Genomic DNA, 72089 nt, shown 5'->3' with positions numbered 1-72089 from the left:
TCTTGATGTTGCTTATCTTGCACAAGGACTACTCAGTTTGTATATTTTACTAATTTTTTTCATAGTTCCACACAACTTCTTCCTCTTTTCTCGATTGATCTGTGTTCAGTTTTTCAACGCCTATCCACTGTGCCAACTTATAACTAAATCTGAGGGGGGTGCGATGGGGAGGTTCCCTTGTTAGAATCGGAAGCAAAACGGCAAATCAAGGAGTGGCATCACACAACCCCTCCTCCCAAGAAAACGTTCAAAGCTGCACCTTCAGCCGACAAAGTCATGGCGACGGCCTTCTGGGAATTTGAAGGGGTTGTTCTGTTTGATATCCTCACTCATTGTGGAATAATCAACTCGGAAGTCTACTGTGCGTATTGTGCTACGCACAGAAAACTGAAGAAACGATTTCAGCATGCTTGTCGCCACAAAAATGCACACCAGCACCTCCTTCTCCTCGCACGAGCCTGCACTCCCCGAGAGGAGCTCTCAAAACTTCATTAGACTGTTCTTCCTCATCCACTCCACAAACTGGGTCTCGCACCTTCCGACTTCCATCCATTTGGCCCAATGAAGGATGCACTCTGCGAGAAGCAAAATACAGATGATGGGGAGGTTATTAATGCAGCAAGACTTTGACCCAGTAGAGTGGTACCATGCGGGCATACAGGCCATCGCACGGAACCGAGATTATGTTGCAGAACAGGGATCTGTAGCCAAAAGAGTGAGGCTAATGTGGTGGCGTAAACTGTCGCCTGCACGCGGTTCTTTCCGTCCCTTTGCGACGGACCTGCACCTACTTGCGAACATTGTCTCAGCAGATCATCAGTAGGAAAGCTGAGTGAAACCTGCTGTACCTCGACGTGAACCAGGCTGCAATTAAAGTCACTAATCTACGTTTCGGGAGGAACACGAAATGTTGTTGTTGTTGTGGTCTTCAGTCCTGAGACTGGTTTGATGCAGCTCTCCATGCTACTCTATCCCGTGCAAGCTTCTTCATCTCCCAGTACCTACTGCAACCTACATCCTTCTGAATATGCTTAGTGTATTCATCTCTTGGTCTCCCTCTACGATTTTTACCCTCCACGCTACCCTCCAATGCTAAATTTGTGATCCCTTGATGCCTCAAAACATGTCCTACCAACCGATCCCTTCTTCTAGTCAAGTTGTGCCACAAACTCCTCTTCTCCCCAATTCTATTCAATACCTCCTCATTAGTTATGTGATCTACCCATCTAATCTTCAGCATTCGTCTGTAGCACCACATTTCGAAAGCTTCTATTCTCTTCTTGTCCATACTAGTTATCGTCCATGTTTCACTTCCATACATGGCTACACTCCATACAAATACTTTCAGAAACGACTTCCTGACACTTAAATCTATACTCGATGTTAACAAATTTCTCTTCTTCAGAAACGCTTTCCTTGCCATTGCCAGTCTACATTTTATATCCTCTCTACTTCGACCATCATCAGTTATTTTACTCCCTACATAGCAAAACTCCTTTAGTACTTTAAGTGTCTCATTTCCTAATCTAATTCCCTCAGCATCACCCGACTTAATTCGACTACATTCCATTATCCTTGTTTTACTTTTGTTCATGTTCATCTTATATCCTCCTTTCGAGACACTGTCCATTCCATTCAACTGTTCTTCCAAGTCCTTTGCTGTCTCTGACAGAATTACAATGTCATCGGCGAACCTCAAAGTTTTTACTTCTTCTCCATGAATTTTAATACCTACTCCGAATTTTTCTTTTGTTTCCTTTACTGCTTGCTCAATATACAGATTGAATAACATTGGGGATAGGCTACAACCCTGTCTCACTCCTTTCGCAACCACTGCTTCCCTTTCATGCCCCTCGACTCTTATAACTGCCATCTGGTTTCTGTACAAATTGTAAATAGCCTTTCGTTCCCTGTATTTTACCCTTGCCAGCTTTAGAATGTGGTAGATAGTATTCCAGTCAACATTGTCAAAAGCTTTCTCTAAGTCTAAAAATGCTAGAAACGTAGGTTTGCCTTTTCTTAATCTTTCTTCTAAGATAAGTCGTAAGGTTAGTATTGCCTCACGTGTTCCAACATTTCTACGGAATCCAAACTGATCTTCCCCGAGGTCCGCTTCTACCAGTTTTTCCATTCAACACGAAATGAAAGGTTGGAAATTTTGTCCTCAATTAATATATTCTGAAATTTAGGTGAAAAAGTATCACTGCCAAGCCTGTGCTAGTCTTAACACAGTCACTCACAATCCCTGTCACTCACATTAGCAAGTTTATGGTGTTGCATTTCCCGAAAACGTAATAGCTACAAAAATTCTAATTGTTTTTGATTGAGAACGCTCGCCAAATATTAAGTCTGTCGGTACCAAATGCAGTCACAGATTTTAGCCACCGACCTGCTCAATACGCCACGCGGAATATATGTCTTTTCTCGTCACAAAATTCACTTAAAAATTCCGAAATTTCTACACACACATCGGAATAATTATGCCGTCACTTTCCAACACTTTTGATGTGTGAAACACTGCTAGATCCGGCAACTTATCGTTTCCATCGAAACTACTACCGCATACGTCCGATCTCTTTCATGGCTAGGCTTCGACCTTTTCCTAGAATACTCTAAGTCTTCTCTACCAGCAGAGAAAAGCGCGCGAAGAATATTGCTTTACCATTGGTCAGTTTACTCAACATCCAATAGCAAAACAACATTCTCCCGCGTCAGTCCGCGCTTTTCATCAATAACCAATGGCAAAATAGCAAACCTAACGACTGCACCTTTTACCGACGTAATTATCTAATATGCTGAAGTTTTGTTTATGCATAAAGTTATTTACTATTGTTATTTATACCTGAATTAGCTTTCCCTTTACCATAAACTTACTTTACAAATCTATTCTACAAAAATCCCCTTTGTTCATATCCATACTTCTTCGAAATGTTACCACACTGAATCCTACTACATAACTCGTTAAACAATTATCTTCATATTAACATTAATCCACACTCACGCATCATTCATGTTGTGGACTGACAAGACATCCAGTCCACAGTGACGGGTAACCGAAAGGCACGCGTTTAATTCACGCAGGCTTGCTTAAGTCTGAAACAGGATACGTAATGAATGCTATAAAGAAAAGTACGTAACTGCTGGAATACTTAACTTTAATCCATCATTTGTATACAGCATTCTTGATGATACAAGTGAGACTCTCTCTAGATATGGTTAATGGCGCCTTGCTAGGTCGTAGCCATGGACTTAGCTGAAGGCTATTCTAACTGTCTCTCGGCAAATGAGAGAAAGGCTTCGTCAGTGTAGTCGCTAGCAAAGTCGTCGTACAACTGGGGAGAGTCCTAGTACGTCTCTCTAGACCTGCCGTGTGGTGGCGCTCGGTCTGCAATTACTGACAGTGGTGACACGCGAGTCCGACATGTACTAATGGACCGCGGCCGATTTAAAGCTACCACCTAGCAAGTGTGGTGTCTGGCGGTGACACCACAATTCATACTGCTAAAACACATTTATAACATTTTACATTGTAAGGTGTCAGGCAAATCCAACACCTTCCATGAAAACCCTGACATGATAAACAAATCCAGTAGTATGTCACATAGCTCCGAATAAATCGTGACATTAAATTAACCAAAGTAATACGAGTGACGAGTGAGCAAATGGAATACCACAGACTAACACAAGAATGCCTAAATGCATGTCATACCTTCCCACCGTGAGACAGACGCAGTTCCGAGGGGAGAAACGAGAACAGAAGCCGAGAGCAGAACCGTGTTAAGCTGGAAGACCCTACGATAAGGGACGGACGGACACCCACGTCGCCAGCTAACCGCTAGGACCACACCACCCGCAAGTTTTAGCGTGAGACTTTTTCGCGTCTCTGTTACGTCAGGACCACCCCCCAACCAATGTTAAAAGCTAGAGCCCTCCAGAAGAACAGTATAGATCTTACGATAACACAAAAAGGGCTACACCACCCGCAAGTTTTAGCGTGAGACTTTTTGGTGTCTCTGTTACGTTAGGACCACCCCCCAGCCCATGTTAAAAGATAGAGCCCTCCAGAACAACAGTATAGATCTTACGATAACGCTAAAAGGACCACACCAGCTGCAAGTTTTAGCGTGAGACTTTTTCGCGTCTCTGTTACGTTGCAAACTTTAAAAACATTGCCCCGCCACGAAAAGTATAACGTTTCTCATTGGATCGACAGAATTTTGTAGATGGAGCTTAAGGTCAACATTGAGACCCTGATTGGTCAGATGAAAACACAACCAGATAGTTTTTTTTTAACCAACTTCGGTAAATTGTAGTAAGGAGAAGTTAGGACAAGTATTGCTTCCGAGACGGCGAGGTGAGCGGAGCTTTGCTGCCCGACGTCCCCTGACGAACACCGACAAGGTAATGAACGCACGCGATGCCGCATAACAGCGCATAAAGCTTCACTCAGAACTGCAGAAGTCTCATCTGTTACACCCATTTTTTGCGTAATACTAGTGTCGATCGTCAATTAAAGCTCATGGTGTTCACATTTGCCACTTGAAGTAAAAATCTGAAACGCGATTATTTTTCTGTTATATAGTTATTGAGAAGCCACATCAGCCACTGTAATTTACGACAAGTTAGAAAAGTAATTAAAGATAATTGAGGGTCACTGTAGACCATTTTGATAGTTTTCTCTTTTGTGAACTTAATTTAAACCTAGATTATAGATGTGATATGGCATAGGTCATCCTTCGATCCATTGTAGAACTTGGAAACCCATTCAGGGAATATTCGTTCACATTTTTGTTGAACACAGTTGGTTTTTACCATCCTGTATTAAAACATTTCCTTTTATCAATAGTGCAATTTATAAACAATGTTTTGTGAGTAGAATAAAATTTCCAATGGTGAACTTAACTGCTTCTTCGGCGTTATTTTACCAGCTAACTAAAAATAGGAAAGCCTTGAACCCCTTCCACTAAATTTAGTTAGTATTAAGATTCTTTTACAGGGAGTACAGTGGAGCTGACGCTGAAATCATTAAGTATTTGATTATATCATCGGCAGTCTCACTGAACTCTTCTGAATTCTACATGTCATGTGTGGTCTGACGTCTCCTTACCAGCACAGGTCCCAGGTTCAAACTAGTCAATTCCCTAAAAAAACACGCTCAGAGCATCGTTGCGCGAAAGTGGTAGGGAGACACGATATAGAACAAACAGACACCACGCACAATGTTAGAACATACACAAAAAGACATAATAACACTTTATGAAAATACTAGAACAGTTTATGAAAAGCATTCTATTACTTTAGTGCACTCTAATGGGCACAATCGAAACTAAATCAGTCCCCTATCCAATACTGTCCTCTATCGGCTGATACATAAACTACATGTGCGTCCAGTCTCGCATCACCATCTGTCACTATCCAGCTCTGAAACACATCTCCCACTTAACTGCCTCCAAGGCAGGATCGTTATACGGCGCTACGCCTCACGGTCGGCAAAGAGGTTGCGAGACGATCGATACTAGGCACTGGAGCAAGCGCATCTACACTCCTGGAAATTGAAATAAGAACACCGTGAATTCATTGTCCCAGGAAGGGGAAACTTTATTGACACATTCCTGGGGTCAGATACATCACATGATCACACTGACAGAACCACAGGCACATAGACACAGGCAACAGAGCATGCACAATGTCGGCACTAGTACAGTGTATATCCACCTTTCGCAGCAATGCAGGCTGCTATTCTCCCATGGAGACGATCGTAGAGATGCTGGATGTAGTCCTGTGGAACGGCTTGCCATGCCATTTCCGCCTGGCGCCTCAGTTGGACCAGCGTTCGTGCTGGACGTGCAGACCGCGTGAGACGACGCTTCATCCAGTCCCAAACATGCTCAATGGGGGACAGATCCGGAGATCTTGCTGGCCAGGGTAGTTGACTTACACCTTCTAGAGCACGTTGGGTGGCACGGGATACATGCGGACGTGCATTGTCCTGTTGGAACAGCAAGTTCCCTTGCCGGTCTAGGAATGGTAGAACGATGGGTTCGATGACGGTTTGGATGTACCGTGCACTATTCAGTGTCCCCTCGACGATCACCAGTGGTGTACGGCCAGTGTAGGAGATCGCTCCCCACACCATGATGCCGGGTGTTGGCCCTGTGTGCCTCGGTCGTATGCAGTCCTGATTGTGGCGCTCACCTGCACGGCGCCAAACACGCATACGACCATCATTGGCACCAAGGCAGAAGCGACTCTCATCGCTGAAGACGACACGTCTCCATTCGTCCCTCCATTCACGCCTGTCGCGACACCACTGGAGGCGGGCTGCACGATGTTGGGGCGTGAGCGGAAGACGGCCTAACGGTGTGCGGGACCGTAGCCCAGCTTCATGGAGACGGTTGCGAATGGTCCTCGCCGATACCCCAGGAGCAACAGTGTCCCTAATTTGCTGGGAAGAGGCGGTGCGGTCCCCTACGGCACTGCGTAGGATCCTACGGTCTTGGCGTGCATCCGTGCGTCGCTGCGGTCCGGTCCCAGGTCGACGGGCACGTGCACCTTCCGCCGACCACTGGCGACAACATCGATGTACTGTGGAGACCTCACGCCCCACGTGTTGAGCAATTCGGCGGTACGTCCACCCGGCCTCCCGCATGCCCACTATACGCCCTCGCTCAAAGTCCGTCAACTGCACATGCGGTTCACGTCCACGCTGTCGCGGCATGCTACCAGTGTTAAAGACTGCGATGGAGCTCCGTATGCCACGGCAAACTGGCTGACACTGACGGCGGCGGTGCACAAATGCTGCGCAGCTAGCGCCATTCGACGGCCAACACCGCGGTTCCTGGTGTGTCCGCTGTGCCGTGCGTGTGATCATTGCTTGTACAGCCCTCTCGCAGTGTCCGGAGCAAGTATGGTGGGTCTGACACACCGGTGTCAATGTGTTTTTTTTTCCATTTCCAGGAGTGTATCAGGAGAGAGGCCAAAGACAGACGCGACACCAACCGACGCGACACCAACGCCCTCTCGACTGCAAGTATTTAGATCGTCGCCGTAGACCAGAGGGCGCAGTCAGTCAGTCAGAGAGTTGGTGAGTCACAGACTGTCACTGTCCTAGCTGGCGTCTGTCAGTTTGTTGCGACCGGTGTAGTGTTTATAGGGGGACTTGTCCTTCACCAGCAGTGAGGCTAATGTTGACTATTATGGAAGAGCTTGTACCACAACCCATGGAATAGCTTAATGACAGGTAGCTTCTTGTTCTTGTGAATAAAGAACCCTGTTAATACATGTCTGCAGTTGTGTTGTTAAAAGAGGATGCCTGCCACCAAACAACATCCTCTCTCTTGCTTCCTCTGGTACAAGACTCTACACTGGCAACGACGATACAAAAGATAATATGGTATACTGAAACCCTGAATAAAACCAATCTTCTTTCAGAAAAAAATATGCCCCATTATTTATTGAACGCCCCTCGTAGGTTCGAAAGGGGAGTGTCAACGACCATCCACAGTAAGCCATGTGGCCCCTATGAAGGCCTAGAACGTAACAGAGGAGGAAGAGATGTCGATTTCTAAAATATGCCGAAGAGTCAGGTGATTTGCACAATCGAAGGTATAATTTCGTTACTGAAATAACAGAAAAGGAAGCAGCGAAGAGGACATTATACAACAACGAGGGCAAATAACATGGATATCAGAAAGAACCAGAAACACGACAAGAAGTTGAGCTTCGAACAGTGGTACTAACTATGAATGACGGTAGCTGTTTTGCATAAAGGCTCATTGCTTTTAGTGGAACAGCAGAAAAAGAGGCTGTAAAGAGTAAACAAGACTCTTTTCTGGTTGGGACCTTCAAATACCATAGCAAGCAGTTTTCTCAAATATACGCAATTCACGCAGACATCGAAAGTTCAAAGTATGAAGCAAATACCCATCTGGTGGCCTTTGCATTCTTACGAAACAAAAGAAAAGAGACATGTGTCCGCCCTTTCTGCAATGTTATCGATAATGTACCAGAATGGAATCCTAAAAATGTCACGGTTGATTTCGAATCAGCTCCGATTTGTGCGCTGAAAGGTTCTGGTCCCATCGGTTGAACTGCATACCTGCCATTCCCATGTGAAGAAATCTCTTTGGAAGAAAGTACAAGACTGCAAATTCGCTTGTGTGCTGCTCTGGCGTTCCTTCGACCTGAAGATGGTTGCGATGGCTGGCTCGAGATATAGTCACAAACACTGGACATCGCCAAGCTATCTCAGCTTTTCGACTGCTCCGTAGACAGGTGGTTGGAAAATAACAAAGTCCGCGCTCTGCTAAGGGCGGAGCCATTATACCGCCAATGCTGTGGAATGCTGGCACAAGAAAATTAATAATTTGCTCGAAAGTCGACGCTAAAATCAAAAACGTGATCGTGTTCATGAAGAGAGAAGCAGAGAATTCGGGGTGTGCATTAATGAAAGCAGAGTTAAATATGAAAGGTAAACAAAAGAAAATAAACCTACAGAATTTGATAAAAAATCTGAAGAAAAAAAAACAGTAAAAGAAGCGCAGACAGGATGGTGACATCAGGGCTTGTTTGTGAGGAGTATACTTTTTGAGTCATCAATATTCTAACTGGTTTGATGCAGCCCGCCACAAATTCTCTCCTGTGCCAATCCTTTCATCTCAGAGCAGCAGTTGCTCACTATGTCCTCAATTATTTGCTTGATATATTTGAATCTCTGTCTTCATTTACAGTTTTTACCCTCTACAGCTCCTTCTACTGCCATGGAAGTTACTCATGGTGCCTTAACAGAAGTCCTGTCATCCTGTGATTTATTCTTGTCAGTGTTCTCCGTACACTATGTGAACGAAAGTGTCCGGACACCTGGCTGAAAATGACTTACAAGTTCGTGGCGCCCTTGATCGGTAATGCTGGAATTCAGTATGGTATTGGCCCACCCTTAGCCTTGATGATAACTTCCATTCTCGCAGGCATACGTTCAATCAGTGCTGGAAGGTTTTTTGGGGAATGGCAGCCCATTCTTCAAGGAGTGCTGCACTGAGGGGAGGTATCGATGTCGGTCGGTGAGGCCTGGCACGAAATCGGCGTTCGAAAACATCCCAAACGTGTTCTATAGGATTCAGGTCAGGACGCTGTGCAGGCCAGTCCCTTACAGGGATGTTATTGTCGTGTAACCACTCCGCCACAGGCCGTCCATTATGAAAAGGTGCTCGATCGTGTTGAAAGACGCAACCGCCATCCCCGCATTGCTCTTCAACAGTGGGAAGCAATAAGGTGCTCAAGACGTCAATGTAGGCCTGTGCTGTCATAGTGCCATGCAAAACAGCAACGGGTACAAGCCTCCTCCATGAAAAACACGACAACACCGTAACATCACCGCCTCCGAATTTCATTGATGGCGCTACACACATTGGCAGATGACGTTCACCGGGCATTCGCCATACCCACACCCTGCCATCTGGTCACCACATTCTGTACGATGATTCGTCACTCCACACAACGTTTTCCCACTGTTCAATCGCCCAATGTTTACGACCCTTACACCAAGGGAGGCGTCGATTGGCGTTTGCTGGCGTTGTGTGTGGCTTATGAGCAGCCGCTCGCCCATGAAATCAAAATTTTCTCATCTCCTGCCTAACTGTATAGTACTTGCAGTGGATCCTGATGCAGTTTGGAATTCCTGTGTGATGGTCTGGATAGATGTCTGCCTATTACACATTACAACCCTCTTCAACTGTCGGCGGTCTCTGTCAGTCAACAGACGAGGTCGGCCTGTATGCTTTTATGCTGTACGTGCCTCTTCACGTTTCCACTTCACTATCACATCTGAAACAATGGACCTAGGGATGTTTAGGAGTGTGGAAATCTCGCGTACGGACGTACGACACAAGTGACACCCATTCACCTGACCACGTTCGAAGTCCGTGAGTTCCGCAGAGCGCCCCATTCTGCTATCTCACGATGTCAAATGACTACTGAGGTCGCTGATATGGAGTACCTGGCAGGAGGTGACAGCACAGTGTACCTAATACGAAAAACGTATGTTTTTAGGGGAGTCCAGACACTTTTAGTCACATATTGTATATTCCTTTCCTCGCCGATTCTCCAGAGAACGTCCTCATTGTTTATCTTAACAGTCCACCCAGTTTTGAAATTTCTTCCGTAGAACCACATCTGAAACATGATTCACCACCCATACAATGATGTGGTTCAGACGTACATTCTCAGAAGTCAACATTACGCATTTCTCACTTATTGGACCTTTCTGCCTGCGTCCCCTTCTTCATCCATTCCATATGGAAACATTTCAATGCGTCTTTCTTGCAGTTAACCGCCAGATTTGCACCTGGTCGCCAAATTTGAGACTGCTTTTTTTTCTGCGTATATAGGTTCCGTGTTGACGCATTTCAATATCTGCCACGTTTTGCTGCCGTAAGACAATTAATGCCAACAGTGGACCTCTCTGAGTAGCTGCACTTTAATTATGCTTAATAGCCAAAGAAACTGCCTAATATAGTGTAGGGCCCTCGCGAGCACGCAGAAGTACCGCAAAACGACGTGGCATGGACTCGACCAACGTCAGAAGTAGGGTGGAGATCTCTTCTGAACAGCACGTTGCAAGGCATCCCACATTTGCTCAATAATGTTCATGTCTGGGGAGTTTGGTGGCCGCAGTAATCGATTTAACAACTTTACCAGACATTTGTTGTATTATATACACGTTGCCGACCGCAGCGCCGTATTCTGATGTTTACATATCTGCATCTGAATACGCATGCCTATACCGGTCCCTTTGGTACTGCAATATAGTAAGCCTACACGGGCGATGCGTGACGTGGTTGGTTTGTGCTTGACGTTCGGTACGACACGGCATTGTTACGACATTAATTGCCATCAAAAATCACGTCGGGGCCACCAAAAATGATGTGACAGGTGTGAAATGAACTTTGAAGCAACAATTACTGTTTGGCGTGTTCACACAATGCAATTTGAGAACACACTATAAACATCCAAATTCAACAATGTCGTAAATACGCAAAACAAAGAGTAAACACAAAGTCAAAGATAGTACATCTAAATGTAATCACTGTACAGCTTGCTCACTTGTACACCACGATGCACTACACTGCACAAACTCTATGCAGGCACTGCAACATTTAAAAAAAATAAACAACAAAAAAACAGAAATGTGGGAACTTAAACTTTGTTGTGGTCTTCAGTCCTGAGACTGGTTTGATGCAGCTCTCCATGCTACTCTATCCTGTGCAAGCTTCTTCATCTCCCAGTACCTACTGCAACCTACATCCTTCTGAAACTGCTTAGTGTATTCATCTCTTGGTCTCCCTCTGCGATTTTTACCCTCCACGCTGCCCTCCAATGCTAAATTGGTGATCCCTTGATGCCTCAAGACATGTCCTACCAATCGATCCCTTCTTCTAGTCGAGTTGTGCCACAAACTCCTCTTCTCCCCAATCCTATTCAATATCTCCTCATTAGTTATGTGATCTACCCATCTAATCTTCAGCATTCTTCTGTAGCACCACATTTCGAAAGCTTCTATTCTCTTCTTGTCCAAACTATTTATCGTCCATGTTTCACTTCCATACTTCAGAAACGCTTTCCTTGCCATTGCCAGTCTACATTTTATATCCTCTCTACATCGACCATCATCAGTTATTTTGCTCCACAAATAGCAAAACTCCTTTACTACTTTAAATGTCTCATTTCCTAACCTAATACCCTTAGCATCACCCGACTTAATTCGACTACATTTCATTATCCTCGTTTTGCTTTTGTTGATGTTCATCTTATATCCTCCTTTCAAGACGCTATCCATTCCGTTCAACTGCTCTTCCAAGTCCTTTGCTTTCTCTGACAGAATTACAATGTCATCGGCGAACCTCAAGGTTTTTATTTCTTCTCCATGGATTTTAATACCTACTCCGAACTTTTCTTTTGTTTCCTTCACTGCTTGCTCAATATACAGATTGAATAACATTGGGGAGAGGCTAAAACCCTGTCTCACTCCGTTCCCAACCACTGCTTCCCTTTCATGCCCCTCGACTCTTATAACTGCCATTTGGTTTCTGTACAAATTGTAAATAGCCTTTCGTTCCCTGTATTTTACCCCTGCCACCTTCAGAATCTGAAAGAGAGTATTCCAGTCAACATTGTCAAAAGCTTTCCCTAAGTCTACAAATGCTAGAAACGTAGGTTTGCCTTTCTTTAATCTAGCTTCCAAGATAAGTCGTAGGGTCTGTATTGCCTCACGTGTTCCAATATTTCTACGGAATCCAAACTGACCTTCCCCGAGGTCGGCTTCTACTAGTTTTTCCATTCGTTTGTAAAGAATTCGAGTTAGTATTTTTCAGTCGTGACTTATTAAACTGATAGTTCGGTAATTTTCACATCTGTCAACACCTGCTTTCTTTGGGATTGGAATTATTATATTCTTCTTGAAGTCTGAGGGTATTTCGCTGTCTCATACATCTTGCTCACCAGGTGGTAGAGGTTTGTCAGGACTGGCTCTCCCAAGGCTGTCAGTAGTTCTTAGTAGTACTTAAAGTAGTATGAGTAATTTCTCAACAAGTTACTCATATGAATTCATCAGCTGGCGTCAATGGAATAACAATGAGACAAGAAGAGTGAAGTAACGCAGGAAGGTTCTATAGATGATATTTTCTAAATGATGGATATGAAGTTTCTTGTCCATTGCTTTATTAAAAGTCAGGTTCCTTCTTTGAAATGATACAAGCTGAAAGTGTTTCAGATAGCATTTGTGTACTCCAGATGGATTTCAGAGAGAACTATTGCTCATTAGGATGAGCTGCAACATGCACATCAGAGAAATCACTATTTATATATCAGTGGCTTGTGCAGGTACCAGTCCAGTTTCCTACGTTGCGTCATCTGACTATCTGCAACTCGATGAGCTAGCTATTCATGCTTTAATCAGAACACACATCAGAAACTGAAAAATGCATTTTTTAATCTTAAGGTGGTAGAAATATCCTCTGTTAGTGCTAGCCAACATTTCAGACAGGGTACGCATTAAGCGACGTACTTGAGGACAATATTATGGAAATTGAAGAGGATGTAGATGAAGATGAAATGGGAGATACGATACTGCGTGAAGAGTCTGACAGAGCACTGAAAGACCTAAGTCGAAACAAGGCTCCAGGAGTAGACAACATTCCATTGGAACTACTGGCGGCCTTGGGAGAGCCAGTCCTGACAAAACTCTACCATATGGTGAGCAAGATGTATAAGACAGGCGAAATACCCTCAGACTTCAAGAAGAATATAATAATTCCAATCCCAAAGAAAGCAGGTGCTGACAGATGTGAAAATTACCGAACTACCAGTTTAATAAGTCACGGATGCAAAATACTAACGTGAATTCTTTGCAGACGAATGGAAAAACTGGTAGAAGCCGACCTCGGGGAAGATCAGTTCTGATTCCGTAGAAATATTGGAGCACGTGAGGCAATACTGACCCTACGACTTATCTTAGAAGCTAGATTAAGGAAAGGCAAACCTACATTTCTAGCATTTGTAGACTTACAGAAAGCTTTTAACAATGGTGACTGGAATACTCTCTTTCAAATTCCGAAGGTGGCAGGGGTAAAATACAGGGAGCGAAAGGCTATTTACAATTTGTACAAAAACCAGATGGCAGTTATAAGAGTCGAGGGGCATGAAAGGGAAGCAGTAGTTGGGAAGGGAGTGAGACAGGGTTGTAGCCTCTCCCCAATGTTATTCAATCTGTATATTGAGCAAGCAGTGAAGGAAACAAAATAAAAGTTCGGAGTAGGTATTAAAATCCATGGAGAAGAAATAAAAACCTCGAGGTTAGCCGATGACATTGTAATTCTGTCAGAGACAGCAAAGGACTTGGAAGAGCAGTTGAACGGAATGGATAGTGTCTTGAAAGGAGGATATAAGATGAACATCAACAAAAGCAAAACGAGGATAATGGAATGTAGTCGAATTAAGTCGGGTGATGCTGAGGGAATTAGATTAGGAAATGAGACACTTAAAGTAGTAAAAAAGTTTTGCTATTTGGGGAGCAAAATAACTGATGATGGTCGAAGTAGAGAGGATATAAAATGAAGACTGGCAATGGCAAGGAAAGCGTTTCTGAAGAAGAGAAATTTGTTAACATCGAGTATAGATTTAAGAGTCAGGAAGTCGTTTCTGAAAGTATTTGTATGGAGTGTAGCCATGTATGGAAGTGAACTAGTTTTGACAAGAAGAGAATAAAAGCTTTCGAAATGTGGTGCTACAGAAGAATGCTGAAGATTAGATGGGTAGTTCATATAACTAATGAGGAGATATTGAATAGGATTGGGGAGAAGAGAAGTTTGTGGCACAACTTGACTAGAAGAAGGGATCGGTTGGTAGGACATGTTCTGAGGCATCAAGGGATCACCCATTTAGTATTGGAGGGAAGTGTGGAGCGTAAAAATCGTAGAGGGAGACCAAGAGATGAATACACTAAACAGATTCAGAAGGATGTGGGTTGCAGTAGTTACTGGGAGATGAAGAAGCTTGCACAGGATAGAGTAGCATGGAGAGCTGCATCAAACCAGTCTCAGGACTGAAGACCATAACAACAACAACAACAACAACATTCAGGAAAGGTGATTGTGATCGTATGACAAATTTAATGAAACAGAAGTTCTGGCAGAGGAGGTAAAAACATATACTGAGGAGATAAAGCAGCATTGGAGTGATAACAGAACTCTTTCAAGCACTCATCGAGACCACAGTCCCAACGTGTTTTAGAAATATACAGTGTGTTGTTGTTGATATACAATCTGAACAGGGACATTTGCACAAATTTGTTGGACAAAATGTCACTGATGAATGTGAAAAAAAATAGTTAAGTTTCTTAACAGTAGGAAATTCGAGAAGACGAAGATGTGTCTGCGTCAGGCAATCGTGTTGTCAGGTCCGACTGGCAGTTGTGGTGGATGCTAGCCAGCAAGCCATTGGTGCAGCTCTGCACCAGCGTGTCGAAGGCCACTGGCGTCTCCTGGGCTTCTTCTACCGTAAGCTTACGTCGTCATAAGTTACGTGGAGAGCTTAGGATAGGGAATTGCTGGCAGGCATTTCCGGCCACAAGTGGAAGCCAGGTCTTTCACGCTTTTCACATACCACAAGCCGATTACTTCCGCCTTCAGTAGGAACAAGGATGGCTGTTCACCACGACAATTTATACAACTTGAATTCATTGCCCAATTCACGACAGACCTGCAGCATATAAAAGGAGCTGAGAACATCGTGGCGAATTTCCTGTCTCGGTTGGAATCAGTCTTTCAGGCTGTTGACTGCTGCACAAGAGACAGACCAACAACGCGCCGAATTCCGTTGCGACAGTGCATCTGGGTTACGTCTGTGGCAAATACAACCTGCTGGTGAACGTTTGCGAGTTTGGTGCGACGTATCACGGGGAAAACCGAGCCCCTCTGTACCTAAGAAATTGCGAGGGCAATTATTTGATAGCATCCATGGGCTGGCTCATCCGGGAATAAATGCCAGCGTCAAACTGATGGCAGACTGATTTGCGTGGCCCAATATAAAGGACTGCCTTAGTTGGGCAAAAACGTGCTTAGATCATCAGATGGCCAAGGTTAGCATTACCTCCTCACTGCAGTGTACCGCTTCACCAGATGGGCGGAGGCGGTTCCAGTATCGGACACTTCATCGGAAACGGTGGCACGGGTATTTCTTTTGTTTTGTATCACACGTTTCGACTGCCCTTTACATGTCACCACAGGCCAGGGACGACAATTCGAATTGACGCTGTTCTCAGAATTGGCCAACCTCTGCGGTTGCCACCATCATTATATGACGCAAAAAGCAATTGAATGGTGGAACGCAGGCATAGAACGTTAAAAGACGCTTTAATGTGCCACGCGCAGTCTTGATCGTCAGCGTTGCCACTGGTTCTGTTGGGCCTTCATTCAGCATTAAAAGCTGATTTAGAAGTATCCACTGTACAACTGGTTTATGGTGAACCCTTAAGACTGCCCACAGAATTCTTCACCAATCAGACTGGGGCACGAAAGACCGAACTGCCTTGTGTACTGCAAGTGGTGCACGAGCATTTGGCCAGACTTTGCCCATCGACATGGGGCTGTAAGTATGTTCGTGCACAAAGATCTACGGTCATGTACACATGTGATGCTACGGACAGATGCTGTCAAGTCACTGCTGCCGCCCCCATATTTTGGGCCCTGCAGAGTTCTCTCCCGGGGTGAACATACCGTGCACATAGAACAAACTGGGAAGACCAAAGTGGTATCGTTGGAATGCGTCAAACCTGCACGTATGGTACCGACCGAAGAGTATGTACACGCTGAACACGACGTGGCACCTTCAACACTATTGGGCCCGGACGAGCCACAAGAGGAAGTAGCATCGTCACTGCCAGCGCTGGAGGCTGAAGTTCAAGCAGTGCCTTCAATACACACGAGAGCTGGACATCGGGTGAAGTATAAATACCGTAACATTCCCAGAGCCCCGCTCTACCAGAGGAGGGCTGTGTGGGATTAGCCAGAAGAACATCCGTAAATGCTCAATGAAACGCAGCATTATTCTGTGGCGAGTAGTGCGTAGAAAATCTGTTTTACTCTTTGATTTTTATTGTTATTCTTTGTATTGACTTAGATTTTTCAGTTGATTGATATTCGAGCTTGTGAAAATAAAAAAGTTATTGCCTGACTACTACGTTATATCTATTTAGCGGACAGAGATAAGCTGTAGTTGGCTAAAATATCAATAACTTGTTGCGCGATAGAGGCCTCACCCGAAAATATTTCATGAAATCTTTCGGATCTGTGGTTCTGATTTCAGTCAGTAAATTCACATGTTACTAGTTGCTCGCTTTTTTTCAGTCATTTTTGGGCCCTATTTTCTCTTTTTCGATGTTTTCTGTTGGTTGCAAGCTATAGCTAACACAATTACAGCATATGTCGAACTATGTTGCCAACTGATAGTTTTTGTCAATACGATTGATGGTACGGTCGGTGAGGTCGCTTCAGTATATTGTCAATAAATTTTGAGCGTCTGTAAGGGGACTGATGACCATAGATGTTAAATCCCATAGTGCTCAGAGCCATTTTTTTGAACGTCTGTACCGTACCGGTTTGCAATCCTCCCTTCTAACAGGGTTCAACCAGAACGCTCCTCGAGTTGTACTAATAGGAAATCGAAAGACAAATTAGAAAAAGAAACCACTACAGTAAAAGTAACCAGCACAAATAAAATTCATATATGCTTCAAACATGGCGAACGTCTGCTTGTTACGTCATGACAACTCAGTACTTCCATAATGGCTGTAGCAAGTTAAAAGGGCTTCGTTCTAAATGATTTTTGATTAATATTGGCGTTACCGTACAATAAAACAATGAACTCTACGGAAAGTACAAATACGCAATGAATACAGTCTCTTGAAACTGATTTACAATTGGCAGATAATAGTGTACAAAACAAAATAGCAGCCAATTATCCAACTATGTCACCAAGTTGGCTTTTAACGTTCTATGCCCGCGTTCCACCATTCAATTGCTTGTTGGGTTGTAAGCCGTGATATAATGATGGTGGAAACCGCAAAATGGCGGAATGTGTTCTGTAGAACTCTTCGAAGGTAGAACTCCAAGTTTTATGTTCTTTGTTTTATTAGAAAAAAGTACTTCAGAATAAATTTTTAAAAGTTACGTTTTGTCGTCTTAAAATATTTATATTTGTATGTCACCCACACAGTGTAACATCAGTCATATGTGCTGCTCTCAAATCGCGTTGTGTTGGTAATCACTAATCAGGGTTCTTTCAGCTGTTGGCTCCACTTGGCTACAAACATCACGTGTCTCAGCTCTCAGTGGAAGGAGGAAAGTGTGGGAGGGAGTTTGTCTTTGTGGTTGATTTCGACTCGGAGATCATGGCGTCGGGATTTGTAAAGACGTAAGTATTTGGAACAGTTTATTTCGTATTGATGTAGGCCGAGACTGTGAATTTGCTTATAGTGCAAAAGCTTTGTGAGGAGAGTGCCTTTCTCCCTAAAACTTCGACTGCGCACCCATGCCTTTCACTGGCGTTCCTAAATTGTGTGGGAGCGCGATTCGAAGCACTTTCGGACTTTTTCGGTCAGTTTTTCATTTCGTCCCCTTGATTTAACAATTTTTCCTTTAGGAGAAAAATACGAATAATTTTCACACGTACTAAACTTGAACTAGTGTCCTTGCTTGTGTTCGAATTTATTAGTATAGGGGCGGTTTTCATCATAAAAAGCAAAACTTTTTTGTGTTGTCTTAGGTAAATGATGATCGTACGCGATGTAGATATTGTGTACTGCAGTAACTCCCCTACTACCGCGAATAAAGTTCGGAATAAGTGTTTATGATTGATTCTTCCTGTTACGGAAGCGTTTCACGAAGTTTATGAATGACACTAACTCGATGTCATGTTTTTACTTATGTTATTTGCTCATTATCCCATTGACAATACGCGAGATTGTCTGCTCCCTGTAGCTTGTAGCAGCCCAGCATTTTCGGACATGGCCGAAACGTTGGCTTTAAACTAAAGAAAATACATTCTAAAAACGTAATATTTACTTTGGTTTATTGACCTTCAAACAATTTTTAACAAAATCGGACGAACATGCCTCTAGCAACTAATTTCACCATAAAAATTGCCACACTCCAGGCGGAAGCAGCCGCCTTAGAGTCCATATAGTATCAAGAGGTAACAGCAGTAATGTTGAAAGCATTACCCGTAATTAAAATGTTAACGTAAAGAAACTTTTAATTAAAAATAAGTTTCACAGAAGTTCAGGTACCATGTTAAGTTTTACAAATCGGCGGAAAGTGTTAGACATAAATAGAATATTACCAATATATTGTTTTATAAACATATTTGTGAAAATGCGGTTGGTAAACAGTTGGTAACAAATAACTTTACATGTTTTCAGTTATGTAATAATTTTGATTTGTTGACATTTAGGGCATAATTTAACATTGGGTGTAACTTAGTTATTACCAGTGAGTAGACATTAGCATAACTGAATAACAGCATTGCTTGTACTTAAAAATCACATAATGATTAGTAATTAACATTAGTGAATAGTCACTCGTGGGTCTCAACTATTTATATACATAAGAAAACGTGGATTGCCTGATTCACTAGTTTTCGATATGGGATACTTCAGTTAATTTTTCTCGGTGTGCAACATTACTCTGTGTAATATTATTTTGGTTCTTAGACGTGCTGTTAATAAAAACCACCACTGGTGACATTTGCTTATTAGTTTGATGATGCCAATGAGAGTATCATGTCTTCGTGACCCTGATCCTCAACACGTCTAAAGATCGAGCTGCCTTCAACATGTTGTGCAAAACACTTTGGTAGAGCAGAGCTAGTCGTAGAGCGGAGCTAGTAATAAGCAAATGTGGTGTTTTATCATTACATTAATTCCTAATGGTTACTGTATCTCCTCTACCCCCACCCTCCTACTTCCACTGCTGTTGATTGCATTTGCAAATTGATTTTATAAATAATTTAACAAATAATTTGTGCAGCTCAAACCATCTGCATTGAGCTCATGACAATCTATTACTCTTTTTTTGATTGCAATACAGATTAGTTAAATGTCAGACTGTGTGAATATAGTTGATAACAAAAGATTGCCAAAGTGACTAGTACTCTTAACTAAAGAAGCTATGCCTAATACCCTTTACTTAACCATTTACTTTGGGAAATGGCACACTCCCTATAAGGTCCTGCATCTCCTATGATAGCATTTAATTATGGGGCCACGTGTCATTGAATTGACGGGCTTTTAAATATAAATATGGTGGTCTTATAAAAAATAATTTGACTGCAATCAGCTCTGGCTCCGGGAACACAGCTTCAAATGGAATTGGTATTGGATATAAAATAACAACAAACTATTAAATATACCTTCAGATTTGTTTTCTTCTTTTAGTCTTGCACAATGCGTAGGCTATATGTCCAAGTAAGCAGTGTGTAAAACTTCTCATTTCTTGTGTAGATTTTTTGTATAAAGTTAATGTTCAGCCTTAGCACAGCTTCTTAAATGGATTATCGCAGTAGCTTCCTGCATTCATTGTTGTTGCTTTTACTAATAACTGATCCACACCCATGTCAAACACACACTCTCTGCAGACTGTAAATTAAGACGGACGACTCAAGACTAGCTAGTAACAATTTCCATTTTCCGCTATAGAAAAAGAGAAATACGGTAGGCAATATGGGCACTCAGTCTTATCTATGTCTCTGGCAACACCACAGTGTTGTCATTCTGTAGATGACTACTGTTTTGCGTGCAGCTATTAACACTTCACAGCTGAAAGCTGGCGACAGCACTACGGCCTGTCTTTTCATGTCGTCTCGACTATAGGCAATAGGAAATCTCTGGACAAACTTAATGGTTCTTTCCCTTCTTATAGTAAATGGTGTGGGATAAACAACTGATTGCCAATGGTAAGTTCATGTCATACGATTATTGTTCCTTAATAAGTGGATGATCTTCAAAGGTATTTGTCACAAATTGGGCCTGTTAGCTCTGAGTTATTTGTGAGCAACTGGATTAGCTTGTTTCATTCATAGTTTGCCCCTGTAGCTGAACTGAAAATTTTAAAACATTGGTTGGTTTCAGTGTCTCTGGTCTAGTGAATTATGTGAGCAATCCATGTAAAACATTGTTTGTTATCTAGATGTTTTGTTTTATATGTTTCAGTTAGAATCCCGTTCATAAGTTTTGTTTAGGATGTCATTTTTTTCATGGGTGTTGTGGCTGAGACCATCCTGTTTACTAGACCTGAGAGTCTTGTGGGGATGGCAATCCATTGAAGTTTTGGATTGTATTATCTAATTGACATATATTTTGAGATTACAATGATGAACAGAAATGTAGCATGTTGTTGTTGTTGTTGTTGTTGTGGTCTTCAGTCCTGATACTGGTTTGATGCAGCTCTCCATGCTACTCTATCCTGTGCAAGCTTCTTCATCTCCCAGTACCTACTGCAACCTACATCCTTCTGAATCTGCTTAGTGTATTCATCTCTTGGTCCCCCCCCTACGATTTTTACCCTCCACACTGCCCTCCAATACTAAATTGGTGATCCCTTGATGCCTCAGAACATGTCCTATCAACCGATCCCTTCTTCTGGTCAAGTTGTGCCACAAACTTCTCTTCTCCCCAATCCTATTCAATACTTCCTCATTAGTTATGTGATCTACCCATCTAATCTTCAGCATTCTTCTGTAGCACCACATTTCGAAGGCTTCTATTCTCTTCTTGTCCAAACTATTTACCATCCAGGTTTCACTTCCATACATGGCTATACTCCATACAAATACTTTCAGAAATGACTTCCTGACACTTAAATCTATACTCGATGTTAACAAATTTCTCTTCTTCAGAAACGCTTTCCATGCCATTGCCAGTCTACATTTTATATCCTCTCTACTTCGACCATCATCAGTAATTTGCTCCCCAAATAGCAAAACTCCTTTACTACTCATTTCCTAAAGTAATTCCCTCAGCATCACCCGACTTAATTCGAATACATTCCATTATCCTCGTTTTGCTTTTGTTGATGTTCATCTTATATCCTCCCTTCAAGACACCATCCATTCCGTTCAACTGTTCTGCCAAGTCCTTTGCTGTCTCTGATAGAATTACAATGTCATCGGCGAACCTCAAAGTTTTTATTTCTTCTCCATGGATTTTAATACCTACTCCGAATTTTTCTTTTGTTTCCTTCACTGCTTGCTCAATATACAGATTGAATAACATCGGGGAGAGGCTACAACCCTGTCTTACTCCCTTCCCAACCACTGCTTCCCTTTCATGTCCCTCGACTCTTATAACTGCCATCTGGTTTCTGTACAAACTGTAAATAGCCTTTCGCTCTCTGTATTTTACCCCTGCCAGCTTTAGAATTTGAAAGAGAGTATTCCAGTCAACATTGTCAAAGGCTTTCTCTAAGTCTACAAATGCTAGAAATGTAGGTTTGCCTTTCCTTAATCTTTCTTCTAAGATAAGTCGTAAGGTCAGTATTGCCTCACGTGTTCCAGTATTTCTACGGAATCCAAACTGATCTTCCCCGAGGTCGGCTTCTACTAGTTTTTCCATTCGTCTGTAAAGAATTCGTGTTAGTATTTTGCAGGTGTGGCTTATTAAACTGATAGTTCGGTAATTTTCACATCTGTCAACACCTGCTTTCTTTGGGATTGGAATTATTATATTCTTCTTGAAGTCTGAGGGTATTTCGCCTGTTTCATACATCTTGCTCACCAGATGGTAGAGTTTTGTCAGGACTGGCTCTCCCAAGGCCGTCAGTAGTTCCAATGGAATGTTGTCTACTCCGAGGGCCTTGTTTCGACTCAGGTCTTTCAGTGCTCTGTCAAACTCTTCACGCAGTATCGTATCTCCCCTTTCATCTTCATCTACATCTTCTTCCATTTCCATAATATTGTCCTCAAGTACATCGCCCTTGTATAGACCCTCTATATACTCCTTCCACCTTTCTGCTTTCCCTTCTTTGCTTAGAACTGGGTTTCCATCTGAGACACAGATGACAAATTGGTAGATATCGAAATAGACGACAGAGGGATAGAGAAACAATTAAAATCGCTCAAAAGAGGAAAGCCTCTGGACCTGATGGGATACCAGTTCAATTTTACACAGAGTACGCAAAGGAACTTGCCCCCCTTCTTGCAGCGGTGTACCGTAGGTCTCTAGAAGAGCGTAGCGTTCCAAAGGATTGGAAAAGGGCACAGGTCATCCCCGTTTTCAAGAAGGGACGTCGAACAGATGTGCAGAACTATAGACCTATATCTCTAACGTCGATCAGTTGCAGACTTTTGGAACACGTATTGTGTTAGAGTATAATGACTTTTCTGGAGACTAGAAATCTACTCTGTAGGAATCAGCATGGGTTTCGAAAAAGACGGTAATGTGAAACCCAGCTCGCGCTATTCGTCCACGAGACTCAGAGGGCCATAGACACGGGTTCACAGGTAGATGCCGTGTTTCTTGACTTCCGCAAGGCGTTCGATACAGTTCCCCACAGTCGTTTAATGAACAAAGTAAGAGCATATGGACTATCAGACCAATTGTGTGATTGGATTGAGGAGTTCCTAGATAACAGGACGCAGCATGTTATTCTCAATGGAGAGAAGTCTTCCGAAGTAAGAGTGATTTCAGGGGTGCCGCAGGGGAGTGTCATAGGACCGTTGCTATTCACAAAATACATAAATGACCTGGTGGATGACATTGGAAGTTCACTGAGGCTTTTTGCAGATGATGCTGTGGTGTACCGAGAGGTTGTAACAATGGAAACTTGTACTGAAATGCAGGAGGATCTGCAGCGAATTGACGCATGGTGCAGGGAATGGCAATTGAATCTCAATGTAGACAAGTGTAATGTGCTGCGAATATACAGAAAGATAGATCCTTTATCATTTAGCTACAAAATAGCAGGTCAGCAACTGGAAGCAGTTAATACCATAAATTATCTGGGAGTACGCATTAGGAGTGATTTAAAATGGAATGATCATATAATGTTGATCGTCGGTAAAGCAGATGCCAGACTGAGATTCATTGGAAGAATTCTAAGGAAATCCGAAAACAAAGGAAGTAGGTCACAGTACGCTTGTTCGCCCACTGCTTGAATACTGCTCAGCAGTGTGGGATCCGTACCAGATAGGGTTGATAGAAGAGATAGAGAAGATCCAACGGAGAGCAGCGCGCTTCGTTACAGGATCATTTAGTAATCGCGAAAGCGTTACGGAGATGATAGATAAACTCCAGTGGAAGACTGCAGGAGAGACGCTCAGTAGCTCTGTACGGGCTTTTGGTAAAGTTTCGAGAACATACCTTCACCGAAGAGTCAAGCAGTATATTGCTCCCTCCTGCATATATCTCGCGAAGAGACCATGAGGATAAAATCAGAGAGATTAGAGCCCACACAGAAGCATACCGACAATCCTTCTTTCCACGAACAATATGAGACTGGAATAGAAGGGAGAACCGATAGTGGTACTGAAGGTATCCTCCGCCACACACAGTCAGGAGGCTTGCGGAGTATGGATGTAGATGTAGACGTAGATGAGCTCTTGATGTTCATACAAGTGGTTCTCGTATCTCCAAAGGTCTCTCTAATTTTCCTGTAGGCAGTATCTATCTTACCCCTAGTGAAATAAGCCTCTACATCCTAAAATTTGTCCTCTAGCCATCCCTGCTTAGCCATTTTGCACTTCCTGTCTATCTCATTTTTGAGACGTTTGTATCCCTTTTTGCCTGCTTCATTTACTGCATTTTTATATTTCCTCCTTTCATCAATTAAATTCAATATTTCTTCTGTTACCCAAGGATTTCTACTAGCCCTCGTCTTTTTACCTACTTGATCCTCTGCTGCCTTCACTACTTCATCCCTCAGAGCTACCCATTCTTCTTCTACTGTATTTCTTTCCCCCATTCCTGTCAATTGTTCCCTTATGCTCTCCCTGAAACTCTGTACAACCTCTGGTTCTTTCAGTTTATCCAGGTCCCATCTCCTTAAATTCCCACCATTTTGCAGTTTTTTCAGTTTTAATCTACAGGTCACAACCAATAGATTGTGGTCAGAGTCCACATCTGCCCCTGGAAATGTCTTAAAATTTAAAACCTGGTTCCTAAATCTCTGTCTTACCATTATATAATCTATCTGATACCTTTTAGTATCTCCAGGGTTCTTCCATGTATACAACCTTACTTCATGATTCTTAAACCAAGTGTTAGCTATGATTAAGTTGTGCTCTGTGCAAAATTCTACCAGCTGGCTTCCTCTTTCATTTCTTACCCCCAATCCATAGTCACCTACTACGTTTCCTTCTCTCCTTTTTCCTACACTCGAATTCCAGTCACCCATGACTATTAAATTTTCGTCCCCTTCACTATCTGAATAATTTCTTTTATTTCATCATACATTTCTTCAATTTCTTCGTCATCTGCAGAGCTAGTTGGCATATAAACTTGTACTACTGTAGTAGGTGTGGGCTTCGTATCTATCTTGGCCACAATAATGCGTTCACTATGCTGTTTGTAGTAGCTTACCCGCATTCCTATTTTCCTATTCATTATTAGACCTACTCCTGCATTACCCCTATTTGATTTTGTGTTTATAACCCTGTAGTTACCTGACCAGAAGTCTTGTTCCTCCTGCCACCGAACTTCACTAATTCCCACTATATCTAACTTTAACCTATCCATTTCCCTTTTTAAATTTTCTAACCTACCTGCCCGATTAAGGGATCTGGCATTCCACGCTCCGATCCGTAGAACGCCAGTTTTCTTTCTCCTGATAACGACATCCTCTTGAGTAGTCCCCACCCGGAGATCCGAATGGGGGACTATTTTACCTCCGGAATATTTTACCCAAGAGGACGCCATCATCATTTAATCATACAGTAAAGCTGCATGCCCTCGGGAAAAATAACGGCCGTAGTTTCCCCTTGCTTTCAGCCGTTCGCAATACCAGCACAGCAAGGCCGATTTGGTTATTGTTACAAGGCCAGATCAGTCAATCATCCAGACTGTTGCCCTTGCAACTACTGAAAAGGCTGCTGCCCCTCTTCAGGAACCACACGTTTGTCTGGCCTCTCAACAGATACCCCTCCGTTGTGGTTGTACCTACGGTACGGCTATCTGTATCGCTGAGGCACGGAAGCCTCCCCACCAACGGCAATGTATAACCTGAGGTATAGGTTAGGGTGTAGGTCATAGTTTGTTTGAATTGGTTTGGTCTGTACATTGAGCATTCCAGATTTACATGTACATTCTTGATGAGAAACCCCTATTTTCCCAATGTGGTCTGATATTTTAAGTTTTATTTGAAGCTGTTAATAACATAAACATTTCTTCACCAAAGCCCCTGAATTCTGTGGAGGTCCCCTTAGTTTATCAGATTTTATTTCATGAATGTATTCATGTTGGTGTGATGTTAAGTTTCCACAAAGCTCTTATCTCCATTGTGTCCGTGATATCAGCGTGTCAGTGTGATGATAGGTTATTAACTAATCCAATTTACTCACTATCATTGACCATTGGGCTTAATACTGTACAACATGAGTGCCATGATTAATTTATTGCATTTGTAAATTCTTTGATCAATTGCAGCATGACGAAAGGCAAAATATGATTAATAAATCATTGAGCTCACACTTCAGTAGGGATTTTTCCTTCGCAAAACACCTGACTAAAAGCAATGATTAGTTAGGTGGTTTGCATAGGTGGAAAACCCCTACTGAAATGTGATTTGTAGGTAAGTGACGGCTGATCATGGGGGTAACCAGTAGACAGGTATGTAGTAAAGACTCAAAAGTGTAGCTACAGCTTTTCTAATTTATGTCATGCCTAACTACCTCCTCATTGCTGGAGTATTCAAAAGGTGGGCGCACCACTTCAAACACCTCCACACAGCAACTGTTTGTTTCACAATGCTGCTTTGTGACAGAGGAAAGAACTGGTAATGTTTGTATTGGGTGATGTGAAGCTGTAAATATTGTGGATTTTGGAGGGAAAGGACTGCAATGAAAGAGGGTTTACATGAGGTAGGGTTGGGTTTTAAGTGTGAACAGGAACAAGTTTTCAATTTTATGCTGGGTGAATCCCAACTTTGACAAAATTTTGGAGGCTGTTCAGGGAAATGTTCATAGTATTATGTCATGTTGGATCTGTGGTCTCTGGTGGCTCTTTACAGACTAATAATGTTACTGCGATTTATTTGGTTTACCACAGAGCTTTGTTTTTGTGAAAATACCTTCACCAGAGTGAGAGCATGTAATGAAGTTCACCATAATATTGAATGTAAAACAGTAATGCAGTAGGCTAATTCTGACAGATGCAAAAGCATTGTTACGAGATTGCAGTCATTGTAGGAACAGGTCAGCATAGTGTTGCTGTGTTGCTCTGCCATTGTATTCGGTGGCTCAACACGAGATGCATATGTGCCAATTCATATGTAGAACTATCCATACTTTGTGTATCACTGTCTGCTTACAGCTGACACTAACGATAAAACAAATCCGAGAGGGAACCTAACACTTTTGAATGCAAGCTGGAGGTCAATAGGAGTAAAGTGGGCATACCTGTTATCGACATGTAATGTTGATGAATGGAAATTTTGTTTCCAAATGACACACACAGCACACATCAATATTTTCACTATTTTGTAGGTTTTTTAGTGCAATACAGATACAAAGATAAATGACAGTACGAAATCAAATGAAATGCAATTACCCTGTGGCAAATCACCAGAGGCTGTGCGTCCCTTAAGGCAAAAGACTCAGAGTACCCCCTGGTCAATGACTGCAATTTTGTTTGAGAGATGTGTATTTATCCTTTGTGTTGGTGTTTAGCTTTACCATGCAGTCACTTTGTTCGTACAGCTGACGATACCAAAACACCAATGCCTACAGCAAACACTACGGAAACTGGAATCAGACATTTCCCTTGACCACAGCTGACGATACCAAAACACCAATACCTAAACATAAAACTACGAAAATTAGAATCAGTCATTTCCCTTGACCTATACAGGTCAACCATAGCTGTTGATACGAAAAACCCCATACCTACAACTACGAAAAACAAAACCAAAAACACACACACACACACACACAGACAGACAGACAGACAGACAGACAGACAGACAGACAGACAGACAGACAGACAGAGAGAGAGAGAGAGAGAGAGAGAGAGAGAGAGAGAGAGCACCATCAAACACAACTTGACGACATCTACAAACACAATCAACTCATAAACTCCGCACCTTAATGACGTCACAGACCATACCACCCTTACTCCATGGGTCAAAGCAGACCGGTGGAATCGGAAGCTTCCTTTGACCCAATTAAGGCTAGTAGTAAACAAAGGTATTTAAGTATGTTGATTTAAAATATTATCTGAAATGTGTCAATGATTTATGTTGCGCTAGTTGATTCTGCGGTATGAATGGATGTGTTGGCACGTCTGCCATGTAAGGGAATCCTGCTAGTTTTGATTACCTTCTGGCCAGGGTCCTTGCTCGACACTTATCTCTAAATACGCTGGTAACCTGGTTAGTGTATGTTGCGGCTATTTTAAATTAATCACTGCTCAATGGCCCAACACAGTTTGTCGCCCATCAGAAGCCATGTATGTGTTATCTATTCCTTTATTCTAGTCAATCTATAAGCATGCTATTCTCAATTTTTTACTCTAGGTAGCCCATAAGTTGCCTTTTTTTTTTTTTAGGGGGGGGGGGTGTTAGATGCCTTTGAGTATAGATTTGTCAATTTCCAATTTATTGTTTTTTCCACCACAAAATTTTGTGCCCAACTTGTGACAGGATACTTTCTGGGACTGGATCAGACTCTGAATGTGGCTCTCCAGCAGGGATAAGACTTCCTCAAATCCTGCCCTGAAATGAGATCCATCATCCTTCATGAAACCCTCCCCACTCCACCAAGAGTGTCTTTCCACCATCCACCTAACCTTCGTAACCTCTTGATTCATCTCTATGAAATCCCCAAACCACCCTCTGGCTCCTACCCTTGTAACCGCCCCTGGTGTAAAACCTGTCCCATGCACCCTTCCACCTCCACCTACTCCAGTCCTGTAACCCAGAAGGTGTACACGATCAAAGGCAGAGCCATGTGTGAAAGCACCCACGTGATTTACCAACTGACATGCCTACACTGTGAAGCCTTCTATGTGGGAATGACCAGCAACAAACTGTCCATTCGCACGAACGGACACAGCCAGACAATGTTTGTTGGTAATGAGGATCACCCTGTGGCTACACATGCCTTTGTGCACGGCCAGCACATCTTGGCTCAGTGTTACACCATCTGGGTTATCTGGATACTTCCCACTGACACCAACCTATCAGAACTCCGGAGATGGGAACTTGCCCTTCAATATATCCTCTTTTCCCGTTACCCACCAGGCCTCAACCTCCGCTAATTTAAAGTTGCCGCCCCTTGTACCTCACCTGTCATTCAACAACATCTTTGCCTCCGTACTTACGCCTCAACTGACATCTCTGCCCAACCTCTTTGCATTTACATATGTCTGCCTGTGCGTGCGTGCGTGCACGCGAGTGTATACCTGCCCCCCCCCCCCCCCCCCCCCCCCCCCAGGAGGTAAGTCTTTCCGCTCCCGGGATTGGAATGACTCCTTACCCTCTCCCTTAAAACCTACATCCTTTCGTCTTTCCCTCTCCTTCCCTCTTTCCTGATGAAGCAACCATGGGTTGCGAAAGCTTGAATATTTGTGTCTATCAACATACCAGCGCTTTCTCGTTTGGTAAGTTAAAGCATCTTCATTTTTTATATATGGGTGGAATCTAACTTTTTTTTATTACTATTGAGCTGTACTTAATGTCATATAGTAAAGAGAGGAACTTAGTGGAGTTTAACTGTCGCCGTAATGTGGTGTGGACGGTGCGCTTTCCTGGTATTCATTTTAATGTTCTAGTCAATGTGTAAACTTGCTAATTATTTTCTCTTTACATGGAGTGTGCCTGCCTTGATGTTATAAGTGATTGTTTCATAGCCAGTTCTTTAACACGCCTACGTACATATTTATATTTATGGCAGAACTTAAATTGTGTTCGCCTGTTGAACTTTAGTTAAAGTGCAGGAAACTGAATCGGGTGTTCATTATTTTTATAGTGCTATTATCTGTCAAGTGTAATATGCGTCATTTTCTTGGTTTGTTATCAAGTATTACAATAAATGCAAATTGCAGTGAAGTGATGTGCTATTTCAGTTGTTCCCATGATGTCCTATCTCCGCATATAATATTTAATTGTTTGATATAAGTCTTTGTTGAAATATTGGAGGGAGGTGCAAGTCTCTCAGATATTATATGTAGAATAAACTGATATCTGAATTCCCTTTTCATAAACAGCATATGTTCCTCATTCCTGTATCCACTGAAGAAGCACAAAGCGTGCAAGGTAGTTATAGCAATGGCAATCTTCTTACTTGTACTTGGGAAGTGGAGTCATCAGCTGCCAATCTGTGGGACAGCTCTTTGCAACTTGGGGTCACAAAATTAGATCAACTGAGCCTACAGAAACCAGATGGCAACTGACATGTGATGTGTGCCACACAGTAACAGAATGGAACACTGAATACATTTTTTTTTTAGTATATTCGTTTTTGGGATGCAGGTTGTGGTGATGGACTGATTGCAGAATAGCCAGAGGTCTACATCAAGAGCATAGCCAAATTGCAAGGTGACTGGCTGTGAGTTGGTAAAGCGGTTTCAAAGGTTTTAATTAACTCTCCAAGTGTATGAAATGGTCTCCAGGTACATAATATTGTAAGGTATCCACATCTAACATGTTGCAGATTGTAAGTGCAGGAAAAGCTACTGTGACACTTGGGGTCAAGGGAAGTGTCAGATTCCTGTAGCTTTTGTAATTTTTTTCCATCATTTTGTTTGTTTTGAGATCGTGTTTTTTTACTGTCATATTTAGCTTGTCTCCTCCCTAAAACCCCCCGTTTCCCACAGTTGTCCCTTTAGTTTGCTTGTATTTTAGGAGGGAGATGTTATTGTCTTATTTATACATCTTTTCGTGTATGTAGCGACATCATTGGCACCATATTGGAGGTGCTTAGAATAGCCATTACTGCCATATTGATCACGTCATGGGTCAAAGCAGACGGGTGGAATCGGACACTTCCGTAATCCCCCGTAATTAGTTAGCAGATTAGGCTCTATTAATGAATCCATGCAAATGAGGTAGCAAGTTAAGGTCTACAGTTTTACTTTGCCATTTAACATGTATCTTGATGAGGAAAAGGAAGAATCCAGCTAATTAATTGAAAGTCACTACTTGGATCCAGTATTTGACGATGCACTCAAAATCAACAGACAAAGGTTAGTAAAGTTTACACTTGCAAACAGCACATGCAGAACACGAGCCTAAGGTGAACATTAAATAAACTGCTCCTTGTTCAGTCATTTACACATTGCCGAAACAAATAATTTTCGCTGTATTACTGTAGACGCCGGAAGGCCCAATTGCTTGCAAATAATGCAAAATAATGGTTAAAAGTCTTACTTTAAATCCGACAACATCCGTAGGACAGGAGTTTCAATGGACAACCAGGCCTCATCCCCTTTGATCCATCTGCGACCAAGACAATAACATTGGCTGCTCACAAACACGGCAGTCAGCCGGCCGCAGTGCCATCTGGCTAGGGTAAGGAAACAACAGAGTGCGAAGCGAGAATTTCAAAAGGAACACACTACAGACAAGGAGGAAATGCAGAGAACCAACTGTGACATTTCGTCACGATTCAATATCAAATAGTAAAAAATAGTACATAACTGTTGCTGTAGTGGCAGCATCAGTTGCTATAAACAGTAGCTTTGAATGTTGAAATATATACAGATACAAATGATTTGTAGCTATGTCACTCTTCAATACAATGTTTATTCAGATGATGTCAAACCCTGGCCACTATAAAAGTCTGCAAATGTTGTTCAGCGGCAAACACACAAAAAGGGATCAGTGCGTGAATGTTTGAACTTAAGTATACCTGCCGCTGGAGCTTGGGAGAGGGGATGCTTGCATTTCATTGGCAGTGGTGTGAACATTCATGGCAGTGTCCTCATGATGTGGTGACGGCTGTAGGAAACATGATGGCATAACTAGCGGTGTTTGTATTTGAAAGTGTGGTTGACTGGGTAGTGGCAGATACCACGGCCATAAATTAGTGCCACCTGGTACATCCATAGAAAATCTGCACCCTCCGCTTTTCCCAAGAAAAAAAAAGAAGGCCCCATCTGCATCTATAGCAGGTTTATTACTTTACATATTTATTCGTGCAGCAATCCTCTGAAACTGCAATAAGATTTGTCATCATAGTGCTATAAAAATAGATTGCACAAAATATACATACACATAGAATATATAAATGTTTTTACGAGAATCGGGCATATGGTTGATTGTGGTCTTGTTCAAGGAACTGTCCCAGCATTTGTCTGAAATGATGGAGAACCTTTAACACCAGCACCAAATGTAGTAATCTCCAGCCTCCTGAATGAGAGTTTCAACAAGGGTACGGTCTCATTTGGTGGGTTCCTATAATGCAATGTTATTTTGCTTATGCACAGTTCGCATTAGATGACTTACAAGTGCAATGATAAACTGTATTCTATATTGTAAAATGTAGTTAACAACTACACATACTATGGGCATTGGTGACTCCTGTACCACAAAAATTCAGCAATGTCCTTGCAGTTCCTGGAGAAAACTGACTTCAGTCCTGTGTACATCTTCATCTCGTCCCTTCAATCTGCCCAGAAAGCTGAGTCAACATCGCCCCGTAATAGTGGGATGTTGAGCTCAGGGTAATCACAAGACATTATCATTCAGTATATATATTGGCACCTCCTTAAAATGATACACAGTGATTGTGTATTGTGAGAGATTGTTGTAGATGTATCCTGCAACTTGGATGCCAAAGCAATCTTTGTGGAGTATGCATTACCTGTGAAGCATATAATAGCTGCCTTCTTAAACAGATGTATTTTAGTAAGCTTTCTTATCTCATAGGCAACTTTTTAGTATTCCCTTATGGAAAAGGCTATTTTGTATTTGTTTGTTTTTAGGTGGTAAATATGCAAGACAAAACTGGCTCTTGTTCCATGATAATGCGTAGAACTTTAAGTGAAATACTTAGTAATGTTTTCCTAATTATTACAGTTGACTGATAAACATACTCACTTAGTGCAGTAAGCAGACCTAGTTCTTTAAAGAGTTCTTTACAACAAACCTTACTACTACTACTACTACTACTACTGCTGCTGCTGCTGCTGCTACTACTACTTATTATTATTATTATTATTATTATTATTATTATTAGTAGTAGTAGTAGTAGTAGTAGTAGTAGTAGTAGTAGTAAGACTAACACTAACCTTTTTCTGCAGTTTGAAAAATATATGTGTGTTCTGTGCAATTGACCCCCAGAAAAGAATTCCAAAGTAAAGAAATGAGTGTACATAGGAATAATATGTCACCAAAAGCCATTGGTTGCTCCAAATTTGATAGAATCCTAACACGCTGATATTCTTTTTTTCTATTATCTTTATGCATTCATTGCATGTTAGGCAATTGATATTCATCCCTAAAAACTCTGTGCTCATTGCCCCAGTCTATAGATTTATCATTTGGGCCATTTCATGCCAAATGGTCTAATTTCAGGAAAAGTTCCCACATTACCATCACGGATTTTGCTGAAATTCTTTGTCAACATGTGCACTGTTCCCAGTGAACATTGGTCAAGTTTTACTTTTGCCTATGTAATATATGGAGAGATAATCATTAGTTTTATCCAGTAGTGCAGCTATCAACAGTGGACTCGTTAGTTTCCAGCAACTTTGGGACATATCTCTGGCAAGATCTTCTTGACAGAGACAAAACGAGGACATCCTGTACAACTTTTTGTGCTCTCTAAAGTGAAGAAATAAATAGGATTTACCGTGCGAATTGCATGTGGCTAATTTGAAACAAGGTTGACAAAAAATAGATGCCCAAGAAAACTTAAGTTTAGCTTTTTGTATCTCGGGAAGTAATTGCAGCATGAAACCTTGCAGTAATAACTTATCTACCCAAGGTCTTAGAGTATAAAATTTCAGTCTCCTACTGCTTTCCAATAGTTTACAAATCAAAGGCAAAGTTCACCATTTTTCTACAAATGCCAAAAATAGCTATTTTTAGCCCTCTTTTATGAAAGAGTTTTCTGCCGACACATTTAAGTAGCTGCATTACAGTGACCATGTTCTAAATCACATAAATAACATTTGGTTTTGAAATTTGGACATATAACGCACTAAAGAAGAATGAGGTGGAGGTGCATTGAAAATGGGCCCATACACTGCTGGTCAACAAATTAAATCTGCAAATTTTAAGTTGTACAATTCTTTAGTACTCTGTGGAAGGTAATATCAGAAGTTGACTGTGAAAAACTGCACGTAAATATTTTTTTATGCACCTGTACAGCATTCAGCTTCACAAAATTCTTTTTATAATAAATGAAATTGAATAAGAAATCCGATAAAAAGAATAGTTTTCTATTTTTGATGGCTCTAATAAATTGAGGTAATCATTTTATACAAGTGTAATTTTTTGGGTTCTGTCTTACCAAAATTTCTTCCCTAAGAGACCTTGTCTAGCATTTGACACTGGTGTAAATGTATCAGCAGCTTTGAAATCTGTGCAAAGAAACACTTACCAGGTTTTGGGACTTGCAGTAAAGAAACTTGTGCATGGCTGCTGATACACAGTTATCAGGTGTGGCTCTTATGATGATGAGAATGCTGGTTTTCTCACTTTAAAGTGAACCAGCAGTGGTAAAGCCACCATGGACCATGTTATGTTACGTTAACCAGGGACCTAGAAATGACGGAGAGGCTCCGTCCCCACCGCAGCCGCAGTGGTCCGCAACCCCACGACGACTACCGCAGTCCACTTCGCTCCTCCGCCGCCCCACACCGTACCTAGGGTTGTTGTGCGGTTCGGCCCCCCAGTGGGTCCCCTCAGGGAATGTCTCACACCAGATGAGTGTAACCCTATGTTTGCGTGGTAGAGTAATGGTGGTGTACGCGTACGTGGAGAACTTGTTTGCGCAGCAATTGCCAACATAGTGTAGCTGAGGCAGAATAAGGAGAACCAACCCGCATTTGCTGAGGCAGATGGAAAACCGCTTAAAAACCATCCACAGACTGGCTGGCTCACCAGACCTTGACACAAATCCGCGAGGTGGATTCGTGCCAGGGACTGGCGCTCCTTCCCGCCCAGAACCATGGACCATACCAACACATTTATACTATTTTTCATATATTCACTAATGTTCCAGGTTCTAGGCGCTTCAGTCTGGAGCCGCGTGACCGCTATGGTCCCAGGTTTGAATCCTGCCTTGGGCATGGATGTTTGTGATGTCCTTAGGTTAGTTAGGTTTAAGTAGTTCTAAGTTCTAGGGGACTGATGACCACAGATGTTAAGTCCCATAGTGCTCAGAGCCATTTGAACCATTTTTTTAAACTCATGTTCCACATTAACTGTAAACTATGCAAACAGTGTATCTTAAATCAGAATTAAACTAGCACATCAATAGCATTAAACAATAAAAAGACATACTAATAAGTCTCTGTAACATGTATCCATTCCAAAAAGTATAAGGAAGACTGCTGTGAACTTCAAAATTTACACACTGTGACAGTGGTGTAAAACCTGCAGACTATTTGTACAGTGTGTGCTGCCATTGTGGTGCAGTTACTATACTTCTGCGATCTCCACTACCTTGGTAATGCACAATTAGACTATAAAGTTTATAACCAGTTTTACTGTAGATATAGCAGAAAACCTGACTGAAAAATGTCGCAATAAGTTGTGAAAACAAGACACCCCTTCCTTTGAAGCTTTGAGTTATCCGGACTTTCTTATTTCTAGTCATAAAATCTTTTGATATTGCGTACGCCAGAGGGTACTAAACAATTGTAGAACATAATGAAAGTTGTCGGATTTGATTATCAGTGGACTATGAGGCCATTTTCAATGCAACTCAACCTTTCCGTTCTTTAGGGCCTCACATGCTTGCATTTGGAAACCTAATATAGTTTTTAGGTGGTTCAGAACATGGTCTTTGTAGTGAAAAATGTTTTAGACAATTTGCGAAAAACTTTTTTTTTAAGTGGACCAAAAACACCCATTGTTTGTTCTTTTCAGAAAAATTGTCAACTTCTCCCTCAATTTGCCTGTCTCTCAATTCTTTCCTGAGATACAAAAAGCTAAACTTAATCTCCCCCTCCGAGCGTCTATTTTTTTGGCCAACTTTGCTTCAACTTACACTGCTTATACATCTGCAAATCGCTCAGGAAATCTCTTATTACTATTTCTCTTAAGAGGGTGCAGAAAGTCGTACACAATGGCCTAGTTTTGTTTCTTTCAAGAAAATGTTCCCATAGATTTTATGTCTCAAAAGTTCCCACAAACTCATGGATGCGCTGTTGACAGGTGTGCTATAGGGTCAACCATAACTATATCTCTGAATATATTGAATTAATGATTGTGAAGCTTTACCATTGTTCACCTAGTGCTTCTAGCCTGTTTAGTAATATTTTATGGTCAACAATTTGGCTGTGAAAAAGCTGGTTCTTGAATTTGAGACTAGTTATTAAAGGAAGGTGAAGGTCTAGAGAATGTTTGTTGGTGGGAATTCGTGGAATCTGAAGCAATCGGATTAATGACTGTGTAGTTATTTCCTTTGAGTCATGTCTGCTCAGAATCATATTGCAAGTCTTGGCTCTAAATATCACACACAAGTAATCTGTTGTTGGGATTTCAATTCAAGTTATGCCACCTGCTGCAGCATTTCTTTACTAGGTGTTCAACAACTACATTATTCGTCATCCGTGTGATTACACCCAAGTGAAAGTAGCTTACGTTCTTTCTTCTCCTGCTGATCTCAGCACTTAAGTGATTGTGTATGCAATAAGGATTTCAGTGTCACTGGACCTAAAGTTTTTTGGAATTGTTAGAGCTGATAATGAATGAAGCTGTTCAAAGCTGTTATCTGCAAGCAGAAATGGAATGTTTCTAATGCAGTATGACTGTAAGTTAGGCAGGTCATTATGCTTGCCCCTGTTGACAATTTAAATAAACTGAAGATGTACTTGAAAAAATTACTATACCTCCATCTCAGATAATTACCATGGGTATGGTACACTAAAACTGTTCAGTCAATATTGCATTAAAAATTTCATATAAACTGCCTGAATATCAAAGTGCATTTGTAGTAATGGACAAAGAGTGCTAGTAATCCAGAAGTGAGCAGTTAAGGAAGCATTGTGTGGCCAAATATGAAGCAATTGGTTCAACATTGTTTTATTTCATTTGAGCTCTTTTTCGAAAGAAAACTGTTGCGAACTTATCATCACAGTATGTGTACTGGAGTTTAAGGTGCTTCAACCAAAAGTGCCTTTGTCAGATTGGAGTATATAATGTGCCATACTGGATATTCATGGTAAATACTGCAATATTTGAAACACTTAACCAGTATTGTACTGCAATGTGCATCTTAGTCTCTGTGCCTATGATATGTTACTTACACAACGTGCACTAACTGGCTTGTTGGTACATGTTGTCCAGAGATCAGTGGTGATCATTGCTAAGGGAGCCATGGGCTCATCCTTGTTTGTGTGAACTGCCTGTTAATGGTTCTTGTCACTGAATCACCAGTGAGCACTGAGTGCCCCTGTCAATTGCTTAGTCTTCTCATTTTGTCGTCTTTCTAGGTTGAATGCTTCCTACTTGATGTCGTTTCCAGCCATAGGTCCCCAAGTAACGCCAACATCGTCGAATAGTGGCAGTGCTCCTGTTAATTGTCAAGCAATTTGCCGATCACTCTAACTGGCTTCCTGCTTCCTGAAGCCCAACTGCATGTCCCCTCTCAAATGCTGACACCTGTTCAGGTGCCTATCTGTGAGGCATAGTTACTGTCCAACAGAGAACATGGAATGAAATTCAGGAAGATTGTGTGTCCTGTTTATTATCCTTGCCACCTGTGCAGTGAAATTGCTCTGCAGCCTCACACATTCACCCATCAGTCACCAAAATTTACAGTTGTACATTGTCTGTTCATAACTGTATGTATTTCAGTTTGTGACCAATTAGCACAACACCTTCATTTTATGTCATAGTGTAATTTTTATTATATTGATCCATTTTATGCGCCATGGTTTTGAAATTAAAAAATAAAATACTTAATATAAATATTGAGTTTATTGTTAAGCAGATTTCTATTTGTCCCAATGATTGCAACATACAACTCAAAACAAACTAGTAGGACCTGCCGCCTATCACTATACAGAACTAGTACTTTACATTGATAAGTGCCCACAAAAGGGGGGAGGGGCAGAAGAGAAGTGGTAGTGTGTGCACTTGGCCCATCCTGATACCTGGGATATAGACTATTTGTCTAGCGATAATTCTCTCTTTCCACTTTGAGGTTTATTAATTTAGCATTTTTCCCCTGCCCACAATATCTCCTCAATTGTTTACTTTTTTCAGTTTCAGATTTTTTGCTTTCAGTGAAAATGCATCATAAGTTTTTCATGAAGAAACATTTATGAAAAACTAATAGAATACATTGATTGTAATCACAAGAAGAATGTGGTTAAGATCACCAAATCACAATTGTAACATTAATAATGATAAAACAACAATATGCACTCGTATATAAGAGTTGATGTATTCTTAACTACATCTACCTGAGAACATTGTGTACCTATCATTTGCTTGACATATGAAAAGCTTCATAATTTTGCCCTCTCTTGGCTAAATTTCAGAGGACATGCACAGTTTCATTACTATAAATTTAATTTCAAATAACACCTCAGCAAAATTTATTTTTTTTGTTTTACAGTGTATTGTGTCCCTTGTATCTACATTGACATGTCAGTAATTCCAAAATTTATACCTTTTAGTTTGTCACACGAATTTTTTTGCATTACTAAGCTGCTGGATTTTGTGCAGTAATAATTTTCTTGGCATTGGACTGTAATACTTGCCCACATTTACATAGCATTCATTAGAACAGTTTTATTAGTTCATATGCCTGTCTTCACTATAGTGATCTTTCTTATTAAAAGCAAATACATTTATATTATTGAACAGTGATTTGTGCGTTATTAAGATGTTGACTGCCAAGCAAATTAAAAATGATTCGCAGAAAATTTATTCTGTGGTTCATGTGAAGAAAATGCAAGTAAGACATATTTTCCTTGAAAGCTCTGTGGTTCCATTGGTGACTCACAGCAACATCCTGTGACTGACTGCCTTACAGTAACAAATCATGTTCTATGGTTTTGCAGAAGTTAAAGGCACCTGAAATCGTGACTTACATACCACTCGCGTGGCTGGTCTTGTTAGTTTTCTTCCTTTCATTACTTATTTGTTATTTACTTTCTTATTTTATCATCTGAACACACAATTATTGAATTTGAGAGTAAGAGCACTTTGCTCAGCTTATTGGGAGTTTTTATCATGATATTTATGAGGAACCACTGAAACATTTAATAGCATATGCACTACTGTCGTGAAATTATTTACATTGCAGTGCATTTTCCTTGGTCACCACTTTAATGTAAACGCGTGTCCCCAACAATGGCCATGGAAGGCCAAGTGCAAGAATATCACAATCAGGCTATACTTACAGTGTAAAATACATATTACACACAGTTTTTATTTACATTGTCTAGCTGACGTAACAAAAACTAAACTGAAAAAATCATTGATAGTGGTGATCACCTTCATGCACTATGCTTTATGAAAAAATACTGCACACAAAAATACGAGTAACAGTTTCTATATTTGCACACAGTTTTCTTACACTTATTGATAGCTAAGATCACACTCATTATTTTTATAGTACATTGTATACATACTTCTGGCTACTACTTCACTTTCAGTTTCACGTAACACATTTTCTCGCTTCTTAGCATCACTAGCTTACAGCACAAACACCATCAAATGAAGACTGCAGCAACAGTGAAGGAAAGCAATATTGTGACTATGCACAAATAATAGTATTTTGGAATAAAAAACTGACAGGAGCCCTAACCCAATTCTGTTAAGTTGTGCATGTTTGCTGCACCAGGCAGATTTGCCGAACTGTTGAATGGATCTAAGGCTGATTGATAGTGTTTACATTTCAGACCTGGGCTGGCAGTCGTGTTTACATTTTGGGTCCGGGCCATTGGAACTTAAATTTTATGTTAAGGGGTTAAGCTCTCAGGTTTTCACAACTTGTCTGGTGCAATCCCCAACAATCAGTCTTCCCTCATCATCTCATCTAGTAAGTATCTCCTAAACTGGTGTTCTGGACGATTTCTCTGAACTCTCCCCATTTTCTATTTCTCACCAGTCATTTTCCTTCGCACGTCTGCCTTCCTCCCTCAACCCTTACGCCAGAAGGAGCCATTGCCTCCAAAAGCTTGCAAACTTCAGTATCCTCATATTACGTTCTCCTGCTGTCTCTTGGAGAGTAGAATTTTTATCCATCTAGTTACATTATATTCATAAAAAATTGTAGTATTAGATAGCAAACTGTGACATTTTAAATTTATTTATACATAAATAGTTCACTTAGTGAAAAGTAAAGCAGAAGAATGGGGTAAAAAAACAAAATGACCTGAGGGAGTTGATAACCCAAGGAAGTTGATAACCCAGGTATATCATGGCAGGTGAAGTATTAAAATGGTTTCAGACCCTAAAACAGAATACCACGAAGTATTCAGTAATTAATATCCATTGACCCATTGACTTTATATTGGTTGTTTTTGCCACACAATAAGTCGTAAGAAGAGATGACACCCCCCACCCCCACCCCTCCGACTGAGCGAGGTGGTGCAGTGGTTAGCACACTGGACTCGCATTCGGGAGGACAACGGTTCAATCCCGTCTCCAGCCATCCTGATTTAGGTTTTCCATGATTTCCCTAAATCGTTTCAGGCAAATGCCGGGATAGTTCCTTTGAAAGGGCACGGCCGATTTCCTTACCCATCCTTCCCTACCCCGAGCTTGTGCTCCGTCTCTAATGACCTCGTTGTCGACGGGACGTTAAACAACACTAACCTAACCCAACCTAGCCTAACCCAACCCCCCCCCCCCGCCCCCCCACACACACACACACACACACACACACACACACACACACACACACTAACTCTCTCTCTCTCTCTCTCTCTCTCTCTCTCTCTCTCTCTCTCTGTCTGTCTGTGTGTTTGTGTGCCCAACATCTAGCCACTGTCACCACCACACGACAGTGGTACAGGCTGATCTCAATTACCTCAGACAGTGTCATCCTTTACCTAAATAATATTGCTGCATATAATTTTGCTGTAGGTATTTCATGAATATAAACATTGCTGCAGTCAATTTCACCCTGCAGACTCCTAGTGATGTACTTTCCTTGTAGTTCCATACAGATAGAGCTTCCCTCCTCTTGAACATTGATGGGACAACAGTGTAGAAAATTCAAAGTTCTGTGGTGTGCATATTTTTGAAAACACACAGAAGCTCTGCTAAAACAGTTAGATTTGGCCAATAAATCTAGTAACACTGTTTGACAGTACATAAGAACCTTGTTTATTTGGGCTAGGTGGGACCAGATGTAATCCAGATTGCCTAAAATCTGGATAATCCATAATACCGGGGATCAAAAAGTCAGTATAAATTTGAAAACTGAATAAATCATGGAATAATGTAGATAGAGAGGTACAAATTGACACCCATGCTTGGAATGACATGGGGTTTTATTAGATTCAAACAAATACTAAAGTTCAAAAAATGTCTGACAGATGGTGCTTCATCTGGTCAGAATAGCAATAATTAGCATAACAAAGTAAGACTAAGCGAAGATAATGTTCTTTACAGAAAATGCTCAATATGTCCACCATCATTCCTCATCAGTAGCTGTAGTCGAGGAATAATGTTGTGAACAGCACTGTAAAGCATGTCCGGAGTTATGGTGAGGCGTTGGCATCAGATGTTGTCTTTCAGCATACGTAGAGATGTCGGTCGATCATGATACACTTGCGACTTGAGGAAACCCCAAAGCCAATAATCGCACGGACTGAGGTCTGGGGACCTGGGAGGCCAAGCATGACGAAAGTGGCGGCTGAGCACACGATCATCACCAAACATCGCGCACAAGAGGTCTTTCACGCGTCTAGCAAAACTTGGTTTATTTTTTTTGTTCTAATAAAACCACATGTCATTCTAAGCATGTGTGTCAATTTTTACCCCTCTATCTACATTATTCCGTGGTTTATTAAGTTTTCAAATTTATACTGACTTTTTGATCACCCAGTATTCTACTAAATGTACTTAATATGTGCTGCAATATACATACTTCTCATTTTTTAACAGTAAACCCTTTCTTGGCAGTTAAAGTCTGTAGTTGCTGTAATCTACTCACATTTATTTGCTGAAATAGAGTGTAAGTTTCTTTTGTTTCAAACTTGTGTGATACTTGAGAGCAGAAAGACAGCGAAGACGTTTAACGAATGTCAGCGCGGCTATGTTGTTGCCGGCTAATGTATTATGCATTGGCTGTGACGAGCTTTCCATCTTTCTAATCAACCTTGGCTGGCTGTGAAGTTAGGCTAACCATGAGGTGGTTTGCTGTATGTTTGGTGCCTCTTGCTGCAGGAATGGAACAGATGGTGGAACACTGCTCTCTTTCCTCATTGAATCAAATGAAGTATTGTACCACAGTTCTGCAAATTGTCTTTGTCATTTATCACCATTTTCAAGTAGTAGTCTTAAATTTCTTTTTGGTTCTTCCTTCATTCTGACAGCACGTTCTACATCAGTTTTTCAACCATTTTCCTTTGTTATGCTTAGTGAGTGCCTCCAACTTTTTGTGTATCGAAACAACCACTTTCTTTCACTTCCAAGCCATTTCACTTGCACACATTCAAGACACAGGAACAAATGAACGATACCAGCATAGTTTCATAACTCTGTAATATCACAGATCTCAACTGGCTGTAGTAAGAGTAATTGTAGTCGGAAATGTGGGACACACAATGCTACCCACAGACCAACAAACTTACTATACGTTTACTTTACCATACTAACTGTATACCACAGATCTTTGCATTGTTACGAAATGTGCACTGCCACCCCGAGCATGTATATATTGCTGTTAAGCTCCTCAATTCTAAAGAGAGACTGTTGTTGTTGTTGTTGTTGTTGTTGTTGTTGTTGTTAGCAGCAGCAGCAGCAGCCCTAACACTGGTTTGACACATTTCTGCATGTGGTAATCCATCACATGCAAGTCCCTTCATCTCAGCACAACCATTGTATCCTGCATCCACTTGTACCTGCTTACTGTTGCCTTTACAGTTTTTACTCCAGTCCCCCTCCACAGTTCAGTCTGCTCAGCCATGCCTACCCCCGTGATGGTTGGGGGCTTCCCTCTTGCTGCTTTCCCCAAACCTACTGTGGGATCAATAGCTTCCCACCCACCAGTGACATTGGTCCCCACATCCCAGCCAGAGACAAATCGCCTTCCTCCAGCTTCTCTACCCAGGAAGGGTTCCGTCAGGACATATTCTTCAAAGACTTCCGCACTATTCAGTGGCTGAAGGCTGGCCACGGAGTTTCATGATCGTCGTCGTTACCTCAAAATGATTCAGAGAAGCCCTCATATTCATTGAGATGTTCTAAAGAGAGGAAAGACAAGAAAAGTCCTCAAAGAATGAGGACATTCTGGTGGTCCCGAACCCCCCAAATTCCACCTGTTTCACTCCTGTGGCCAAGGCGGTGACTCCGACTCCTGAGGTACTGATACACACCACACAACAGAACCTAAAACTTACGTATGTAGATGACATAACTGCTCAACCAATGGCAGAATGTGATCCTGAGGCATAACTTGCCCCTTGGTTCCTTCATGGCCTCACTGTTCATTGACAACATTATTCTCCAGTGGAGTTGTAGCAGTTTTTTCCACCACCTGGCTGAGCTACAATAGTTTTGAAGCCCTTCGCCTGCCTTCTGCATTGCCCTTCGGGAGACTTGATTCCCAGCAATGCAGACCCCAGCCCTTCATGGATACCGAGGATGTTAAAAGAATCGTGCTGCCTATGACAGGGTGTTGGGCGAAGTTGGCACACATGTTCTAGACACTTCTTAATGCACCTTTGGAGGCTGTGACTGTTTGGGTAAGGCCATTTTAGGATATTACCACCTGCAGTGTTTACTTCCCTGCATATGAAGTGTCTCGGAAGATACCGTTTGCATTGGTTTCTCAACGCCTCCCACCTTTCCTAATCTCGAGTGATTTCAATGCCTTTACTATTTTGTTGGGTGGAACCATGGTCATTGGTCACGGTAAAAACCTCGAAAACTTACTGGCACAATGTCATCTTTGCCTCCTGAATACTGGTACCCCCACTCACTTCAGTGTGGTGCACGGAACCTTGGCCATTGACCATTCCATCTGCAGCCCTTTTCTTCTCCCATCCATCCACTGGAGGGTCCATGATGACCTGTCTGGTAGTGACCACTTCCTGATATTCATGTCCCTCCGTCAGTGTCAACCCTCTGGATGCCTGTCCAGATGGACTCTCAACAATGCTGACGGGGATGCTTTTGCCTCTGCTGCCGACCTTGGCTCCCCACAGCATGGAGTGATCAATGAGGGAGCCATTCTTTCTGCAGCTGTTTCAGCAATCTCCTGTTCCTCGGGCCCACCTTGACGGAAGACAGTACCGTGGTGGCCCTCAGAAGTCACTGAGGCCATTGGAGATCGTAGGTGGGCTCTCCAATGCCATAAGAGGTACCCATTGATGGGCACCTCATTGCCTTTAAGCGGCACTATGCCTGGGTTGCCACTTAATAAAAAGACTGAAGCAAGAATGCTGGGAACAGTGTGTTTCAACCATCGGACCGTGTACCTCTCCTTAGCAGGTTTGGGCTAAGATGAGACATCTCTTTGGATACCAGACACCTGCAGGTGTACCTGGTATTAATTGAATGGCACTGTCTGCACTGACCTAGACACCATTGTCGAACATTGGGCTCTGCATTACACCCAAGCCTCAGTGTCAGAATTATCAACTTGCCTTTCATGCCCTAAAAGAGCGGTTGGAGTGAAAGCAATAATCTTCTACAACAAGCCACTTGGAGCCATATAATGCTCCATTCAGTGAGTGGGAATAGGTTCAGTATCTTAGCCCACTGCCCTGATACAGCTCCAGGACCAGACCACATCCACAACCAAATGATAAAGTACCTACCTGTGGCTTGTAAGCATCAAATCCTTGCCATTTTTAACCACATATCGAGCGATGGTGAGTTTCAATTGCACAGACAAGAAAGCATTGTTGTCCCAGTATTGAAACCAGGTAAGCACACTCTACAGATGGACAGTTATCAGCCAATTAATCTCATCAATGTTCTGTGCAAGTTATTTGAACGCATAGTGTGGCATGGCTGTGTTGGCGCCTTGAGTTTCGGGGCCTTCTGGCTCCGTCCCAAAGTGGTTTTGGCAAGGCGGTTCCACTACTAGTAATCTGGTTAATGTGGAGTCTGCCATCCGAACAGCTTTTGCCTGATGTCAAATCGTTATAGCTGTCTTCTTTGATCTGCAAAAGACTGATAACACCACATGGTGACACCACATCCTTGCTACCTTACGTGAGTGGAGTCTCTGGGGTTGCACTCCCGATTTTCATCCAGAACTTCCTGTTGCACTATACGTTCCAGGTTTGAGATGGTGTTTCCCACAGTACCCCCCACATCCAAGAAAATGGGGTCTGGCAGTGCACTGTACTGAGAGTCCCTATCTTTCTAGTAGCCATTAATGGTCTAGCAAAAACTGTGGGATCCTCAGTATCACAGTCTTGCCTCTACTATTGCTTCTGTGGGAAGAGTGTTGCTGAAAGTAGACTGCAATGTGCTATTCGAAAGGAGCAGGCTTTTGATTTTCTGCCGACAAGACTCACCCTGTGCCCTTCTGTTGACATTGTGCTGTTCACCCACAACCAGAAGTTAACACCTCGATGACCAGCTACTCAGTGTGGTGGGGATGACACCTTTTAGTGCTGGTCTTAAGATTCCCAGTTGACATGGATTCCCCATCTTCGCCAGCTTAAGTGAAGGTGCTAGTTGCACTTAATCCATTTCACTGCCTGAGTAAAACCAGCAGGGTTGCAGATTGCACTATCATTCTACAGCTTTACAAAGTCCTGATAAAATCTTGCCTCAATTATGGGAGTCTGGCATACAGTTCTGCATTGCCCTCAGCATTGTGGACACTGGAGCTGATGTCCCATTGCAGGGTTTGACTTGACATGAGCCTTTAAACTAGCCTTGTGAACGGCTTACTTGCGGAGACTGGGATCCCTCCATTGCAGATCAGGTGCCAACAACAGCTTGTTAGTTGTGCTACCTACATTCACTGTTCCCCTAAACATCTGAACTACGTCTCCTCTTTCTAAACATGGTAATCCATCTCTTGCAATGGCTGCCCCAATCAATGATTACATTCAGTCTGCATCTGGTCTGTCCTCTCTGAACTTCATTGTTTCCTCTTCCACCTTGCCTCTGGACCCAGTCTGATACACCTCCTTAGTGCATCCCTCAGTGACAGGTTTCTTTTCACCTATCACATGGTCAGAAAGACTCGGTACATCCCAAGGCCTTTTAGTGCCAATTTTTCTCCAACCTTGGCGCACCCCAGGGTTCAGAAGTTGTCTACACTTGATGGCTTGCTGGTGATATAGGCTTTGGTTATACTTGCGCAGGATGTCCTGAACTGCTGTGCTTGCCAGATGGCTGTAGTGTTTTCACTGTGGAGTTGGTAACGATCTCTTGATCACTTGAATATCCATTCCTGCAGTGATGGGTCCTTTCTCATCTGCTTGGGTTCCCTGAGAGTGAACTCGTTGATAGCGTGGCTGAATTGGCTACCAGTAAACCAGATTGGTACTCCAGAAACAGACCACTCATCAGTTATTACGCTGTCAAGTTTGAGGTGCCTGGAATACGGGATGGCTCACTTGGATTTCACCAAACAAACAAAGGGTGACAAAGGAGACTACAAATTTGTGGAAGTCATTCATGCTGGCCTCTCTCAAAGACTCTTTATTATCCTTTGCCAGCTCTGCATTTACCATACTCAGCTGACTCGTGGTCATCTCCATAGTTAGGATCTGCCCCACTGTCATTGTGGCTCCCATTTGACGGTGGTGCACATTATGCTGGACTGTCCCAACATAGCCTCCCTGTGGTGGACTTCTAATCTCCCAAACTCGCTGCCCCTGGTGTTATGAGACGATGCCCCAGCAGCTGATTTAGTTTAGAGTTTTATTCGTGAAGTGGGCTGTTACCACTCTAATTAAGGGAGGGCCACTTAACCTTATTGGCCCATCAAGTGGTTGGCAGAACACTGTGTTGCTCTCTCTGCCCAAACTGCATATCATCACAAACAAATAGGTAATCATTGAGAAGCCTTCCATTCCACTCCATGAACTGATTGACTTATTAGCATCCCAGTGCCACAATGTTTAATCATTTTTATGTCCATTTCATTGAAGGTAGCTTTCCTTCTTTCAAGCATATTGTGTAATATCTCTTTTGCTGCTGCTGTTCCCTCCATTTTGACGTTAAAAGTCGAATGCGCACAGTGACAAACACAACTCGGTAACAGCGATCTGGTGAGGCTACGCGTTTCGAACAAGGAGTAATCAAACTTCCAATTCTAAACTCCAATCCAGTGACTCCGTCTAAAGTGGTTAGTTCTTCGGAATTGAAATAAACCAGTGATGAGATAATTAGGAATTATTGTTATGATTTGGCTGTTACAAATAAGTAATTAATTATTGTGATAAAATGGAAAAAATCAAGAATGAAATAATGACAGTATTATGAAAAGAATACAGACATCGAAAGAATGCTAGAGGTGAGCTTTTGGCCAAAAGGGCTTAAAAAAACAACACATCACCTCGGCCTCGGTGGTCAGACATAGTTCTCAATAAGAAGACTTTTTGGCAGAAAGCATACATGTAATGTACAGCAGTCATTTTGTTGTACCTGTGTGCAACTCGATCATCTCCTCTATATGATGGTTAGCAATCTTTACTTTTCAATGAAAAAGTAAAGTACCTTAATACTGACTGCAATTTTGGTGCAGTGAAAGGTTGAATTTTCTTTTTCAAAAGAACAAAATTAAGAAAAAATTTTTGTACTTACAAATTATTGACCAAATCAAAAAATTATTTTCATACTTTCACTGTTGCAAATTACTCTCAGGTTTTAGTATTAAGCATAAGGAGAGAAAGTTCATTGAGAGAGATTTGTCCCATTTATGCTGTTTGATAGACACACATTACCTCAGGGTTACTAAAGGATTTCTATTTGGTAGTGATGGAGACTGTGACTGCTGACAGCTCTCAAATTCAGGAAGACACATTCGTCATCGTGTTGCTTGAGGAACTATAAGAGGGCTTTTGAGTTTGATAGTTTAGTGCAATTGCAGTTTGATACTGTGTCATGAAACCCAAAATTTTTGCATGCAGTTATTCATGAGCAACACTTTGTGAAAATTTTGCCAAAACTTTTGCAGTTCGGTTTCAAGTCCTCATCATGGTAGCACAGAGGAAAGTCTGTGTGTGTGTGTGTGTGTGTGTGTGTGTGTGTGTGGTGTGTGTGTGTGTCGTGCACATGTGCAGTGGGGTACATAAATGTGTCTTATTAAAAGGATGGAGATAAATAAAGCACTTTTTCTTTTTTGCAGCCGAGACGGTCAAATAATAGCTGCCCTTGCTTTGAGCTGTGCTGCAATATGTGATAGTAAGGATAACATCCGTTTGCTAGTTGCTGGTGGAATGCCTGTAAACGCACGAGCCAAGACTGGGTGGACTGCACTGCATGTCGCAGCGATCATCGGGCGCCCTGCAGCGGTGAAATGTCTGCTGGAGTGTGGTGCAAATGTCAATGCGAGGAGTGACAAGCAGGAGACACCCCTACACTTTGCCGCATTGTATGGCAGAGTAAAGGAAGTAGAGCTGCTGATTGCTGCCAAAGCGGACCTGGAAGCAGCCGACGAGATGGGGGACACACCCCTGCAGTTGGCTGCGGCATGGAACCATGAGCGTGTGGTGAATGTGCTTCTGAAGGCTGGTGCGAAAATGAGAGACAGGGGCTTCCCGGAAAGGGCTCATGCGTGCGTTATGGAGGATGTGAGCAACCTTCTCCTACATCTTAAATTGGATGTAGGAGAAGAACAGTGAGGTACATGCACACACAGTACATGCACACAGCTCACGGATACGTGTGAACAATGGCATTCAGGTATTGTGGACAGAGATGAGAAGATGTTAAAGAGCTGAATTTTTTTTCTGAACTGTGTCGTAATAAGTGACTGGCATCTGCCGCTGATGTTCATCTCAATGTCATTAATAATAAATGTCATTAAATGTACTCCATGCATGTTGTGACTTTTAACTTCGTTTCTTGACATCTGAGAAGGTGATAAAAACTATGAGACCAGAGTACTTGACTACAGCTTGGATATTAGACAATGTAAAGTGAAAGTTATTTTGGTTTCTTTTGGTGTGGTTGCATCACAATCTATAATTAACTATTTATAAATAGTTAGAAATGACAAAGTGCATGCTTAAGAATTCAAAGGTTTCTTGAAAACAGTTGAAAATATTATTGAATTTAGTTTTGTCCTATTTTAATTACAAAATAAATATTGACTATGGCAATATAGGCTTTCATTTATTTTACTGATGGAATATTCTCAGGTTACCATCCAAGTAACAGTGTCGCACTATTACTATGTTGCCACTTAGTTTTTCCTTGTTCACTTGTCACAGTGATCAGATTTCAGAGGAAGTCCTCTTTAGTGCATTGTTGAGGAAACTCTTGCTTCCTACATTAGCATGAGGCTTGTTAATTGCATCCCTTCTGAAGTGAGAATGTTGGGCAGTGGAAGTGGAACTGGGCGTCCAGTTAAAGGACTGCCTGTCACGCCTTCAGTGGGGAAATAAAATGGTGCATCCAGAAATTAAGTTCAGATTGATAGTGAAACAAAAAGAATATGGATACAGAAAGCCACAAATCTTAAACTACCAGTCTACATAGTTTGTGCTATTTTGTAGACACTAGTCATAGTGTTGCACAACTTTCTGCAAGTATTCCTCAAACAAATTTGCCACATGTGTTGCCAGCCGTGTGGTAACCTGTATTTTGAGCTCGTAATAATCGTTGGATCAAACAGACTTGACAGTCCTGTAAGATTTTGTGTCTTCTTCAGTGAGGTCGGATGTTTTCCAGAATCAAAGCTATAAAATTTGTGAGCCTTCTAAGGCTCTTATTCCATACTCAGCAGTACAGTTTTGTAAATGTTGTAAACATTTACATAGATTATCTGCCTTGCTAGGAAAAGAGGGAGAGAGCACCATATCTGGCACCCAACAAGCATGGTTTGGGAAAATTTGGTTTTTGAGACAGGGTTTCATAAAGTGATCTTAATTTTTGCAGAAAGCTTGTAAACAGATCATACACTGTAAACTTAAGGGTTTCCTTTGACGTCTTTGACTGAATGATCCAATTCTTAGTTTACCAAACATGGACACCCACTTTGTTCATAGTATGTTTCATAATGTCCTTCATTGAACTGTTGGCTTCATCTCCTTACTGTTGAATAATTTGTTGCATTTGAACCATAAACTGCACTAATCACTTGACGCATCTCGCAAGTGAAAGGATTTCCAGTCAGTTCTACCATTATAAACAAGTATTGTACAGCACAAACAAAACAGAGAACTCGGAATGGTGTCTTCTCTTTCTCCTCTACTCAAAGCAACTACGACACGTGCCAAACTGCAATTGTAGTGCCGCAGTGAAAAGAAATACAAATGGAACTCACTTTGTGGATGCACCCCATGTTAACCTTTTTGTCATTATCATAAAAGACATCAGGGATTGAAAGAGCATTTTTATTAGCAAGTCAACACAGTTTGAGGATTCAAAATGTGAGCCGGCTGGAGTGGCCGAGCGGTTCTAGGAACTACAGTCTGGAACCGTGCGATCAACTACGGTCGCAGGTTCGAATCCTGCCTCGGGCATGGATGTGTGTGATGTCCTTAGGTTAGTTAGGTTTAAGTAGTTCTAAGTTCTAGGGGACTGATGACCTCAGCAGTTAAGTCCCATAGTGCTCAGAGCCATTTCAATCATTTTTCAAAATGTGAAATAGATTGGAGGAAGCTATTGTGAGTGGCCTGTTTTTTCTCTGATAAAGTGTCAGTGTAGAGTATAACACAAAGAACTTTCACACTTCGTATAAAATAAGAGCCATATGCATATTTTGATGGCGACATGTTGGAGAGTAAAAGTATAGTTCGGTACGTCAGTCAGACACAAAGTGGTGAGTGTTGGCTGGGTGTACCACTGAAGTAAAACTATGGAAGTTATCACACCTGACTGGAAACGCAAGGGTACTATCGATATGTACAAACAATCTAGTAGCATAGTTTTCTGTAACAGCTCATTGAACAAGACCGTTTCATGTATGCTGTAATGAACAGGGTAGCTTAAGTTCTAATCGTATGGCATTAGGTGAACATATGAATGCAACCAAACGGAAATGCAGGATAGCATGAGCATAATCTACACGGTGGATACTAGCTCATTATTAAACATGCCAGATGAATTAGACAGTGGAAACTCCAGGTTGGAATATCATCAATATTAGGAAAAGGACAGATGCCTGGAACATAGTTAAAAGTGAGATAAACATAGGGGAGGAAGAAATCGGTTACTCAATTAATTGCAACACTCTCAACAAACACTTCATAAATTCAGTAAATGCCCAGGTACCAAAAAGTGATGATTTAACTGATGCGGAAGCTTTTCTTTCACAATCACAGAATAAAACAGATAAAAGATTTAGCTGGAATAGAATAACTGCTGCAGATATAAATAATTCTGTAAACAAGTTGATCAACTCTAGAACAGAAGACTACTATGGGTTCAGTAACTTTGTAATAAAGGCTATAGTTAAGGAAATTAGAACTCCTCTACCTTGCAAATAAAATTATTGATGTTGTCATTTTCCCTGATTGCCGCAGATTTACAAGTATTTTGAGAGCAATAAATTACTTAATGACAGCCAGTTTGGGTTTAGAACTAATCAGTCAACCATAAAAGCTATTTGAAAGCCTCCGAAATCCACAACGCTTTTCAAAGGAAACTGACCACCTGTGCAACACTCATAGACTTAAGCAAAGCATTTGATTCAGTATCACATGAGATAATTGTTAAAAAATTAGAATATTATGGTATTGCAGACAAACCACTTAATTTGATTAAGTCATACCTAAATAACAGGCAACAGTCAGTGTATGTGAACAATGAAAGGCCAGATTTAATGAAAATTAAGAGAAGAGTTCCACAGGGCTGCGGTTTTTGGCACTTCCTATTTCTTATCTGTTAATGACTTCTCAAACTATATAGCCTGCAAAAATGTTTTATATGCTGATGATATGACCATGATCCCCACAGGTGAGAGTATGCAAGAGGTGGTAAACAAAAATAATGAACTTCTTGAAAAATGTAGGGTGTGGTGTATTGCTAACGAGTTATGTATAAACAATGCAATAACAGAGGAAATTTATTTTAGTCTGAAGGTAGGAAACCAGAGAATTAAAGTGTCAAACTACTTGGACTAAAAATAGACCGAAGGCTCTCATGGGATGACCATATAAGCTATCTGACAGGCAAACTTGCACGCGTAATAGTCCTGCTGTATAAACTAAGAAATTCCGTTATTAAAAGTTTATTGATGCTTTGCTACTATGCATTCTTTCAGTCACAGCTACAATATGGGATTCTGCTATGGGGTAATTCACCAGGCACAAACTGTGTATTCAAATGGCAAGAAAAGCAATTAGATGTTTACAACGATTGGGTCCAAGAGAAAGCTGTAAGGAGCACTTCAGTATATTAAACATAATGACACTCCCAAGTCTCTATATGTATAACTGCTTTATATACGTAAAAGAAAATATAAAACAGAGAAAGAATTTACATTTGCACAGTACTCGAAATAACTGCAAGCTTGATATACTGCATTCTAAGCTAAGTCTAAAGTTTATAATATAACTGCCACAATCAGTCAAAACCCTCACCCACTTTAAGGAGGTATTAGACACATGGCTCAAAAATAAAGCATATTTCTCAATTGAAGAATATCTTGGAAGTAATTTGAAAGGAATGTATAAACAATGAAATAATGTAACTATCATTAACTGAATGTGTAAAACCGTATAACTAATACTTGAACGTAAACTGTATAATGATTATTGCTGAAATTGTCTGATTAGTAAGAAGTTTATGTATTTATATGTATATGTAAAACGATGATGTGAGTAAAATGTACAAATTACTAACTACTGAAAAGATGTATGTATATGTATGCATAATGTATAATATAAAAATTAATAACTACTATACTTACGTGAAATACGTAAAATGTATTTTGAAAGAGCCAATGCTGAATGGCTAATAAACAAACATATGAAACATATGATAGCTACTCACTGTAAAGATGAGCCATTGAGTTGCAAACTGGCACAATGAAAGACTGTTACACTTTAAAGCTTTTGGACAAAGCCGGCTTCAGCAAAAAAAAAAAAAAAAAAAGGATTGCTGTTCACCTGACAGTTGCATTCCAGTCGGTGCTGCTGGTTGGTTGTAGTGTTCGTGGTCGTGTATGTGAAGCGTGCTTGCTTTTGTGTGTGTGTGTGTGTGTGTGTGTGTGTGTGTGTGTGTGTGTGTGTGTTTTAGTTGTAGAAAAAGGCTTTGGCCAAAAGCTGTAATGTGTAAAAGTTGTTTTGTTGTGCCTGTCTGCAACTCAATGGGCCATCTTTGCAGTTAGCAGCAGTCTGCCCCTTTGGTAATATTCTACAGGGATTTGCAGAAAAGAAAAAATGCAAAATTTGTTAAATGACCAAAAATTTTATGCTAGTACTTGGTTTGTACATATCACTCTTGTGTTCCCAATCACATGTGATAACTTCAACACTTGTGTTTTGATCATGCACCAACCAACTGAGCCAACACTGAATACAATAGATCTAATCCTTCGTGTGTGACTGAGTTACCAAGTAGCTTTTACCCCCCACCCCCAATTGTGCTGCCACCAACACAGTGAAAGTCAGTTATTTTGCTGAAAAAACTTTTAATGGTAAATTCAACATATGTTTTTGTTGCTGGATACTGTTATTTTTGCAGATCTGACAGCCAAAACAAGTTACAAAGTTACTGTGTGAAACCTATAGCTGTTTTTTTCTGAAAATCAATAAGCATGAGAGTTACCGTATGTAAATTAAATAAGGATATGAAACTTCCTGGCAGATTAAAACTGTGTGCCAGACCGAGACCCGATCTCAGGACCTTTACCTTTTGTGGGCAAGTGCTCTACCAACTGAGCTACCCAAGCACGACTCATGCCCCATCCTCACAGCTTTACTTCTGCCAGTACCTCATCTCCTACCTTCCAAACTTTACAGAAGCTCTTGGTTAAGCACACAGTTTTAATCTGCCAGGAAGTTTCATATCAGCGCACACTCCGCTGCAGAGTGAAAATCTCATTCTGTAAATAAGGATAATTTATTGTGTGCGAAGGGGAATGCTGCACTTTGCAACCTAAAGTACCTCCTTTGCAGACACTTTTCAATACAGGTTATCAGAAGACACCTGAAATACGTGCTAATAGGACATCTGAAAGATAGAAGGCAGTGGAATTCAAAGAAAATCATGTAAAAATACGGTAAGTAATTAAATAAAAGCATTTAATTTCAAATTTTTTTGAAAAGGTACTTTGCAACACTTGTTATCCAACTACTACAAAAGACAGATATCCTCAAAAGTAGTGTTCGTCATTGCTCATAACTTTTGTACAAGCCCCAAGACCGCGCTGTCTGCAAATTTCTGTCGCCGCACATGAAATGCTGACTACACTAAATTGCGACTGTTTGGTAAATATCAGTACCTTTAATTTCAAATCTCAAAGGGCATTCTCAGTATGTAATGTCATATGATACTCTGCATTTTAATGGGACAGCAGTTCCCATGAACTGTCATTCTAGCCTGAACTAGTGACAGTTTGCCCATTCAAGAAGTGCACTAGTGCAGAACCCATGACATCCCCAAAGGTTACCAGTCTAATTTTATGAGTGGACGCTTGTATCTTGAATTATTTTTCTTGACCACAGATGATAGAATACTTCCACTAAATCAATCATCTCTTGCTCTTTCACCGTTTAAAAGGCTATTTTCTGACTGACTCTGATGTTATACTGTAGGAAAGGTTTTTTAGAAATATTTTACTGTTAAGGCAGTTTTGAAGCTAAAATTAGAAAAAACTGGTATTTGGTTTCTCAGTCAGAAATAAGAAAAATACATCATATTTCATTATGAAAACATTTTCAAAGGTAAATTTATGCAAATTTGTTTGGCTTCTCATTTAGAAATAATAATAATAATAATAATAATAATAATAATAATAATAATAATAATAATGTCTTTTTCAGTTTTAGAAATTCAACTCCTAAAGGGGTGAAACAGGATATGAAATTTTTAAAGAAAATATTTAAAAAAATTAAAGCAATATCTATGAAAATTGGTATTCCACTTCTTGGTAAAGAAATATTTGTTAGGAGATGAACATTTCTGTGGAAGTGTCATCACAAGAATGCAGACTTAGGCTCCAGCTGTGAGAATCACTTTTTGGTCAGATGTACATTTGGGAAAGGCAGTGATTCTCTGGTCTTAATTAGTGTCAAAAGTTTAGAAGGTGTTTGCAAGAGAGGGAACATTTGCATACCATGCAGTCTGTGTGAGTGAAGTACTGTTGATGTATTTGTAAGGAAAATTATGATGTCCAACAGGAATCCTACTGCAACTAAATACTGGAATGAGAGAAACCTTAGCTTTGCATACATGATTAAAGTACTCCTGAACTTACTCAATTATTATCAGCTGCCTTGCTGCTCATTGATTACACACTTTCCAGTGGCCAAAGTCGTCATGGATGTCAATGTACACAGGTATGCGATTAGTGTTAAATTCTGTAGAATATGGGGTCCATTCAGAAAATAACCAAACTTTATTATTAATTTAATAGATTATTGGTCAGACTTGGTCACACTGTCATTTATTAAGAATATGACCATTTTTGACTTCTACTAGTAGGCCATCTTTAAATGATGCACCATTCTGGCTGACAATGATGACACTTGGAACATCTGTGCTGACCCCAGTCTAAAAACAATTTTGCAAGTGAGGTCGGCACAGCTGTTCCAATTGACATCATCTGCAACTGGATTTTGCATCATTTGAGGATGACATACTACTAGAGGCGGACAGTGCAATCAAAACTGTTTCTTACCAATTTTACTTTACTAATGAATCACTGTTCCCAATAATGTTATCTAAAATGAAGATTATTGGTCCTTCACCTCTTCAAAATACTCCCTCCCCTATTCACACACTTTTCCCAGTGATGTTTCCATTTTGCAAAGCAGTCTTGGGTAGCTTAATTTAAGTAACTTTCGTCTGTGAAGATTTTGCTTTGATGTCATCAACATGCTGAAAATGGCATCCTTTCAGCACTGATTTTAATTTTGGAAGTAAGAAGAAATCACAGGCAGCCAGGTACAAGTAAGGAGGCTGCAGGAGGAGAGTCATCTGACTTTTGGCACAAAGGTAAGTTTGTTGCAGATTGTTGAGTTGCTAGAACCGTCAGCTGGCTCACCACAACTCTTTGTTTCTTGTCACAGATTTTTTCGCATAACCATTGCAGAATGCCTTGATAATAAATACCATTCACTGTTTTACATTTTCTGACTGTGTGTGTCATCAGTTGGAGTGGATGGCCTTCTTGGTTGAGGACCATCTTCAACTGACCACTTATAAGTTGTGAAAACCATTTATAACGTTTTGTGCAACCCAGAGCATCATCCCTGTAAGCTGGTTTCCGAGATTGAAAAAAAATTTGCCACCATTCACAACAGTTTTAAGCTGTATCGTTGCTTCAGAAAATCACATATTTCAAAAAATTACCACTCAACTTGAAACACATTGCACTCAATTACCACAAAAGCTAAATAAAATATCAACACTCAAAAAACATGCGATTACAAAGAAGGTAATGTGTCATTGCTGCCAATTGCATCTCACTATATATCTCTCTTGGTGCATAATTCAAAATGTTTGGTTATTTTAGGAACAGACCTCGTATCTAATGTTTCTGGCCTTTTCACACATTAGAATTATCTTTCTTTGCCTAAAAAAATTGTTTCCATATCAGAAGTTCATTCTGCCGCAGATTTTGGACAATGTAATTTGTCTGACCATAAAATGAAACTTTTGTTTCTGATGTACAGTGCAGGTTCACAGTTTTGTAGCCATGTTGTATACATTACTGAATTTACAAATAGTACTGGGCCACCTCATTTTTGTGGTGCATTGTTACAGAAACACTGGTGGTCTGGAACAATATTTATTATTTAATGGTTTTCCCACATGCATGTCATCCTGCGTGATAATGTTGATACATTACTAAGGAAAATTTTTACATACAACTAAAAATATGCAACAACTAGACACTGAAAGTGCAGTGATTGGCAGAGGGTGCATTAGAGGGCTCCTACTTGAGCCTGCAATGAAACTGAGCAACAGGACTGTACAAAATTGGTATGTGGCAGCAAAATATAAACATTTCCATCACAGAGCTCTTCTTTTTATTTCCTCTTGTGCAACTGCAATTACTGCAGTGATTGTGTTGATATTACACGTTTCCAACAATGATAAATCAGTGTTGCAGTAACAGCTACAAATTTTATGGCAACATCAAAAGCTAATGCACAAAGGATGTCCCTTTACTATCATTTTTATATCAAACAAATCAAAGCGCATTTTTAAAACGACTTTATTATTATGTGAAATCCTTTAGGTAAACTACTTTCCAACAAAATTATGAACAATATTAAAGCACATATCATAAACAACAACAGACTTCCGTGTAGTATTCTCATAAAAATCTACGACCTCATTTACTATTCATTGCTGAACAATCATTTGTCGTTGTTGTTATACTGTTGATCACCAAAATAGTTTTACTGGAGTTTGAGGTAAAATTGTAAAGAGCCGTGGTCTTTCAAAGTATTGCATCAACCTTCCGCTCCAAGTCTTCATTTATGACATATTATGTGGCTTTACTCTCCACAACTGCTAATACTACAACCCATTTTATTACACTTGAATCATGCCCAGTACGTTCACCATAAATTAAATTTCACTAATCTATCCTGATGATTTTGACTGCTTTCATGTCTTTTGTATGCAGGAAATGAATCACTTGTAGCCAATAGATGCCTTAAAACCCACATCCTTTCGTCTTTCCCTTTCCTGATGAAGCAACCGTTGGTTGCGCAAAAGCTAGAATTTTGTGTGTATGTTTGTTTGTTTGTGTGTCTATCGCCGTGCCAGTGCTTTCTCGCGCGCGCTCGTGTGTGTGTGTGTGTGTGTGTGTGTGTGTGTGTGTGTGTGTGTGTGTGTGTGTGTGTAAACTACTGTTCTCGAAAGAACAGATACCATTGATGACAGTACACTAGAATAAATGATAATTAATTGAAACCCTCAGCTGCCAACAGGTGTTGTTGATATACATCGATGGGGACACCTTAGTGTGCTCGAGTAATGAGTGGATGGGCAAATATCTGTTAGGTACATTACATATGTAGATTGTGGGCAGTTGGGAATGTGCGTCTCACAGGAGGTGTACAAGGGATAAGTCCCTGCAGACGCGCTATTCATCTGTGTCCTCGGTGGCTCAGATGGACAGAGCATCTGTCGTGTATGCAGGAGAATTCAGGTTCGAGTCCCGGTTGTGGCACACATTTTCAGCTGGTCCCATTGAGGTATATCGACAACACCAGTTGGCAGCTGAGGGTTTCAATTAATTATCATTTATTCTAGAGAAGCTGCACAGTCATCAATGGTATATGTTCTTTCGAGAACAGTTACTATCTCCATTTGTATTTGTTTCTTGATGCTCCATTGCACCTCACCAAGTGACTTTATCACAGAATGTGTAATTACATATGCTGACAGTGACTCTTTGGCCTTGATGCATGACAGGATAGCCAAATGGGTAAGATGATTATTTTTTATTTGCTGTTTTAGCCTGTTATCAAATACTAAAACAAATTATTGCACTTGAAGGTGTGTGTATATAAAACACGTTATAGTAATATAAGATTTTAAATTTATTAGTATGTCTCAGCATTGTGATGTCTAAGGAAATTATAAATAAATAGGAAGAAAATAGAAAGACATAGGAATAATAAATACATATTAAGGAAGAAAGTTAAGGTGGTTGCTCGTGACAAGCATATAGTGAAAAACAGCTATTTGTTTCAATATTAGTTGTGCAATTTACCATGGGAAAGGTTATCTAGCAGTTGCAATGGAATAAAATATTGCAAATAAGCCAACCAACGATGATCTCTGAATATGATTTTAGAAAATTTTGACAAAAGAAATTGATTATGCTTATGAAATGTTGTATAATGTAGCCATCGATGATAAAACGTAATAAATTATAAAAAAAATGATATTTAAATTATAAGGTGAGAGACACATTGATCTGATGGTGCTGTTGCTGTTACTGAAATGAGTTAATTATTCTCAAAGTAAACAAAAACAAAGCCATGGTCAAGCCATGTCTGGTGTATAAAAAATGTCTAACGCTAAAAAAAAATGAAGATAGAAAATGTTTTACTTTATAAGAAGATAATCATTTTATAACTTTTGTGGGAAGTTAAATTGCAAAAACACAGATATGTAAAGTGAAACAAAGATTTTTAATGAAAATGAACTTTAATTCTTTTATAAATATAACAAAAATTAGCTGTACTTAAAGTAAAGGCAACTACTTGCCTATAGATGACAGGTGTATGGAAACATGAAATAGAAAAAGAATTCTACTAGCTTTTCAGCTCTTCCTCTTGCAGTACTCATGTTCATGGTGCATGCTGATGGTGACGTGGTGACATGGGGACACAAATTGGGAGAGGGTGACAGCCCATTGAGGCTGTGACGATTATAGGAGCAGAAAATGTGTTATAATGGTAACTGAGTAGTTTAGAGAAGGTGGTGGGAACAGAAGGATCCACGTGGCCCAGGTTGTTGATCAGCCATTTAAACCGAGCATGTTGTGCCCCACCAAGTGGTTGACTTTCTTGGCAACAGATGGTGCTGGCCCTTCATCCTCATGGGCAGCATGTTGATGGTTATACTGGCATAAAATGCTGTATGGTGTTTGCAGGAGAGCTGGAATGTGATACGGCTGCTTTTGCAGGTGGTTCGGCTTCTGATGGGGTAGGATAAGGCTGTGAGAGGATGAGAGAAGGAAATATTGGGTAGGTGAATTGAGCAAGAGACATCCTGGTTCGAATCTCCGGTAACGTGCTGTCTCCACACTGCCCACCCAACAGTTTCCCCTTCCTCTGTTCTTTTACCCCCTTCCAAACTTGTGTCCCCACATCGCTTTCAGTGGGTGCTGCTTCCTACCAGATCCAGTAACCGTCCATCACATGTGTAGCCCATACAGTTGGCACTGTCCTTCCTCACGCTCCTATCCACCAAAACGGTTATCCCCCACTACAACCTGGTCGACCAGCCAAAATGCAACACTGGCACTGGTAGTTCAGGCCAGGGAGGGTATAAAATCGACCTCCCGCACATTCGTCCGCTATATAGAATTGTGAGCTGTGACGTCACCTGGCAGCTACTGCTGGCTGGTTACAACAGTGTCGCTCAGTGTTTCTATAGAGGCGTGCATGTGAGTGTATTTCTTGGCCTGCTGAGTGTTCAGTTGTTAAGTAGCTTGTTTTCTGATTTATTTATTTATTTTAGAATGTCTACCAATACATCACCAAGTTACTGAATGTAGCAGTGGCAGATGTACTACTGAAGGCATAATTAATCATAAATGTTGAACAACAGAGTAAGTGGGTTGCTGGTTCTTAATGAGAGGGCAAAATTAGTGTTAAAAATGCAAAAAATTGTTCTGAATATTTTTGTGAAAGTGATTATAAACAAGACTTGCAGAATGATACCTACATGGATATTGTTGCAGGATAATGCTGTAACGACTCGAAAAATATCAAATTGGCACAGAAATAAATTTGAAGATGCAGGTTATTATTACCGATAGCGTTGTAACAGAGAGGGAACGTTGTTGTGAAGCTAGAACAGTAAATGATGATAATAATCTCTTTCAAGGTTGAAAATGCTGTCCCTGAAGAGAACTAAGTGGGACAAATGTAAAAAGTCATTTGTACTGATCTGATTATTCCACTTAAAGACCAGGAATTTAAGAAGAAAGAGTTGGGGAGTATGAAGATTATAAATGCTCTACTCTAACAAAAAAATTGAGTTTATGTAAGAAAAGTTAAAAAGCAGGCTGCATTTAGAAAACATTGTTTCTGACACTAAGAGGCATAAATGTGTGTGCACGGATGTGAGAACTATACTTGCTCAGTGGTTCACACCAGGACAAATTCGGTGTTTGTTGAAGAGAAAGCAAGTAAAAGAGAGCTCGGAGGACATCGCAAATGCTCTTACTTTGAGAGCTTAGGATTACTATTATTTCAAACCGGCTTCATTTTGGCCTCTCCTGACAGATTGGCTAAAATGCGTGAACTAGAAATTGTATTTACCACTTTTCATGGATCAAATACACTGAAGCGCCAAAGAAAGTGGTATAGGCATGTATATTCAAATACAGATAGATGTAAACAGGCGGAATACAACGCTGCGGTTGGCAACACCTATATAAGACAAAGTGTCTGGCGCAGTTATTAGATCTGTTACTGCTGCTACAATGGCAGGCTATCAAGATTTAAATGAGTCTGAAGGTGGGGGTATAGTCGGCATACGAGCGATGGGACACAGCATCTCCGAAGTAGCGATGAAGTGGGGATATTCCAGTATGTCCCTTTCACAAGTCTACCGTGAATATTGGTAATCCAGTATAACATCAAATCTCCAACATCGCTGGGGCCTGATGAAGATCCTGCAAGAATGGAAGCAATGATGACTGAAGAGAATTGTTCAACGGGAGAGAAGTACAATGCTTAAGCAAATTGCTGCAGATTTCAGTGCTGGGCCAGCAACAAGCATCAGTGTGTGAACCATTCAATGAAATGTTGATATGGGCTTTGAGTCGAAGGCCCACTCGTGCCCTTGATGACTGCAAGACCCACAGCTTTATGCTACTAGGCCTGTCAACACGGACATTGGACTGTTGATGACTGGAAAAGTGTTTCCTGGTCAGACGATTGTCATTTCAAATTGTATCGAGCAGATGAATGTGTATGGGTATGGATACAACCTCATGAATCCATGGACCCTGCATGTCAGCAGGGGACTGATCAAGCTTCTGGAGGCTCTGTAATGGTATGGGGCATGTGCAGTTGGAGTGATATGGGTCCCCTAAGACGTCTAGATATGACTCTGACAGGTGACATATATGTAAGCATCCTGTATGATCACCTGCATCCATTCATGTTCATTGTGCATTCCGATGGACTTTGGCAATTCCAGCAGGACAATGCTACACCCCACACGTTCAGAATTGCTACAGAGTGGGTCCAGGAACATTCTTAGGAGTTTAAGCACTTCTGCTTGCCACCGAAGTTTCTTTGGCTCTTCAGTTTATTTCCCGTTGTAGTAACGTGATGGGTATATTATCAGATTACATACATGTAAAATTTCCTGAGCTTAATAGCAAAATAGATCAATTATGTCAGAACAAGAACTTTTATTCACATTAGGCATTTAAAGAAAAGTCGAAAACTGATGCGATGAAACAGAATTTGGCAAGAAAGGATATACTCTGGACAGTGTCACCTTCTGCATCTTCGATGTAGCTTCTGCATCATTTTTGTGATGCGAATTTGGAAATTACCATTTTATTCACAAAAGTGTGTGTCAAACATGCAGCTGTCAAACATTTACAGTAGTTAGGTGCCTAAAACTGAGCACGAGTGCAAACATCATGTACAAGTTTTGCGTAGCGATATATCATCATTGCTTCTAATTATTTAACCCATTTCGTTTGGGAGCTTTGTATACAAAATTAAATGTTGTGAACCCTGTCAGTGCAAAACTTTAAGCTAAATGGGAAGAGAAGAGATGTGAAAAATGTTGTAATCTCTGTATACAACAAGGGGAGACGGCTGCCTAGTGATGTAACAATTCACTGTGTGTGTGTGTGTGTGTGTGTGTGTGTGTGTGTGTGGGGGGGGGGGGGGGGCTATCGGCATCTCAACGTTTCTGCATTTTGGTGAGTGATCTCCTATCCTGCAAGAGTATTTGCATTCTGGCAGATACTTCCTACAACAATATTTGGGGAGTTTCAGCTTCCTACCTGATGCCGACTGGCTCCAGAATATAAAATGCCAGTATAAGCCTAGAAAGAGATGCGTAGCGTGCATAGCCATTAGTCAGTACATTTACTGACATGACATGTAAGTGCAATAATCCCTAGGTTCTCAACAGCTACATTAACATTTATTTATTATGACTAGGTTACCAGGAGTGCAAACACTCCCATAAAAACAAACAATTACATACATTTCGTTAATTTGATCAAATGTTACTAGCACTTTCAATATAACATTAGAACAACAATACAAAGCTGAGCACATTAAATACTATTTGCTCACAACACACATCTCTTGTAGTAAGCCTATGCAGAAACCTTCACAACTGCAGCTGAAATGTAAATGGTAGCTGAAACGTGGCAGGCAGCGCTGCTGCCTGCAACCAAGATGATATACATCCCTGAAAATCTGTCATTTGCAGTCCACTAAGAAGGTTATGGCCCAATCCGACATATCGAAACCTGACCTGAAATTTTCGTGCAGGAAGAATACGCCGAAAGTAATGAAGTGTTCGACTTTTAGCTGCTAAGATGCAATGCAAGTCTTTTTTTTTTTAATGTAAAAGTTACTCATTTTTGCCACGCGAAGAACTGTTTATAACAGCAGCCTGTACAGAGCTTCCTGCATGGTGTGGAATAAGATGTCACAGCTGTGATGGGAGAATGTAGTGTGGCATAGCGTGAAGTCAAAGTGCACACACGTGCATTTCAGTCACTTAAACCACATAAAAAAATGTCTCAAATCATTAGTTTTTTGAATAACTTGAAGTTCATATCGTCAGTTAAACCACAGAGGTGATAAAAGTCAGCGGGTACCTCCCAATATCGTATCAGACCTTCTTTTCCCCGACGTAGTGCAGAAACTAGACGTGGCATGGACGCGAGAAGTGGTTGGAAGCCCCCTGCAGAAATATTGAGCCATGCTGCTTTTATAGCTGCCCATAATTGCAAAAGTGTTGCCAGTGCAGGATTTTGTGCATGAATTTACCACTGAGTATTATGTCCCATAAATGTTTGATGGATGGCCAAATCGTTCACTTGAACTGTCCAGAATGTTCTTCAAACCAATCGCGAACAATTGCGGCCCAGTGACATGGTGCACTGTCATCCATAAAAATTCCATCATTGTTTGGGAACATGAAGTCCATGAATGCCTGCAGATGGTCTGCAAGTAGCCAAACAGTCAATGATCAGAGGACCCAAACCATTCCATGTAAATACAGCCCACACCATTATGGAGCCACCACCAGCTTGCACAGAGACCTGTTGACAACCTGCGTCCACGGCTTTCTGGTTTCTGAGCCACACACGAACTGTACCATTGGCACTTACCAACTGAAGTAGGGACTCGTCTGACCAGACCGCTGTTTCCCAGTCATCTGTGGTCCAACGGGCATAGTCACAAGCCCGAGAGAGGCGCTACAGGCAATGGCCTGTTGTTATCAAATGCACAGGCATCGGACATGTACCTGCAGCCACAGCCCATTAGCACCATATTTCGCCGCATTGTCCTAACGGGTACATGTATCGTGCATCTGACATTGATTTCTGTGGTTATTTCATGGAGTGTTGCTTTTCTTGTTTGCACTAACAACTCGATGCAAGTGTTGCTGCTCTTTGTCGATGAGTGAAAGCTGTCAGCCAGTGCGTTTCTTTGGTGAGGGCTAATGCCTCAGATTTGTTATTCTTGGCAAAATCTTGACACTGTGGATCTCGGAATACTGAATCCCATAATGATTTCCTATTTGCAACGTCACATGTGTCTATCTCCAACTACAATTATGCATTCAAAATATGCTAATTCGTGCAACTCTTGCCCTGTTCATCACATACAATCTGTGTCTGTGACATGGTGCCTTCTGCTGCTGCTCCCATTGTTACTGCCTCGTCGCCACATTCTTGTCTTTCTGGACCGCAGTATGTGGGGCCGGTGGCAGTTGCTGTGAGATCGTCATGCTGTGTCAGCTCCAGGGTCCGTGGCTCGGTGACCTGTCGATACCTGGTGTGGGCAGCAATGGCTGGATCCTCATGTCATCCTCTTGGGATGACAGTCAATTGTGAGCTGCCCCTCAGACCTAGATGCTTAGGTGGAAGGGAACAATTCTTATTGCAATGCAGGGAGAAGCATTTACGTCATCGGCACAGTGCACAGCAGCACAGGCTCGATATCACGTAACTGTCCAGCTGTTAGACAACGGTGAGCTCGTTCGTGCATCCTCAAACACTGCTTCTCCACGCTGACTTCAGGCCATATGTCGGCATTAGTGGGTCACATCAATTGTCCTGGGCCAGGGACAACGACCCAACTGTCACAATCAGGCTGCAATTCCTCACTGAAGGCTCACCTGGCAACAGCACATGTAGTCTGTCAACAGCAAACCTGCTGACCACACAGTCCAATGGCCAATTCCCAATCTGATATCACCTCAGTGCTGCGCTGCTGGTTCTAAGTCTTATTTATAACTTGACACTTTTACATTTCCTCCTTTCCACATAAAACTTGCCGTCGAATTTTGGTGAAATACAGACACTAGTTTATTTACACTCCTCTCTACCCCCATTCACGGCAATCACTTTATCCTTTGCACTATTTACATTATCGGTTCAGCTTCACTACCACTTAGGTCTATACAGAGATCTTCGTTAATGGTTACTTTGTCCTTCATGAAATTGCTTCTGGTTGGTTCCATTGTCACTAGTTTTCACCCATAAGTTGAAGGTTGGCGAGGATGGGTTTGGGATACTTTCTCCTTGGTTCTAGACTATTGATATTACTGTGAATATTATGTAGGCAGCTGAGATTAAGGATCCTACAGTGACTAGTCACTGCTGATGTTCATCATGGTACTTTTTCTATATGCTCTATAGGTGTTCCATTAACATGTGGCCATGTTTGTGGGCACCATTCAATGCAAGGAGGTGAGCAGGGTTAGGTCTAAAATGTTGTTGAGGAAGGTTGGGTTTTCTTTGGATATAATTTTAAGGGATAGATTGAGAACGCAAATCAGTCCTTTTTCCTTTTCGCTTCTTTTCTTTTTCTTTATGCCCTTCCTGACACCACCAAGGAAGCCCCCCCCCCCAGAACATAAGTAGTGTACCCTAGCTGTCTGCGTCTAGTGTAAGGCATGAAAGAGTGTGAACGTTTACAAATGTCTGCAACTCGTGTAACTGAGGTGGAACGTGGGGACCGCCTGGTATTCACCTAGCAGGATGTGGGAAAACTGCCTAAAAACCACATCCGGGCTGGCCTCGTCGTTAATCCGCTGGGCAGATTCGATCCGGGGCCGGTGCGCATACCTGAGCCCAGGAAGCAGCACATTAGCACTCTCGGCTACCCTGGCAGGTGAGTATGCAAATCAGTTCAGATATATCACTCTGGGTACTATTGATTAACAGCCCGTGACCCTGTAGTTGTGTGTGCCACTTTGTTGATCTTGCTTGTAGCAAGTAAGGATAGTGACCACTTGCTTTGCTATGGAGTTTAAGCAAGGTAACCCACTTTTTGGAAAAAGTCTGTTCTGTCTGGCATTACTTTCTTCATTACATTCTGTAGCAGAATTTTGAGAGTGTAATAAGGAAAACTAACATGACCTTGGAATGGTATACACATGTTTTGCAGATACAGCTCAGCATTGTAGCAGGCATGGTATTGTCTGTAGTACTTCGTGCACATTCAACTGTACAAATTTTTGTAGTGCTGTTCATGTCACAGGGCATGATGAAAAGTGTAATCCTCAAATCTACAATTCTTACATGTTGTTGGTATTTGGGTGTCCACTTCTGTACTCAAAACGATGGTCATATGGTAGTATAGTGACAAAAATTCTTACTTGTCTACTGTTAATTCAGAAAGACAATGGTTCAGATCTGCATTTGGCCGTCCACATTTAGATGTTCTGTGATTTTTATAAATCGCTCAAGGCAAATGCTGAGATGGTTCCTTCCAAAGGACATGGCTGATTTCCTTCCCCACCCTTGAACCAACCCAAGCTTCTGCTCTACCTCTAATGATCTCAATGTTGGAGCGACATTAAACCCTAATATTTGTTCCTTCTAATGGTACGGGTAATTCTGTTTGTTATGCTTCCAGGAATTGTTCTGGTGGTAGTAGTATTTGTGTTAAACGCCCATGAACAGTACGTCAAAGGGCTTCCTTTAATTTTGTGGTGTCAATGTGTGCATTGGAGATGTTATCACCAAGATTGTGGAGTAATTTTGCAATAGTTAACTGAATATCAATGCTATCCAGACTGTCTCTAAGCATGCCAAGGACGTGATTAGTTATATGGGCTGCTGCCTGGTATTCATTAACATTTTTTACAGGCGGGCAAGCTGGATATTGTGCAAGCATGCTGTTTCCTGGTTGCCTTTTACATCCGCCTGTTCTTCTTGTAACGATTTCTAGTTCCTCTGTGTCGGCTGTTAGAGGACGTACCTTGAGGGCTTCTGTCATCCTGTAACAGCAGTTTAAACTTAATATGGTGAATGTTTTCGTTTTCCTATTTATCCCGAGCTCATTTTCATGTTGAACCTTTCTCATTTTTCCTTTTCCCCCATATTCTTTCCTCCCCTCTCTGGAAGATGCTGCCAACAGTGAAGGCAGCACCTCTATAGTTCCCTTAAAAGGACGAATTTGACTGATGTGAATTATCATGAGGAGAGTTGGGAGTTGCAATTAATGTAGGTGACATCATTTCTGTCACCTGAAAGTTGCCCTAATTCCGTGTTACAAACTACTTAGTTTTTCCTTGCGTTACATAAGGGCTGGTCATCACAATCCATTGACCTAAGTGGACGCCGGTAACATTGCATTCTTATTATGTGCAATGTCTTGTCCCATTCCTTCCAACTTTGTGAGAGGTGTTTGCAATTTCGGCGAATTTTGGAACGTATTTTCGATAAAAATTTGTGAGGCCTAAATATGACTGCAGGCCCTTTTCTGTCGTGGGTATCAAAACATTTTTAATGACATCAGCATGTCGCAGATTGGTGCGGACTCCATTTTGGCTAATCACATGACCAAATATTGGACTATTTCTAAAATGAAATGGCACTTTTACATGCTATTCATTTGCAAATACAATTAAATTGCCCAAACAGACCATCCGTTGGTTTGGTTTTAATCCCTGCAATTCACCATCTAATAATTGCTAACAGAAATTGGGACATGCGACAAGTGGGGCCCTCAGGGAATATTGAATGTTTATGAAAATGAGCATTATGAATGGACACAGGTTTGTTTAGTAGTGGAAGAGTGTCCCAGGAATGCGGAAAAACCTAAACTGGCTGATGCTTGAAGGAAGATGAAATTATCCTATGAAAGACTACTTACAAAGTTTCAAGAACCAGCTTGTCTGAGCCGGCCGCGGTGGCCAAGCGGTTCTAGGCGCTTCAGTCTGGAGCCGCACGACCGCTGCGGTCTCAGGTTCGAATCCTGCCTCGGGCCTGAATGTGTGTGATGTCCTTAGGTTAGTTAGGTTTAAGTAGTTCTAAGTTCTAGGGGACTGATGACCTCAGATGTCAAGTCCCATAGTGCTCAGAGCCATTTGAACCAGCTTGTGTGACAAATCTGGGAATATACTAAAAGTGTGTATATATATATATATATATATATATATATATATATATATATATATATATATATATATAATTTTTCTCTTTTTGTCATCAGTCTACTGACTGGTTTGATGCGGCCCGCCACGAATTCCTTTCCTGTGCTAACCTCTTCATCTCAGAGTAGCACTTGCAACCTACGTCCTCAATTATTTGCTTGACGTATTCCAATCTCTGTCTTCCTCTACAGTTTTTGCCCTCTAAAGCTCCCTCTAGTACCATGGAAGTCATTCCCTCATGTCTTAGCAGATGTCCTATCATCCTGTCTCTTCTCCTTATCAGTGTTTTCCACATATTCCTTTCCTCTCTGGTTCTGCGTAGAACCTCCTCATTCCTTACCTTATCAGTCCACCTAATTTTCAACATTCGTCTATAGCACCACATCTCAAATGCTTCGATTCTCTTCTGTTCCGGTTTTCCCACAGTCCATGTTTCACTACCATACAATGCTGTACTCCAGACGTACATCCTCAGAAATTTCTTCCTCAAATTAAGGCCGGTATTTGATATTAGTAGACTTCTCTTGGCCAGAAATGCCTTTTTTGCCATAGCGAGTCTGCTTTTGATGTCCTCCTTGCTCCGTCCGTCATTGGTTATTTTGCTGCCTAGGTAGCAGAATTCCTTAACTTCATTGACTTCGTGACCATCAATCCTGATGTTAAGTTTCTTGCTGTTCTCATTTCTACTACTTCTCATTACCTTCGTCTTTCTCCGATTTACTCTCAAACCATACTGTGTACTCATTAGACTGTTCATTCCGTTCAGCAGATCATTTAATTCTTCTTCACTTTCACTCAGGATAGCAATGTCATCAGTGAATCATATCATTGATATCCTTTCACCTTGTATTTTAATTCCACTCTTGAACCTTTGTTTTGTTTCCATCATTGCTTCCTCTATGTACAGATTGAAGAGTAGGGGCGAAAGGCTGCAGCCTTGTCTTACACCCTTCTTAATACGAGCACTTCGTTCTTGATCGTCCACTCTTATTGTTCCCTCTTGGTTGTTGTACATATTGTATATGACCCGTCTCTCCCTATAGCTTACCCCTACTTTTTTCAGAATCTCGAACAGCTTGCACCATTTTATATTGTCGAACGCTTTTTCCAGGTCAACAAATCCTATGAAAGTATCTTGATTTTTCTTTAGCCTTGCTTCCATTATTAGCCGTAACGTCAGAATTGCCCCTCTCGTCGCTATACTTTTCCTAAAGCCAAACTGAGCGTCACCTAGCGCATTCTCAATTTTCTTTTCCATTCTTCTGTATATTATTCCTGTACGCAGCTTCGATGCATGAACTGTTAAGCTGATTGTGCGATAATTCTCGCACTTGTCAGCTCTTGCCATCTTCGGAATTGTGTGGATGATGCTTTACCGAAAGTCAGATGGTATATCGCCAGACTCATATTCTACACACCAACGTGAATAGTCTTTTGTTGCCACTTCCCCCAATGATTTTAGAAATTCTGATGGATTGTTATCTATCCCTTCTGCTTTATTTGACTGTAAGTCCTCCAAAGCTCGTTTAAATTCTGATTCTAATACTAGATCCCCTCTCTCTTCTAAATCGACTGCTGTTTCTTCTTCTATCACATCAGACAAATCTTCACCCTCATACAGGCTTTCAATGTATTCTTTCCACCTATCTGCTCTCTCCTCTGCATTTAACAGTGTAATTCCCGTTGCACTCTTAATGTTACCACCGTTGCTTTTAATGTCACCAAAGGTTGTTTTGACTTTCCTGTATGCTGAGTCTGTCCTTCCGACAATCATATCTTTTTCGATGTCTTCATATTTTTCCTGCAGCCATTTCGTCTTAGCTTCCCTGCACTTCCTATTTATTTCATTCCTCAGCGACTTGTATTTCTGTATTCCTGATTTTCCCAGAACATGTTTGTACTTCATCCTTTCATCAATCAACTGAAGTATTTCTTCTGTTACCCATGGTTTCTTCGCAGCTACCTTCTTTGTACCTATGTTTTCCTTCCCAACTTCTGTGATGGCCCTTTTTAGAGATGTCCATTCCTCTTCAACTGTACTGCCTACTGCGCTATTCCTTATTGCTGTATCTATAGCGTTAGAGAACTTCAAACGTATCTCGTCATTCCTTAGTACTTCCGTATCCCACTTCGTTGCGTATTGATTCTTCCTGACTAATGTCTTGAACTTCAGCCTACTCTTCATCACTACTATATTGTGATCTGAGTCTATATCTGCTCCTGGGCACACCTTACAATCCAGTATCTGATTTCGGAATCTCTGTCTATGATGTAATCTAATTGAAATCTTCCCGTATCTCCCGGCCTTTTCCGAGTATACCTCCTCCTCTTGTAATTCTTGAACAGGGTATTCGCTATTACTAGCTGAAACTTGTTTCAGAACTCAATTAGTCTTTCTCCTCTTTCATTCCTTGTCCCAAGCCCATATTCTCCTGTAACCTTTCCTTCTACTCCTTCCCTTACAACTGCATTCCAGTCGCCCATGACTATTACATTTCCATCCCCCTTTACATACTGCATTATCCTTTCAATATCCTCATACACTTTCTCTATCTGTTCATCTTCAGCTTGCGACGTCGGCATGTATACCTGAACTATCGTTGTCGGTCTGCTGTCGATTCTGATTAGAACAACCCGGTCACTGAACTGTTCACAGTAACACACCCTCTGCCCTACCTTCCTATTCATGACGAATCCTACACCTGTTATACCATTTTCTGCTGCTGTTGATATTACCCGATACTCATCTGACCAGAAATCCTTGTCTTCCTTCCACTTCACTTCACTGACCCTTACTATATCTAGATTGAGCCTTTGCATTTCCCTTTTCAGATTTTGTAGTTTCCCTACCATGTTCAAGCTTCTGACATTCCACGCCTCGACTCGTAGAACATTATCCTTTCGTAGATTATTCAATCTTTTTCTCATGGTAACCTCCCCCTTGGCAGTCCCCTCCCGGAGATCCGAATGGGGGACTATACCGGAATATTTTGCCAATGGAGAGATCATCATGACACTTCTTCAATTACAGGCCACATGTCCTGTGGATACACGTTACGTGTCTTTAATGCGGTGGTTTCCATTGCCTTCTGCATCCTCATGTCGTTGATCATTGCTGATTCTTCCGCCTTTAGGGGCATTTTCCCTCCCCTAGGACAAGAGAGTGCCCTGAACGTCTATCCGCTCCTCCGCCCTCTTTGACAAGGCCGTTGGCAGAATGAGGCTGACTTCTTATGCCAGAAGTCTTCAGCCGCCAATGCTGATTATTTATCAAAATTTAGGCAGTGGCGGGGATCAAACCTGGGACCGAAGACGTTTTGATTATGAATCAAAGACGCTACCCCTAGACCACAGGTGCAATAGTCCCTA

At 41.3% G+C, this 72089-nt stretch overlaps 1 protein-coding gene across 1 annotated transcript; it reads left to right on the top strand.

Annotated features, from left to right (window-relative positions):
• The first annotated feature begins 17845 nt into the window (after positions 1-17845).
• LOC126106552 (serine/threonine-protein kinase TNNI3K-like) lies at positions 17846-53015 on the top strand. Its single transcript, XM_049912891.1, has 2 exons — positions 17846-17964; positions 48379-53015. Exons 1-2 carry the CDS (start codon positions 17942-17944, stop codon positions 48872-48874), a joined length of 519 nt encoding a protein of 172 aa, XP_049768848.1. The 5' UTR covers positions 17846-17941; the 3' UTR covers positions 48875-53015.
• The last annotated feature ends 19074 nt before the right edge of the window (positions 53016-72089 follow it).

This window comes from Schistocerca cancellata, chromosome 10, assembly GCF_023864275.1.
Source record: "Schistocerca cancellata isolate TAMUIC-IGC-003103 chromosome 10, iqSchCanc2.1, whole genome shotgun sequence".
Taxonomy (NCBI): domain Eukaryota; kingdom Metazoa; phylum Arthropoda; class Insecta; order Orthoptera; family Acrididae; genus Schistocerca; species Schistocerca cancellata.
Note: the sequence above shows the minus strand (reverse complement) of the source record. Positions and strands in the feature narration are given on the sequence as shown.

Coding starts and splice junctions, on each gene's coding strand:
- LOC126106552 (XM_049912891.1), top strand. CDS start 17,942: ATGGCGTCGGGATTTGTAAAGAC. Junction 17,965..48,378: donor GCGTCGGGATTTGTAAAGAC/GTAAGTATTTGG, acceptor TCTTTTTTGCAG/CCGAGACGGTCAAATAATAG.